Source organism: Arvicanthis niloticus, chromosome 1 (assembly GCF_011762505.2).
Source record: "Arvicanthis niloticus isolate mArvNil1 chromosome 1, mArvNil1.pat.X, whole genome shotgun sequence".
NCBI lineage: Eukaryota > Metazoa > Chordata > Mammalia > Rodentia > Muridae > Arvicanthis > Arvicanthis niloticus.
This window is the reverse complement of record NC_047658.1, coordinates 3,207,553-3,272,165: the sequence shown is the minus strand read 5'-3', so window position 1 is coordinate 3,272,165 and position 64,613 is coordinate 3,207,553. Positions and strand designations below refer to the sequence as shown.

Below are 64,613 nucleotides of genomic sequence, written 5' to 3'. Positions count from 1 at the left end.
TCAGGCAACTCTCCCACCCCAGGGGCTAAAAGCTGAGAGGCTTTAATTTGTATCTGTCCTCAGGGCTGAGCTGTCTGTGGTCTGGTAAGCAGAGTGCTGTCTCCAGTCCCAGCCCCTCCTCCCTCTCCCCCAACGCAAACACTTCTGCCTCAGCTGCCGCCTCGGGGAAATCCCTTCCCGCACAACTTGACCGCAGCCCAGCTGCTCAGCCTCCCCCACGTCAGCATCCTCCACTCCTCGCAGCCTGCCCCTCCCGATGCTCCCTCCAACCTTAACCCCTTCCGCTGGGGCTTACCGGAATGGGCAGCAGGCCTGGCCCCAGCTTGCCTGAGCCACCAGCCTCACTTCACACAGGCTGGAGGAGGGGAGGGGAAGGCAGGGAGGCTGGGCAGGGCACCTCAAGTATAGATCCCAGAGATTCTGGTAGAGCCTTGACTTCTTGGAGGGCAGCAAGACTCAGGAAAAGCCAGCATGGTGTGGCTCAAGCTTTCAATACTCCCAGCGAGTTCAGGAAGAAGGCTAGCCTGGGCTTCAGAGTAAGACCATCTGGAACCCGAAGAGGTCAGGAATAGGAAACTGCAAATCTTTCTACAAAGGGGGCGGGTAGATGCCTTAAAGTCTCAGGGCCGGAACTAGGGTATGGGATTCCAAGGTGCCTGTACCTGTAATTGCAGCAGTAGGGAAACGGGCTGGAGGGTGGCGACCCTGTCTTAAAACAAAACAGGAGTGGTTCCATGCATTTTAAAGAAAAGTACAGAATTTCAAAACAGAATAAATAGCAGGTTAAACCGGGGGTGGAGTGGTGGCTCGGGGGTCTTGGCCCTCACTTAATAGCCTCCATGCTCCAGAAAGCAAGCAAACTTTACAAACTGAGCCCCGCAAGCTATAATAATATGAAGCAGCCTATGCCCGAGGGTCTGGAATAAAGATTGGAGCTTTGTATTCCTGTGTCTTCCAAGGGACATGGAAGAGAGGCCACTTGGAGTCCTCGTTGACTTATGACAATGTATTTCTGAGATTCCAAGAAAGCCCTTGGTGTGGACGCCAGGGTAAGGAGACCAGGGACCAGCTGAAGGCTGGATCCAGTGAAGCTCCCCAGGCTTGAGGACTTGGGGTTCTTTTTCCCTTCTCCCCCATTGGAAGAGTGGAAGTTTGGATATCAGGGGGTGATCGGGTAGATCCCCGACTGGCCAGGCTTCCCTCCCCCGGGAGCAGGAAGCTCAGCCCCGCCCCGCAGACCTGTTACTGGAAGTCCGAGGGCTGGGCCGCCCCTCCCGTCCCCACTTCCTCCAGCCCCGCCCCACCCCCTGCGGCCCGCGCGTTTATGGGAACTGAAGCCTGGACGGTTTCTCTGAAATCATTCGCTCCCTCTGCCCTTGTTTAACCCCGCCCGCGCCGAGAGGGAGCCAAGCGGGTGGCGCTTCTAAGGAGATGCTGCATCCCTCTGCAGCGAAGCCAAACGGGGAGGGACTCAGGGCCCGCCCCTCCCCCCAGCATGTTCTATTTCCATCTGCTTTCCAACGTCGGGATCTAGACTCAGGGATTCATTCGCCCACTGTAATCTGTCCCGTCCATGGGCGCTATTGTAGGAAGGAAAACCAAACTCCAGCAGGAGGTACTTTACCCGGGCCTTCGCTAGGGAACACCTTTTGCATTTCTGGCGGTATGACCCACCCACCCCCTCACCCAAGCCTATTGGACCGCGACATTTCAGCACTTCCTCAGAATAATGTGGGGAGGTGATCTATGGATTCTGAATGTTCACTGTACCTCTCTGCATTGGCAAGGATCTGGTTAGTAAGTGACAGCTGGCAGCTGAGACAGTAAATGCTCCATTAAGGAACTTGAGTGTGTGCATGCGTGTGCGTGTGCGTGTGTGTGTGTGTGTGTGTGTGTGTGTGTGTTCATTAGAATGAAACTTAGAGCTGTATATTTCCTAGTCTAGATTCTGCTGTGCAGGGGCTCTACCACTGAGCCACGCCCCCAGCCCCTCACTGGGGGATTCTAGGCAGGGGCTCTACCACTGAGCCACGCCCCCAGCCCCTCACTGGGGGGATTCTAGGCAGGCTCTACCACTGAGCCACGCCCCCAGCCCCTCACTGGGTTGTTCTTGGCAGGGAGGGGCAAGTGGATCTGAGTTCGAGGTCAGCCTGGTCTATGGAGTGAGTTCCATACTATCGATCATATCGAGATCTGGTTTTAGCAGAAATAAATAAATAAAAATTTTAAAGAGAGCATGGAGGAAGACATCAGATGTGTGCACCTGCACCTGCACCTGCACACACAGCGCACATGCTCATGTGTGCACCGCACTCGCAGATATGTAAAACAAAGGCCACAGTGCATGAAGGCATGCGGACACCCTGTCTCCCTCTGTTCCCGTGTACAGATGTGATCCTTCTGTTTGTCCTCAGCGGGAGTGGTTATTCTAGTCTGGAATCCCTGGGAAGAGAAGCACAGAGCAGGTGCATTAGTGGTGAGGCTGCTGAGGTGTCTGAAGAGGGCTTCAGGTGCCCCACAGGAAATGGTGGAGCTAACGTGGGAAGTTGGAACGACGACCACCTCTGGGCGTCATTGCATGGCAGATGCTCCCATCCCCACAGGACATGATGTTGAGTGAGCAGCTCTGTCCGGGAGAGATAATTGTCAGGCTGTGGAAAGGGACGGCCTCAAGGATCTGGGGGGAACGGACATTCTAGGCTGCCGAACCCAGCTTCAGAGCCATGACCCACCTCCCACACGGGTCCTTCTTCCGTATTTTATTCTTCTGAGATAGGTATCATTCTGTGGCCCCGGCTAGGATGGAGCTCACTAGGTAAGCCAGGGCAGTCGCAAACACAGAGATCCTCCTGCCTCTGCCTCAAGAGCTGGGATTAAAAGTGTGAGTCACCTTCTGGGCAGTGGTGGCACATGCCTTTAATTTCAGGCAGAGGCAGGTGGATGTCTGTGAGTTAAAAGCCTGCCTGGTCTACACAGAGAGACCCTGTCTCGAAAAGCAAACAGCATGTGACCCACCATATCTGGCCTTTCCTCCTTTGTTCCAGGGACAGCCCTGGAAGGCTGAGCCTGGTGTGTGGCAGAGACCTGACAGTGAGTTTGCATGCCTCACTTCACACATAAACGAAGCTATGGCCCCAGGAAGGCTGGGGAAGTAGTCACGAAGCACCCAGGGTGACCCATGGGATAGATACCTTTAGTGAAAACATAGTCACAGCGCACCTGCTCTCTGTCAGGGCCTCCCAGGCTCTGGACAGGGAATGGCATCCTGCCCAGTGGGGCTGACATTATTTTGATGGAGAGATTCAGACAGAAAATGATTGCAAACTGGACAATGAGCCACAGAGCAACATGGAAGCAACTATGGTAGACGAGAGGAGAAGGCGTGTGGGTCTGCCATAGTAGCTCAGCAGAGGCAGGGTGAGGGTGGGAAGCCCTGTAGATATACCTAGGGAACCTGTTCCAGGCACACGATGGCAAAGGCCCCAGGAAGGAAGTGTGGCTGGTATGTCTTAGGCCCATGGAGGCCAGTGTGTCCAGAGCAGACGGAAGAGAGTGTGGAGACGCTGTAAAAGAAAATGGAAGAGGCGGACAAAATGGCTTAGCCTTGCAAGGCTGAGGCAGGAGGATTGCCAATTTGAGGCCACTCTGAGCTACATACGTAGAATTCACATTTGTGATGTCTCAAGCTGGTAATCAGGAGACAGGATTATCACAGAGTTGAGGACAGCCTGGGGCATTTAGTGAAATCAGGGTCGGCCTGTTATATACTAAAATCCTGTCAGAAAAAAAAATCCTGTGAAAGCTGGAACGTGGCTCAATGGTAGAGCCCCTGCCTAGAATCCCCCAGTGAGGGGGCTGGGGGCGTGGCTCAGTGGTAGAGCCCCTGCTTAGTCAATAGAGGGGTTTTGTTTCTAGCACCACTGAAATCAAACACTATTCAGTTTTTGACTAACTCACATGGGGTCTGTGATCAAGTGAGCAGTTTGGAGGAAAAGGTATATCTGAAAATGTTCCTCTGGCTTTGATGTGATGGTCTGACAAGCCAGAGAGCTCAGGGGCAGGGAAGCGGGGGTGAAGGCTGTAATTAATGTCCAAGAAAGCCAATTTGGGCTGTCTGTAGGTGGTTAAAATGACTGAAAGCATCGCACCCAGCACTTTCAACGATCTAGTGACCTATCCCTAATCCCAGCAACTGTCCCTCTGTCCCCTCAGGCCTCTCCACATCGCTGTGGTCCAGGATAACAAGGCAGCTGTCTACCGAATACTCAGCCTTTTCAAACTTGGGAACCGGGAAGTAGATGTTCATAACAACCTGCGGCAGGTGAGGTGTCTGGGAGCTCCCGGAAAGGAGGGGGTCGCCCAGAGGAGACATGCAGGGGGAACCAGCATCCACATCCAGGAACAAGAGGCCGGTGGAGCTGGGCATGGTGGCATATGTCTGTCATCCAGAGTTTGGGAGAGTAAACATGAGCTGAGCATGAGCAATGGAGAGCGTGCCTGAGCTACACTACAGCAAAATCATGTCCTAAAAAAAAGCTGTGGGGGCAGTAAGATGGTTCAACAGGTAAAGGTGCTTGCCGCCAAGCCTGGTGACCTGCGTTCAAAACTCACTGCAAATTTATCCTCTGACCTCTACAAGTGCACCATGGCACACAGATACTCACACACGCATATAAAGTAACTCAATGTTTAAAATCAAAGCAAACGCAACCAAAACCAGCGTGGCAGCTCACTCCTTTGGTCTCGGGAATTCGTGCTCATCCATCCATATCTACATAGCAAGTGTGAGGTCACCATGGGCTACTTGACACCCTACTCCCAACATTCCCCCCCCCAAAAAAAAGCTTTATTGAGGTTAGACTTTTGGGTTCTGAGGAAGACAAGAGTGTCTGACTCTCTTGAATTGGGAGAAGTGTCAGAGGCTTCCATCCTTAGATTCGAAAAGCCTGAGGTGAGAGCATAGCCTTACTCTGATCCCTCACGGTCACTATTCCCCAGACCCCACTCCACCTGGCTGTGATCACCACATTACCAGATATGGTCCGGCTCCTAGTGACAGCTGGTGCCAGCCCCATGGCCCTGGATCGCCACGGCCAGACTGCAGTCCACCTGGCATGCGAGCACCGCAGCCCCAGCTGCCTGCAGGCCCTGCTGGACAGCGCAACTCCGGGTTCCGTGGACCTGGAGGCTCGCAATTACGAAGGTGAGTCCCCAGAGGGGACAAGGTGAGGTTGGCATCACTCAAGCCCAAGCCTGGGCTTGACTGACTGTGGCTTCCCCTCCTTCAAGGGCTCACTGCCCTGCACGTGGCCGTAAACACTGGGTGCCAGGAGGTTGTTCTGCTGCTCCTGGAGCGTGGCGCGGACATCGATGCAGTGGTGAGCCAGCGAGGCAGGCGGCGAGGGGCGTGGTCTGACGCGCGGAGGTGTGGCTCAGGAGGCGAGCTAGCGAAGGGCTCCAGGGTGGCAAAAATGCTCACGTATTTAAGGCGCTGGAGGCTGGACCAAAGGGAGGGATGCTCAGAGCCTTCAGAGAGAGGCTGAGACACCTGTCCTCCCGCAGGATATCAAGAGCGGCCGCTCCCCACTCATCCACGCCGTGGAGAACAACAGCCTGAACATGGTGCAACTTCTGCTGCTGGTTCGTACCCATCTTTGGCTTCTTCCATGTCTGGCGCCAGTCCGGCTGCCACTTCCACCCCTGGCATGAACCCCATTTTCCAGTTCAGACCCTGGTTACTGTTCTGCCCCTCACTCGATTCTTCCCTTCAGCATCTTATTTGCAAATTCAAGTTTGATTGTTGAGAAAGGGTCTTACTATGTAGAGTTGGCTAGCGTGTGATTCAACTTGCTCTGTAGACCAAGCTGGCCTGTAACTCAGAGATCCACCTGTCTCTTCCTCCCAAGTGCTGGGATTAAAAGTGTGTGCCACCACCACCCAGCTTTCTTTCTTGATTGTACATGGGTGTTTTGCCTGCATCTAAGTCTGCGCACCAGGTACCTTCGGTGTCCTCTGAGGCCAGAAGAGAGCATCAGATCCGCTAGGACTGGAATTACAAACACTTGTAAACCACCGTGTGAGTGCTGGAATTCAAACCCCAGTCCTCTGGAAGATGAACTCGTGCTCTTAACCAATGAGCCATCTTATTCCTCAAGTCTATTTTTTAATTTTTGTTTTGTTTTGTAGACAGTCTCAATAAATAGCCCTGGCTGTCCCATAACTCATTATGTAGACCAGGCTAGCCTTTAACTCACAGAGATCTTCCTACCTCTGCTTCCCGAGTGCTGGGATTAAAGGGGTATGCCACCATGCCTGGCCTGTCTTAAAAATCAGATTTAGTTGGCTATATTGTGGAGGTCAGAGGACAGTGTGTGGAAATCAGAAGTCCTCTCCTTCCATCTTGTGAGCCCTGAGGAGGAGCTCCGGGCCCTCTTGATAGTGGGGCCCCTTTACCTGATGAACTATCTATCAGCACACATGGCTGGTGGGTTTTGTTGTTGTTGTTATTGTTGTTGTTGTTTTTGTTTTTTGTTTTTCCAGACAGGGTTTCTCTGTGTAGCCCTGGCTGTCCTGGAACTCACTCTGTAGACCAGGCTGGCTTCGAACTCAGAAATCCGCCTGCCTCTGCCACCCAAGTGCTGGGATTAAAGGCATGTGCCACCTCTGCCCGGCTAATGGCTGGTTTTCAAATCTTTTATTTCACTTCCTGGGCTGCCAATTTGTCCATGCGTCTGGCTTGCACCTTTCCCTCTGTCCTTCTGTACTAGTTTCACCTGGAGCCATGGACCTTTTGCCCTCTTGAATAACTGAACCACAGTCTTTCCCAGAGACTAGGAGAGCACAGCAATCTCCTAGCTTCCCTCCTTGGAGTCCCATGTAACCAAGGCTGGATTTGAACACACTTTTTAGCTCAGGTTAACCTTGAACTCCTGATCATCATGCATCTACTCTCCAAGTGCTAGGATTACAGGCCTATCCCATTTTGGACACAGCCCCATGTCCAGAATTATTTCAGGTGCTGGCTTCTGGAGTGAGTCCCAGTTGTGGTCACCTGTCTGTCCCCTTCACCTAGCTGACCCCAGGCCAAGTGAGGCCACTGGCCCACGTGGCTCCTGACTCAAATTTCCCTGTCCCACAGCACGGTGCCAACGTGAACGCTCAGATGTACTCTGGCAGCTCGGCTTTGCATTCTGCGTCTGGCCGCGGGCTTCTGCCTCTGGTGCGCACGCTAGTGCGTAGCGGGGCTGACAGTGGCCTCAAGAACTGTCACAATGACACACCCCTCATGGTGGCTCGCAGCCGCAGGGTGAGAACACAGGGCCTGGCACCGGATGTGCGCATGCCTGGGGAGGGTCGTGAGCTTAGGCCGGCAAGGTAACGAAAGTGCCTGGAAAGGAGGCTGTGAGGGGAAACTGAGTCACAAAGCAAGGGAATTGCCTGCACATCCTCACCTGGACACTTTGGTTGAGAGATGGGATAGAGGGAAAGAAAAAAAGAATAAAGGCTGCGATGGCCTTGGGGTGACCTTCATTTTCCAACAGGTCATTGATATTCTGAGGGGGAAGGCCTCTCGGGCTGCTTCAGGGTCACAGCCTGAGCCATCCCCAGACCAAAGTGCCACCAACTCCCCCGAGAGTAGCAGTCGTCTCAGCTCCAACGGTGAGAGTCTGCAACTGGGAGCCTTCAGGACCCTAGAGCCAGCGCAGCTGGCTTCTCCCTGCCCTAACCCTGGTATCCCTCCGCAGGCCTCCAGTCCTCTCCAAGCTCCTCACCCTCGCTGTCTCCTCCGAAGGATGCTCCTGGCTTCCCCGTGACTCCCCAAAACTACTTCCTTCCCACAACATCTGCACCTGCCTTCCTGCCCTTCCCAGGGGTCCTCAGAGGCCCTGGCCGGCCAGTGCTCCCCTCCCCAGCTCCAGGAAGCAGCTGAGACCGATGGGGGGGGCAGACCCGGACTCGTGAGGAGGGGCCTCCCTGCCTGTGAGGACCACTCTTCTGGAAACTGTGAGGACCTTGTTCTGCTTCCCCACCCCAACCCCGCCCAATCTTCGGGACCAGGTTTTGCACCAAGGCAATGCACGTACTACTGAGCACAGATACTCCCAATCGCGCCCCTGCCCAGGACTCTCAGCCCCACTTAATCTCAGGTTCCCTGTCTGGAATTCACTAGATACTTGGTTCTTTGAGTGGAGGAACCAAAAAGGAACAGCCCCTCCTCTGCCATCCTCCACCCCAGGGACCCGGAGGAACAGAGGGGTCTGGGAGGGCATTGATCACAATGTAAATTATTAGGTTTGGGTCAGATTTCTTTTGTAATAAACTATTTTTGTATTGTATCCCTTGCTTTGCATCTGTTGTGACAAGGAGTGGCACTCAGGTGCCTGTGGGTGCCGACCTGCCTGCTCACTGACTTTGTATCACATTCTGCTGGGGGAAGGGGCCTAGGACTGGTTGGTGGTGATGTGAGTTACTGAGACATTGTGACATCTTTCTCGGGGATGCTGTAGGGTTCCAGAATGTTCTGGCTGTGGGTATTTCTGATGGACTATGCAATTTGTGTGTCACTATGGCATTTGAGTTTAAAGAAACATTTACATACATAAAAAATGTACATTTATATCATTAATAGATATGATATATGATTATATATTATATGATTACAGTATACACTTATGTTATATCATATGACACATATAATGAATAATTATATATAATATGTATTCATATTACATATCACATGTATAATATATAATATATAATATTAGTGTATATTATGTGTGAATATTATATATAATATATTCTATAATATAATATATTATACAATTATGATATATTTTTATATATAAGTATATCTAATATAAATCGTAATTGTTTTTATATATAACTATATATCATACTTATATAATATATAATATATGCATTAATAGTAAATGTTTATATGTCTATATATTACCTAATATATAATATTTAAATTATAATTACATACAAATATAATTATGCCATATGATTATAAGTATATATTATATAACAGTATAAAGTTTAATATATATTATATAAAATATATAACATAATTTAAAATATATGATATATATTAATATATATAATGTGTATACACATATAACCATGGAGGTCAGAGGACAGCTCTTAGAAGTCAGGTCTCTCCATTATGTGGGTTCTGGGAATTGAACTCTGGACCTCAGTCTTGGCAGCAAGTGCCATCACCTACCGAACCATCTCACCACCTCCGGTCAGCCCCAGTTTTGTTCCTTGTTCTAATTCTGTTAAGTTTTGGGGTTTTTTGAAACAGTCTCATGTAGCACAGGCTAGCCTCTAGCTCACTATATGCCAAGGATGAGAATGAATTCTTGACCCTCCAACTCCAAAGTCCTGGGATTATAGACTTGCAGTCATATGGCAATACACAGTTTACTTTGTGTGTGTGTGTGTGTGTGTGTGTGTGTGTGTGTGTGTACAAGTTTCTATGAGCTGTGTGCGGCCGGAGGCTGTGAGATCCTCTAAAGCTAGGGTCACAGCTAACTGTGGGGTGCTTAGTGAGAGTGCTGGGAACCAAACCTGGACAGATCCTAACAAAATCACCAAGAGCCCAGCCACTGACCTGTCTCCAGCTTGCTGCCATTGTTGGTTCATGGGGTCGGGGAAGGTGTTGAGACAAGGCCTAAATGTGTAGCCCAGGTTGTAACTTACATGTAGACCAGGCTGGCCTTGAACTCACAGAAATTCTCCTGTCTCTGCTTCACAAGTGCTGAAATTAAAGACATGAGCCAGCATTCTGCAGTTCTTGGTAGCCCAGGCTGGCTTGAAGTGTCCATCCTCCTGCCTCTGTTCCTGAATGCTGATCTTACGGGATGAGGCTCCACGCTTGCCCAAAGCTTTGGATATTTGAGAGGCCTCTATTCAGCCTACCATAATCTGAGAGACACATGGGCTTGGAGAAGACTGTGGGTGATATGATGGCATGCTCCAGGCCTTTACCCTGGTGACAGGGTGTGTTTGGCATGTACTGAGCCCCTATGCCAGTGTCTCTGGCCCCGCAATGTCCCAGTGGCTGTCTGACTTGGAGCACTTACTTGTTCCCTGCAGTTATAACAAACAAGACACAGACGAGGTGCCTTAAAATGAGAAAAAAGGTGAGCCTGCTCTCTCAGTGCTCCAGATACTGAAGCAGGAGGATCACGAGTTGAAAGTCAACCTTAGCTACACGGGGAATTCCAAGCCACCCTAGGCCTGCATAATAAGACCTTGTCAAAAATACAAAACAATCAAAAAATTTTAAAAAGGGGAAGAGAGAGAGAGAAATGAAAAGACAAGAAACAAAAATCTGTCCTCTGCCCTGGAGGGTAAAAACAATCAAGTCTGTCACAGGGTGGTGCTCTCTCCAAAGCTCTAGGGAGGATTCATCCTGAAAAGAAGAAGGGGGCAGTCCTCCAACCTCTGTCTTTGTAAGGCTCTGTACCACTGTGTGCCCATCCACCCTAGAATCTCTCTCCCTCTTCCTCCTCCTTCTCCTCCTCCTCCTCCTCCTCCTCCTCCTCCTCCTCCTCCTCTTCCTCTCCCTTTGCTTGATACTCTCCATGAAACTCAGAGTGGCTTTGAACTCACTATCCTGCTGCCTCCCTGTCCTGATTTTTGGGATTACAGGCCGGGCCGCGGTATTGGTACTGGACTGAGAGCTGGCTTTGAGGTGGACTCTCAGTGGTATCATCTAGCCTTCGAGCTGAGGGGTAATGAAAAGGTGAAGTCTGGGATAGGACGTAGCAGAGTTTTATGGGGCAGGGGATGGCGGAGGGCAGGGGGTTAAGGCAGGGTCTCTTTTCCACCTGGCAAGCCCTACAATCACAAGACTGTGCTGCCATGGCTACTGTACCTTTAATTCCAGGGTTATGACAAAACAACAAGCCCCAAACAATAGTTTAGTGGGGCTTGCTGGTTCAAGCCTATAGTCTCAGAGCTCTGAAAGCAGACAGGAGGAGGACTGTGAGTGGAAGCCAACCTGGGCTACAATGGTGAGACCCTGTTACAAGAGACAGGAAGGCTAGAGACATGATTAAGAGGTTAAGAGTCCCTGCCATTCTTCAAGAAGACTCAGGTTCAGGTTCCATTCCTAGCACCCACACAATGGTGCTCAACACTCTCTAACTCCAGGTCCTGAGGATCTGGTGCCCTCTTCTGGTCTCCATGGGCATTGCATGTGATGCACAAAAATTCATGCAGACAAGACACAGATAAACATGAATTAAAACTTAAGAAGATAGAAGGCCTGATGTGGTGGCGCACACCCTTAATCCTGGTACTTGGGAGGCAGAGGCTAGTGAATCTCTGAGTTTGAGGCCAGCCTGGTCTACAGAGCAAGTTGTAGGTCAGCCAAGGCTACACAGAGAAGCCCTGTGACAGAACTCCGATCCCCCCCATCAGAGAGAGAGAGAGAGAGAGAGAGAGAGAGAGAGAGAGAGAGAAGGGAGGGAGGGAGGGAGGGAGGGAGGGAGGGAGGGAGGGAGGGAGGGAAGGAGGGAGAGAGGGAGGGAGGGAGGGAGGGAGGGAGGGAGGGAGGGGGAAAATGGAAGAGAAAGGGAAGCAAAGCCAGTGTGGTGTGGTGTATTCCTCCCTGTAAGCCCAGTTCCCAAGAGGTAGAGACAGGAAAATCAATGCCAGTTTAAAGCCAGGAATTGAAACTAAACCAACACTGGCCAGGTGGTTCGGAGGGTAAAGGCACTTGCTCCCAAGCCTGAAGCCCCAAGTTCACACCTCAGGACCCAGATGGGAGAAAGAAAAAACCCAGCCCTGTAACTTGCCCAAGGAGACCTACTGTGGCGTTATTCACACACACATGTACGTAAACACAAAATAAACCAATGTATACAACAAAAACTTAAAAATAAAAATATGCAAAAAAAAAGGACCTCCAAAGTTTATGTTCTTGTTTTTCAAAGCTACAACCCACACAGTGACTACCCTGGACTGAATTCAGTCACACAGCCACACCTAACAAGCACCCAGGCATGCAGGGAAATGTAGCTTTTGAAAACAAAAAGTTTACACTTATTTATTTGTGGGGAAGGGGCACAGGCTGGCAGCTGTGCATATGTGAAGGTCACACAGCCTATGGTTGTCTCCTTACACTGTGTGGGTCCCAGGATCAAATTTAGGGTACCAGGCTTGGGGACAAGTGCCTTTTTCTTTACAAAAGAAACTTGGTTTTATTTTGGAAGGACACACCCAGGTAAAACTCACAAATTCTGTTTCTAAAGGGAAAGAAGAAAATGGACGGGGGAGATGCCACAGTGAAGATGAAGGCTCATGACTGGAGTTTGGCCCCCAGCACCACAAAAGCCTATTATGGCATCACACACCAAATCCCAGGACGCTGGAGGCAGAGGCAGGAGGATCAAGGTGATTGTTGCCTACACTTTGAGTTCAAGACCAGGCTGGGCTACATGAGAACCCCCCTCCCAATTTCACAAGAGTGAAGACACCAAGCCTGTTACACCTGACCAGAGCTCTGTCCACAAATGACTCTTCCAACAAGACCAAGGTGACTTCAACAGCCCGAGCGTTACTTTCCATATCTCTGCCATGAGAGTCAGAGCTCAGCACAGCCGTGGCCCTGCAAACTGGAAGCTTCTACAGACTGTGGCTGATGAGAACCGGGGGTCAATGGCCGACCTTAGCAAGCTAGTTCCCTAAAACAAGGGATCTGGCTTCTCCGTGCATGGAAATCCCCTCTCTGGCCTCTCTGACCTTGAGGCTAGGCATGTGTCCTTCCATGTCCCCCAGAGTAGGCAAAGCAGAGGGAGAAAGAGGGTAGGGCCCTATGTGGGAGTCTCCAACATTGAATATTGGCTATGGTCTCAGCAGGCTGTGGCTGCTTGCAATGTTATGGCTTCAGCATCTTCCTCAGGGCCACCAGGCACTGTTAAAATATGTCATTGGAGAGTTGAAGAGACAGTGGTTAAGAGCACTGACTGCTCTTCCAGAGGTTCTGAGTTCAATTCCCAGCAACCACACGGAGGCTCACAACCATCTATAATGGGATCTGATGCCCTCTTCTGGTGTGTGTGAAGACAGTGACAGTTAACTCACATACATGAAAGAAATAAATAAATCTTTTTTTTAAAGTCATTTGTTTCACTCTCCTGTGTACAAGACTGCCTGTGTATTTGTATTCCTATGTATTTGATACGGTTTTAAAGATTTTATTTTTATTTATGTATACATGTAGGTGTCTGAGTGTGTGTCGTGTGTGGGCATGTGGCTGGGAGCCTTGAGCTTAGGTGTGTTTACATAGTCTTATAAACCCAACCTGCATTGCACAGATTAAGCCAGATGTGTGTCGGTACACACCTCTAACCCCAGCACTCAGAAGGCTGAGGCAGGAAGACTTCGTACTCAAACCTATCCTGGGCTACAGGGCAAGACTACATAGGAAAGCAGAGGACATAGGCAGGAAGGCTCTGCGGACTGAAGTGTGCTTGCTTTGCAAACTTGACAGCTGAACTCCAATCCTAGAAGCCACAGAAAAAGAGTCAAATTCTGGGCCCGCGAGATGGCTCATTAGTAAAGGTGCTTGCCACTAAGCCTAAGGACCTGAGTTCCGTTCCTAGTACTCACGTGGTAGTAAGAGAGAACCAACTTTTGCAAGTTGTCGTCTGACCTCCACAGGTGCATTGTGACACAGACGGGTGGAGACCGGAGGGGCGGGCAGGCCGGGGTGAGTAGCAAACTGTATGCTGCAGTGTGTATCTGTAATCCCAGCATTAGTAATGCAAGGTGGGAGATAAAGTCGGAAGAACCTGCTGGAAGCTCGAGATCACCACCTAGCGGCAGCACACAGCACAGCAGCGGAGACAAGAGACTCCGCCTCAAAGACACGTGAAAGGCAAGAATCACTCCTGAAAATGTCCTCTAACTTCTACACTAGGGTGTGCACACACACACACACACACACACACTCTGAAAAGAGGAAAGTGAGCCACAGAATGGGTAGATACTGGCTTGCTGAGTTTTCATTATTTTTGTGTGTTCTCTTTTATTTCGTTAAGGTGGGGCTCACCAGAAAGTACAGGGTTTTGGTTGGTGTTTGTTTGTTTGTTTGTTTGCTTTTGAGACAAGGTTTCTCTGTGTAGCCCTGGCTGTCCTGAAACTCCCTCAGTAGACCAGGCTGGCCTCGAACTCACAAAAATCCACCTGCCTCTGCCTCTCGAGTGCACCAGCACTGGCTGGTGTAGTATTTTCTTTGCAAATAAAATAAAGAAGAAAGTTCCGTGTTTATAAGATTTCTAAATCAGGACCAGGGAGATGGCTCAGTGGGAAAAGGCACTTGCCATGAAGGTCAACTGAGTTCAGATCCCCAGAACCCATGGGAAAGTCAGAAGTGACAGCACTCCTCCCCTGTCACCTGCACCATGTCATCCACACACACCCCGTCCATAACACAGACACAACTTAGTATTTTTTACAAGGATAAAAAATATTGCTAAGTCTTCACTCATCTGAGGCCAGTCTGGAGAGGCAGTGTGAGTGTGTGACTTACTGCTTCAGAAAGAGGGAGAGAGAGGGCAAGAGCACTAGGCTAGGCACGGTGGTATACACATGTCATGCCAGCACTTTGAAGGTGGAGGCAGGAGAATTAAGAGTTAAGGCCAGCCTTAGCTATCTATAAAGAAAGTGTAAGGGTAGCCTGAGCTACATAAAGGGATGGGGAGGAAACCAGGTGGCGGTGTCACACACCTTTAATCCCAGTACTCTGAAGGTAGAGGCAAGTGGATGTCTGTGAGTTCAAGGCCAGCCTGGTGATTCCAGGACAACCAAGACAACACAGAAAAACCCTATGTAGAATAAATAAATAAATAAATAAATAAATAAATAAATAAAGTGGAGGAAGGGATGGGACAATCATAGGAAGAAAAACTGAATAGGGGTGTGAGCAAGGGCTTGGGTTATGACTCTGTTTAGGGTTGGCATTTGGGCCAACAGCAACCAGAGGCATGGATGGGAGTGTGGCCTCAGATCCGGAACAAGGGAAGCAGGAAGGCTGCTTTCAGTGTGCCCTCTAGTGGTCAGGGTCAATTCAGGCCCTCATTTAAACTCCTAGGGAGGGCTAAACCCACAGGGCACCCAATCCAAGTGTGCTGTTTCATTATCCTCTCAGACTTTCTCAGCACCACAGAGGCACACACCCGTCAGTCACCTGGGCACTGAGGAGGCACACACCTGTCAGTCACCTCAGCACCACAGAAGCACACACCCGTCAGTCACCTCAGCACCACAGAGGCACACACCTGTCAGTCACCTGGGCACTGAGGAGGCACACACCTGTCAGTCACCTGGGCACTGAGGAGGCACACACCTGTCAGTCACCTGGGCACTGAGGAGGCACACACCTGTCAGTCACCTGGGCACTGAGGAGGCACACACCTGTCAGTCACCTCAGCACCACAGAAGCACACACCCGTCAGTCACCTCGGCACCACAGAGGCACACACCTGTCAGTCACCTGGGCACTGAGGAGGCACACACCTGTCAGTCACCTGGGCACTGAGGAGGCACACACCTGTCAGTCACCTGGGCACTGAGGAGGCACACACCTGTCAGTCACCTCAGCACCACAGAAGCACACACCCGTCAGTCACCTCGGCACCACAGAGGCACACACCTGTCAGTCACCTGGGCACTGAGGAGGCACACACCTGTCAGTCACCTGGGCACTGAGGAGGCACACACCTGTCAGTCACCTGGGCACTGAGGAGGCACACACCTGTCAGTCACCTGGGCACTGAGGAGGCACACACTGTCAGTCACCTCAGCACCACAGAAGCACACACCTGTCAGTCACCTGGGCACTGAGAAGGCACACACCTGTCAGTCACCTCAGCACCACAGAGGCACACACCTGTCAGTCACCTGGGCACTGAGGAGGCACACACCCGTCAGTCACCTCAGCACCACAGAAGCACACACCCGTCAGTCACCTCAGCACCACAGAGGCACACACCCGTCAGTCACCTCAGCACCACAGAGGCACACACCTGTCAGTCACCTGGGGCACCGAGAAGGTACACACCTGTCATCTCAGCACTTCCAAGGCTAAAAGAGATCACAGAAAATGTGAGGCCAGCCTGAGCTACGTACAGTGACATATGTAGCCCGGACCATCCTGGACTCATACTTACGAATAACAGGCTGACCAATCGTGTGTAACCGCACGAAAATTCCTTCCTTTCCCCACCCCATGCTATAAAAAACAAACAAACAAACAAAAAAACAACAAAACAAAAAACAAAAAAAACCTCAGCTTGCTGGCCTTTTGTCAAAATTCTGTTCCTTCGTGAACGAGCAGTTTTGACTTTGGCTGTCAACTTTCTCCCTAATAAACCTCTGCTAATTGGAAAAAAAAAAAAAAAAAAAAAAAAAACCGAATAAAAGGCTGGAGAGAGATCCCAGTCCTTAAGCACATTGGCTGCTCTAGAAGAAGACCCGGGTTCAATTCTCAGCATGCTCATGGTGATTCCCAGCCATCTCCAGCCCCAGGGGATCCACAGGTACAGCTGCAGGTGGTACACAGTCATACATGCAAGACACACATACACACAAAACAAATTGTCTAAAAGAAAAGAAGAAAGAAGGCAAGATCTGGAGCGATGGCCCAGCAATGAAGTGCTCCTGCCATGCAGAGGTCTGGGGTTCAGTTCCCAGCACTCACACCAGGAGCTCATAACTGCATTTAACTCCAGCTCCAGGGGCCCTGGCACTCTTTCCTGGCTCCCTCAGACACCTGCACACAGGCAGACACACGGGCGTACAGATGATTTAAAATAAAAACAACACCTTGACAGCAAAGACCTTAAGAAATGATGCGAGTTTGAGGAGAGAAATCCAAACCTGCCTTAGGCCTTACCAGACACTTTCAAGAGTCCGTCCCACTAAGGTTCGGGTTTTATGTTAGCAGTTAAATAGATTTAGGTTTTTTTTTCCAAGTCAGACAGGATTTCTCTGTTTATCCCTGACCATCCTAGAACTCAATCTGTAGACCAGGCTGGCCTTGAACTCAGAGGTTTGCCTGCCTCTGCCTCTGCCTCCCAAGTGCTGGGATTAAAGGCGTGCGCCACCACTGCCAGGTTTTTTGTTTGTTTGTTTTAATAAATTTAACTTCAATAAAATATAAAAAAAAAAGTCTGGGCATGGCAGCACGGGCTTTTATTCCAGCACCCAGAAAGCAGAGGCTGGTGGATTTCTGTACCTCTGGAAGTTTGAGGCTAGCCTGTTCTACATGGGCTACACTGGTGAGACCCTGTCTCAAAAGAAAGAAAAGTGAAAAGAAAGCCATTGTTAGTTCCTGTCTTTTCCCATATCCTAATGACACTGGGATTAGCATTATTACATATTATTACATTATTACATATTAATTACAAGTAAAATTAGCAATTGCAACCTATTAATTACAAATTAAAACATAATACATATTATATTTTAACTTTGAAAGTCACCTATTCTGTATATCTCATAGAAATAGAATCAAACCATATATAGTATTTTTATTTTAGTCATTTTATTGGGGAGGGAATGAGGCAAGTTCTCACATAGGCCAAACCAAACCTACAAACTTGATACATAGATGAAGTAGACTTTGAACTGGTAATCCCCCTGCCTCCACTTCCCAAGTGATGGGCTCTATTTCATTTCTGTGATGCTGGGGATGAAACTCAGGGCTTTGCATGTTCTGGACAAACATTCACCAACTGAGCTACATCTCCCACCCAGCCCAAAAGATGTGTGTGTGCGAGTGTGTGTGTGTGTGTGTGTGTGTGTGTGTGTGTGTGCGCGCATGCACATGTGTGTGTTGGATTTGGTGGTTTGGGAGAAGTTTGCTTTTCTTTGGGTTTATGTCTATTTATTTATGCGGGTGCTTGACTGTGGAGAGCTGTGGAGGTCAGAGGATAGCTCAATACAAGTCACTTCTCTCCTGCCAACCTGTGGGTTCTGAGGGTCAAATTCAGGTTGTCAGGACTGACTGCAAGCACCTTCACCCAGTGTGCCAACTTCCCAACCCTGTTTGTTTTTTGAGACAGAACCTTGCTTCGTAGCCCAGGCTGGACCATAACTCAAGATCTTTGCTCTCTTCTTCCTGAATAATTAGGTTCAAAGGTATCTGAAAACATAGTCAGCTTCGATTTATTTATTTATTTATTTATTTATTTATTTATTTATTTATGTTTTGGAGACAGGGTTTCTCTGTGTAACCCTGGCTTTCCTGGAACTCTCTCTGTAGACCAGGCTGACCTCTAAATCAGAGATTAGTCTCCTTCTGCCTCCCTTGTGCTGAGATTTTTTTAAAATAATAAAAAATATTGCACCATGCATGGCCCATGCCTTCAATCCCAGCACTTGGGAGGCAGAGGCAGGAGGATCTCTGTGAGCTTGATGCCAGCCTGGACTACAGCAAGAGTTCCAGGACAGCAGGGTTATATAGTAAGATACTGTCAAAAACAAACAAACAAACAAAAAAAAACAAAAACAAAAAAAACCTAGAACAACAAAAAGATGTGTAAGCTTGTGTGTGTGTGTGTGTGTGTGTGTGTGTGTGTGTGTGTGTGTGTTTACCCAGGGTGCCTTCAGAGGACAGAGGCTTCGGAACCCCCTCTGGAGTTTTTACCAAACAGAAAGGGAAAGAGGGAAAGGGGGAGAGGGGGAGAGGGAGAGAGGGCGAGAGGGAGAGCAGACAGGCTGAGGAGGAGTAGGCACCCAGTGTAGCTGGGGTGGTGCCTGGCCTGCTGGGTGCCCTGGGTGCCCTGGGGCAGAGAGAATCATGCCCATGGCGCCCTCTGGTGGCTGCCTGAAGCACAGTCAGGGCGGACCTACAGGTCTGGCAGGTTTGGGTGCAAACCTGCCCGGCAGCCACTTCCTGCAGCCCGGTGCATTCCTGAACTTCACTTTCCGCCACACCCCTTTCACCTCTTTTGAAAATCTGGGTACTTAAACTGCAACTTAATTTTCCTTACCTGCCGCAGGAGCCAGAGCTCCGGTGGTTCTAGTACCTTCCCTCGGGGACATAGAGTAACTACTTGACTTTCTGTTCTTGGAAGACTCAGCTGTCTGACCACGCTGTGAACAAAGACTGACATCTTCAGCCACAATTCAGGAAGGGGTGCCTTATCCCAGAGCCCCTCCCCGCGGAGCCATCTCCTTCCTCAACACCAACAAATCTAGCCCTCCTCCCTCAGATCCAGGGGTCCAGCTTCAGCCCTCCCCACTCAGACTCTCCAGGCCCGCCCCCTTTTAGGGCTGCAGCCACCTGCAGTCCCCTCCCGGTCCTGGAGAACCTGCCCCCTGCTCCCTCTTGTTCCCGCCCCAACCTGGGGCCCTTCCCCGCCACACCCCTCTGTCCCAGTCCTAGGCCACCCGAGGGACCCATGGCTGCGGCGGCGGCCCCGCGAGGGTGGCAGTGGGGAGAACCACGCGCGCTTAGCCGGGCTGTGAAGTTGCTCCAGCGCCTGGAAGAGCAATGCAGGGATCCCAGGTTGGTCATGGGGCCGCCGTCGCTGCGGGACCTGCTGCCCCGCACCGCACAGCTACTTGGAAAGGTGGCAAAGGCCCGGCGCGAGGCCAGGGAAGACCCCGAGGGTCCCGGTGGCGCCGGTGATTTTCTGGTCATCTACCTGGCCAATCTGGAGGCCAAAGGCAGGCAGGTGGCCGAGCTCCTGCCACCACGAGGCAAAAAGGACACGAACCAGGATGTTTTCCAGGAGGGCTCCAGATCCAGGTGAGCGCTACCCTACGTCGGAGACAAGTCACAAACTAGTGATTTCCGGATTGTGCCACCAGCCGCCTATTCCCTCACACCCAGGGGTCCAGGTCCAACGCTCCTCTGCACTATCCCCTCCTTTAAGCACCCTTGCCGCCAGGCCCCCTTTCTCCCTTTTGTGGATCAGCTCCCACCTGGGGTCCAGGCCTTAGATACACATAGCCTAGTGAATGTGGGGAGCACAGACTTCCTGTTGGGGAGGCAGGATGAGTGGACCCACCTGTCCAGCCTGAGAAACAGGCCAGCCCCCACTCCCACCCCACCCCCACCTGCCTGGGTTCCATCAAGGACATCTGTTCCAAGGACCTTGGACTTGCCTGCCCTCTGGCCCGAGGGACAGCTGCACAGGAGAACTGGAGCTGGACCCCAGAGGAAGGTCTAAACTGGTGACTTAGGCCTGGCCACCTAGCCTGCTAGCCTTAGTCGTGACTTGCCTGGCTTATGATGAAATGAAGCGAAAAATAGATAGATAGATAGATAGATAGATAGATAGATAGATAGATAGATAGTGTATATATTATATGTGTATATACATATATGTAAGTGTATATATACATACCTTTGTACTATGTGTGTATATATGTATATATAATGAAAATACACATACTTCTTTCCTTCTTTCTTTGTTTCTTTCTCTTTCTTTTTTCTGTAGTTCAAGCTGGCCTTTAAGCTCACTCTGTAGACCAGGCTGGCCTCAAACTCACAGAGATCCACCTCCCTCTGTGTCCTGAGTGCTGGGGTCAAAGGGCTCTGCCACCACAATCAGCCCAGAGTAATAAACTGGTTTTTTTTTTTGATTGGTTGATTGCTTGGTTGTTTTTAGATAGAGTTTCTCTGTATAGCTCTAGCTGTCCTGGAATTCCCTCTGTAGACCAGGCTGGCCCAGAACTCACAGAGAACCACCTGCCTCTGCCTCTCGAGTGCTGGGATTAAAGGTGTGCACCACCACTGCTCAGCTACAGATTTATTTTTTTAATATTTATTTATTTTATGCATGTGAATATGCTGTAGCTGTCTTCAGACACACCAGAAGAGGACATGGGACCCCATTACAGATGGTTATGAGCCACTGCTGGGAACTGAACTCAGGACCTCTGGAAAAGCACTGAGTGTTCTTAACTACTGAGCCATCTCTCCAGCCCGCTACAGATTTCTTTTTTATCACTCAGAATCAGCTTTCACTCTGTGCAAGAGTACAGGGGTCAGGGTCAGAAGACAGGTTGCCAGTGTTTTTAACAGCTGAACCAACTCTAGCCCCAATTGTTACGATTTCTGTTGCTTTCTTTCCGCCTGCCTTGTTGCAGTCTGGTGTTTATTCCACAACTAAAGCACCTGCTGGAGAGATGGCTTTGGGCAGTGATTCTCAACCTGGCAATTCAACCACCCTTTTCCAGGGTCCCCTAAGACCATCGGAAAACACAGGCATTTACATTATAGCTCATAACAGTAGCAAACAGTTATGAAGTAGCAAGGAAAGCAGTCGGTGGTTGGAGGCCACCAGAGCATGCAGAACTGTGTTAAAGGTCTCAGTGTTACGAAGATTGAGGACCACTGGCTCAGAGGTAAAGGAGACTTACTGCTCTAGTGGACCACCCAGGTTCCCAGGCCCAGGATGGATGGCTCACAGTCACCTCTAACTCCATCGTCAAGGGGTCTGACCCCTCTTCAGGCCTCCTCAGGAATCCACACTCATGTGCACAAATCTATACACACACACATGCATACACACACAATTAAAAATAAAAGTAATTTTTTAAGATTTATTTTTATTTTATGTATGTGAGTACACTGTAGCTGTCTTCAGACACACTAGAAGAGGGCATCGGATCCCATTACAGATGGTTGTGAGCCACCATGTGGTTGCTGGGAATAGAACTCAGGACCTCTGGAAGAGCAGTCAATGCTCTTAATCTCTGAGCCATCTCTCCAGCCCCAAAAGTATATCTGAAGAAGAAGAAGAAGAAGAAGAAGAAGAAGAAGAAGAGGAGGAGGAGGAGGAGGAGGAGGAGGAGGAGGAGGAGGAGGAGGAGGACGAGGAGGAGGAGGACGAGGAGGAGGAGGAGGAAGAACCAGGCCAAGTGGTGGCGCACGCCTTTAGTCCCAGCACTTGCGAGGCAGAGGCAGGTGGATCTCTGAGTTCAACGACAGCCTGTTGTACAGAGTGAGTTTCAGGACAGCCAGAGCTACAAGAGAAACAGGAGCAGGTGCTTTAATTGTGGAATATTGTAGCTGTCTCAAAAAACAAAAACAAACAAACAAACAAACAAAGCAAAGAACCAGTTTGTTACTCTAGGCTGACAGAGCCCTTTGACCTCAGCACTCAGGAGGCAGAGGCAGACAGATCTCTGTTAGTTTGAGGCCAGCCTGGTCTACAGAGTGAGTTTAAAGGCCAACTCAAAGTACATAATGAGATCGTCTCTCAGAGAGAGAGAGAGAGAGAGAGAGAGAGAGAGAGAGAGAGAGAGAGCGCTTCCAGTCTGAACCAGCCAGAGTCACTGATGGCAAACTGGTTGGGCTACACCGCTCTGCATTCTGGGAAGCAAGGTTGCTAAGAAACTGTCAGGAGCCCTACAGACCTGGCCACGGGAGCTATTAGTATAAATGAGAAGTATAATAAAATCAGCATGTACCGACTGCTAACCCAATATGACATGCAGGTCTTGTTTGATTTTGAAAATGCTGGGGATGGAACCCTGATCCCTGAGCATGGTAGGCAGAGACTTTTCCACTGAGCCACGCCCCCAGCTCCTCACTGGGGGATTCTAGGCAGGGGCTCTACCACTGAGCCACGCCCCCAGCCCTCACTGGAGGATTCTAGGCAGGGGCTCTACCACTGAGCCACGCCCCCAGCCCCTCACTGGGGGATTCTAAGCAGGGGCTCTACCACTGAGCCACGCCCCCAGCCCCTCACTGGGGGATTCTAGGCAGGGGCTCTACCACTGAGCCACGCCCCCAGCCCCTCACTGGGGGATTCTAGGCAGGGGCTCTACCACTGAGCCACGCCCCAGCCCCTCACTGGGGGATTCTAGGCAGGGGCTCTACCACTGAGCCACGCCCCCAACCCCTCACTGGGGGATTCTAGGCCAGGGTTTTACTGCTGAACCTTGCCCTGAGCTGTGTCCTCTCTATGCTCATAACGCATGGCCCATGTTCTCCAGTGATTCAGGAGCTGAACTCACGTGTTTATTTCCACTTCACAGGTGAGGAACTGAGGAGACTTGGGGAAAGCAATTGTTAATGATTTTCCAATACTTTCATAGCTGGTTAGTGTCCAAAACCCCATTATTGCCTTCTACATCCTGATCTCAAACTCAAGGCAGCCAACACACCCTCTGCTGTGGAAGGCAGTCCGGGCATTCGCTGAGCGCCGACGACGGCAGATGTTACTCCCCGCCATCTCAGTAGGATAGACTTCTCCAGCCCCAGCAGGCTTTGGGCCTGTGCTGTGCTGGAGGCAGGTTTGGATCTTAGCTTCCACACTTCCTTCATAGGTGAGGAAACGGAGGTGCAGAGAAGAGAGGCCTCAGAACTGAGACGGGCTCTTGGTGCGTTGATTCACTTGAGGAGACCTAGAGGCCTTGCACCTGTAGGGACTCTCGCTACATCCAGTGTGATGCTCACAGCTTTTTCCTGCAGGCGACAACTGGCCAAGCTGGCCCTCATCTTCAGTCACATGTACGCGGAGTTGAGCGCACTCTTCCCTGCAGGGAAGTACTGTGGGCACCTGTACCAGCTCACCAAGGGCTCTGCCCACATCTTCTGGAGGGAGTATTGTGGAGTTCGGTGAGTGAACCTTCACCAAGGGAAGGTGGGCTCCAAGTCCCCTAACTGCCCTGCCCAAGGATCGAAAGTGGGGACGAGAGCAGCTGCTTCCTGTTATAGACTCTCCATCCACAGCTGTAACCACACCCCTTCCCATCCAGGTGCGTGCTTCCCTGGGCTGAGTTCCGGTCCCTCCTGTGCGCCTGCCACCCTGTGGAACCAGGCCCCACCATGCAGGCCTTGCGGTCCACCTTGGACCTCACCTGTAGCGGCCATGTGTCTGTCTTTGAGTTTGACATCTTCACCAGGCTCTTCCAGGTCAGGAAAGGTCAAGGATGGGCACTGGACCTAGAACCCTGGGTCTGAAGGAAAACGCTAGGGCCTAGACCCCTGCGTCTGAGGGAGGAGACAGGGACAGGGCACACTGAATCTAAGGGAGGAAGGCTGGGTCTGGACCCTGAGACTTGGGGAAGAAAGGGTGTATGGTCTCCTGTATGCATAGATCGACAGTGTTCAGGGCCACCACGGATGTGAGTAGGGGGATGGATCCCTGAACTCTGAAGGTCCTGGGGCATAGGCTACTTCCTCTGTCCCTTAGTGATCATCTCTGTCCCTCCCAGCCGTGGCCTACTTTACTGAGGAATTGGCAACTCCTGGCTGTCAACCACCCTGGCTACATGGCCTTCCTCACCTATGATGAGGTGCAAACACGCCTGCAGGCCTACAGAGACAAACCAGGCAGGTGAGCGAAGCACGGCTCCATGGGACATGTGGACTAATCCTGACTACCGTGAGGGGAATCCCTCACCTCTAAGAGGCCAAGAACTGAGGTTCCTGGGAGGTCGGAAGCTCTGAAGCTGGAGGCTGGTGGTATTTTCCTGTAATTCCAGCACTTGGGAGGTGGAGGCTGGAGGATGAAAAGTTTAAGGCCAGCCTGGGCTACCTGAGACACTGTAAAAAAAAAAAACAGCCCCCCCCCCCAAAAAAAAACCCAACAACAAAAAACAAAAACACCTTTGAGTTGAGATGCCCAGTACCCCTGCCTCCTCTCCTGGAGCCTCCTGGGTCATCCCACAGCCCAGTAGCTAAAGCAATAATATCTGCTCTACCAAGGAGTTCTGAAGGCCCTACACAAGATACAGTTCTGTCTTGAAAAGCTAGAGGCTGTGCTGTAAACCCATTAAATGCTTTTGTTTTGAGACAGGGCTTGCTTCATTTAGCCCAGGCTAGTGTCAAACTTGCAATGTAGCTAAGGATGACCCTTGAAGTCCTGCTTATCCTCCCTTTACACCCCTGAGTGCTGGGGGTTTTGGATATCACCACTCCACTCAGGGGTTTGCCAAGGTTTATTTGTTTGCTTTTGTTTCATTTTGGGTTTCTTTGTGTAGCCCTGGCTGTCCTGGAACTCGCTCTGTAGACCAGGCTGGCTTGGATGGAACTCAGAAATCCACCTGCCTCCTGAGTGCTGGGATTAAAGGCGTGCGCCACTGCCGTCCAGCTAATTGGCTTTCCCTAATGGGCGGAGGGTACACTGAGCACCCTCAGGTGGAGGGAAGACAGTCTCTGCAGGCCTGAAATGTGGCAGCCTCTGGAAGGCAAAGACAATATAGCAGCTTCTCTCTAGAGACCCCATTCTCTTCAGGCTGGGAGAGAGAGGGGAGGGTCCTTCTCAGTCTGTCTGTCTCTATCTCTGTCCATATCTCTGTCATACCAGACATGCTGCTCAGTAGGAGCATCCTTGTCTAGATGGGTCGCTATGGGGATAGAAGGTATCTCATAGCCCAGGCTAGCCTTCAATCAGCTGTATAGGGGGAAGGGAGAGGCAATTATAAAACAGAAAGAACCAGAGTGTGAGATTCAGGCACAGACAGATCCAAGCTTTCAAAGCCCTTTCATCAGAAGTCAGTGTCTGAGTGTAACTTGCTTCTGATTTTTCCTGTAATATCCTCACTCTGAGATATGACCCATTACTATGGTGGGCAATGGTATTTAAAGCTATAGCCATATACCCTCTCAGTCTGTAACTGTGGATGGGGAACAAGGCCCCCCTTCCATAAAGGATAAAGACGGAGATACCTGGGTCCCCGACAGGGCAGACAGCTGGGTGCCCCCAAGAAGGGACAGCGGCGACCACTCTCCATCCCACCTGTCTTTCCACAGCTATATCTTCCGGCCCAGCTGTACCCGCCTCGGGCAGTGGGCCATTGGGTACGTGAGCTCTGATGGAAGCATCCTACAAACCATTCCTCTCAACAAAACTCTGCTCCAGGTGCTCCTGAAAGGACAAAAGGACGGCACGTGAGTCCCCAGACTGATAGGAAAAGGGTGTCAGCAAAATCCACTTGGAGAGATTCAGCACAAATCATGGGCTTGACTTGAGGGTACTGCTTGGACACAGCCAGCACACCTAGCTGCAACGCCACAAGCTACCAGCAGGGGGCGGCCGGGTTCTCAAGGCCGGGGAATATCTGCGGCCACGCCGCGCGGCTGCAAAGTGCAGGATTCCTTCCTCAGACTGGGCTTCAAAGCCTGTACTTCTAGAAGCCGTATCCTGCTCTAGGGTCTAGATTGGCAGGGCAGGGGCAGGGAAACAGCCAAACTAGTGGTTTTCCACCTGTAACCTCAGCTGCCTCCGGCGGTTTCCTGAGGGAAGTTGCCCGCGGTGGTAAGGGGAGGGGCCGGCTGCTCTCCAGGGTTCTCTCTCACCCAGATCTTTTGTGGTTTGCGCTGCTGGGGATGCTTCCTAGCTAGGCCAGATGCTAGCACTGAGCTGCAGGGTTGATGTGACAGAGAAGAGAGAGACAGGTGGACAGACCTGTTGCTTCTCATTGTTCACAGGGCTTCTGTTCCATAAAATGGCAAAAGCCTTGACTCATTAGTACCAAACTGCTACTCTCAAGGAACGGGCAGCTTGTGTCACCTTCCTGACGTCACATCCCTTTTAATACGTCATTTATTTTATTAGAATTTGTTTGTTCTTTTGTTCTTTGTTTTGAAAATGTACTGGTCTTGAGCAGGAGTGAGATATATGGTGTGTGTGTGTGTGTGTGTGTGTGTGTGTGTGTGTGTGTGTGTGTGTTTGGGTACAGGAGGATCCTGAGATCTGCATTCAAAGCTACACTGTGAGATTCTCTTTCAGCAAGAAAAAGAAAAAAATGTACAGATCATATGGGGCGTGGCTCAGTGGTAGAGCCTCTGCCTAGAATCCCCCAGTGAGGGGCTGGGGGCGTGGCTCAGTGGTAGAGCCCCTGCCTAGAATCCCCCAGTGAGGGGCTGGGGGCGTGGCTCGGTGGTAGAGCCCCTGCCTAGAATCCCCCAGTGAGGGGCTGGGGGCGTGGCTCAGTGGTAGAGCCCCTGCCTAGAATCCCCCAGGGAGGGGCTGGGGGCGTGGCTCAGTGGTAGAGCCCCTGTCTAGAATCCCCAGTGAGGGGCTGGGGGCGTGGCTCAGTGGTAGAGCCCCTGCCTAGAATCCCCCAGTGAGGGGCTGGGGGCGTGGCTCAGTGGTAGAGCCCCTGCCTAGAATGTTTCAGGCTAGGACAACACTACAAAATAGAACACAGAATCCTAGAAGGACAGAGATTTAGATTTCTTTCTTGATTCTCAGGCTGGAGACCATGGTTCAGTGCAACTTCTCTAAGATGATCAAGTGGACAGTTCTGTCCCAGGGATTAGAGTATACTTGCCCTGGGAAGTCCCAATGTGGGCCTGTTGCAGGTCCTAATACACATGCGCGCACACACAGACACGCACAAACACACGCACATACACATACCTCCATGCAACTATGCAGGCATGCACACACACCAGGTAGATGAGGTGGGTGGGCCTTTGTGACTCCAGCCTCTCAGAGCCCAACTCTGTTCTTCCCTCAGCTTCCTCTTCCCTGATGGAAAGAACCACAACCCAGACCTGACTGAGCTCTGCCGGGCGGAACCCTACCAGCGCATCCAAGTGTCAGAGGTGAGTTCCATGCTCGAGTCTGCTACCCAGCTACTCCACTGGGAGATCTGGGGATATGGTGCTGGCTTGGAGCCATGTAAATATGAGCCAACCCTTGCTTCTCTGAGGCTCTCTGAGTTCCTCCACTGGGAACGGTAGCCTCTGCTGCCTCCTCTCCAAGGTTTTTTCTTGGATATGGAATAAAGAAAAGAGCTTCTGAGATCATCAAAATAGCTGATGCATTTGAGTGTTTATCAGCTCTGAGTCTGAGCAAACACCCAGCAGCAGAGGAGCCAAGATGTTTATCTTTTTGTTTTTAGGATGGAACCCAGAAACTTGTGTATGCTACACTAGAACTCTACCACTGAGCCACGCCCCCAGCCCCTCACCGGGGGATTCTAGGCAGGGGCTCTACCACTGAGCCACGCCCCCAGCCCCTCACCGGGGGATTCTAGGCAGGGGCTCTACCACCGAACCACTCCCGCAGCCCCTCACTGGGGGATTCTAGGCAGGGGCTCTACCACTGAGCCACGCCCCCAGCCCCTCACTGGGGGATTCTAGGCAGGGGGCTCTACCACTGAGTCACACCCCAGCCCCTCACTGGGGGATTCTAGGCAGGGGCTCTACCACTGAGCCATACCCCCAGCCCCTCACTGGGGCATTCTAGGCGGGGGGCTCTACCACTGAGCCACACGTTCATGTTTTTTTTTTTAATAGCTTTATTGACTATACTGCAAAAGGCTGGGCAATAACAGGAAAACTGTCTATAGGCAGTGCAGCCAAGCCTGATGTTGCCAGTTCAGTTCCCAGGAACTCCAAGTTGGGAGAAGAGAACTGAGTCATCCTCTGACCTCCATATGGCACCATGGTACAGATGTACACAGAGTACTACCGACATTTAGTCCTTGGTTCTTGTGGGATTTCCCCCAGTGTTGTTGTTGTTGTTGTTGTTGTTGTTGTTGTTATTGTTATTATTATTATTATTATTATTATTATTATTATTATTATTATTATTATTATTTTGAGACAAGATCTCTCTTAATAGCTAACCCTGGCTGTTCTGGAACTTGTTAGGTAATGGTCTACCTGGCTGGCCTTGAATTCATAAAATCTACCTGCTGCTGCTTCCTAACTGCTGGTATCAAAGGTGTGCACTTCAATGTCTGGCCCTTGAGGTTTTGGTACAAGGACTTTCTATGTAGCTGAGCCTGGAGCTCCCAATCCTCCTGCCTCAGCCTTTTACACTATAAATTTTTTTTAGCCTAAGTACATCCCATTCTACATTTAAGATACCCTTTCTCTTCTCTCTCTCTCTCTCTCTCTCTCTCTCTCTCTCTCTCTCTCTCTTTCTCTCTCTCTCTCTTCCCCCCCCTCTCAGTAGATAGGTAGGTAGATAGATATAGAGATAGATAGATAGATAGAGAGAGAGAGAGAGAGAGAGAGAGAGAGAGAGAGAGGAAAGCAGATTTTATGTATATACCTGGCTGTCTTGGAACTTGCTCCGTAAACCAGGCTGGTCTTTAACTCAGAGAGATCCACCTCCCTCAGCCTCCAGAGTGCTGGTATTAAAGGCATGTGTCACCACTGCCCAACTTCATATAACTTTTAAAATATATTTTAGATATTTATTTTTATTATTTAAAATAATTATTTTATGTGTATGACTATTTGCCTGTATGTATGTACCCCATCTGTGTGCAGTGTCCACAGAAGCCAGAAGAGGGCGTCGGATCCCCTGGAACTAGAGTTGTATGGATGGCTTTGCGCTGCCATATGGGCTCTGGGAATTGAACCTGGGTCCTTTGGAAGAGCAGCCATGACTCTTAACCACTGAACCATCCTCTCCAGCACCTATTTTTATTTAATGATATATAAATGTGTCTGTCTATGTGTAGGTTTACGATTGTGAGCAGGTGTCCTTGAAGGCCAGAGGCGTCAGATCCCCCTGGGGCTGAGGTACAACTGCACTGGGAGCTCTGATGTATCCTGGGACCTAACTCAGGTCCTCTGTGAGAACAGTGCAGGTTCTTCACAGGGAACCCGTCTCTCCAGCTCCTTCTACTTCATACTGCTTATCTGAAATTCAAGTGGGATGGGGCTATATTTGCTAAGCTAGTTGTTCTGGTGCTGAGGAGACGGCTCGGTGATCGGGTGCATTTTCTTTTCTTGCAGGGGACTCAGGTTCAGTTCCCAGCACCTACCTGGCAGCATCACCTCTGTCTTAGTTAGGGTTTTACTGCTGTGAAGCGGCACCATGACCAATGCAACTCTTATAAGGACAACATTTAATTGGGGCTGGCTTACAGGTTCAGAGGTTCAGTCCATTATCATCAAGGCAGGAACATGGCAGCATCCAGGCAGGCATAAAGTAGGAAGAGCTTGAGAGTTCTACATCTTGTTCAGAAGGCAAACAGAAGACTGGTTTCCAGAGAGCTAGGATGAAAGTCTAAAAGCCCACACCCACACTGACACACTTCCTCCAACAAGGCCACGCCTCCTAATAGTCCCACTCCCTGGGCCAAGCATATTCAAACCATTACAACCTGTAACTCCAGTCCAGGGGCTTCAATGCCCTACTCTGACATCCAAGGGCGCCAGACACCCATGTAGTACACAGACACAGACACAGACACAGACACGCACACGCACACACACACGTGCATAGAATAAAAACAAGAGAATCTTTAAAACTAAATACTAAAAAGCACCAGCATTCCCAAGATGAGGAATACAGAAAAACAAGTGTGTTGTCCAGGGTTGAATACATGCTTGGCCTGTTGGTGACACTTGGCTGTAATTTCACTGCTGGGTAGGCTAAGTAAGACCTGCCTCTGGGCTACAAAGATCTTGTAGCCAGAAAAGATAAAGAAATGCAAATACCTATGAGAGTCCTGGATGCACTGGCCTTCAACCTGGTTGTTGGATTTCTGTGAGGGGTTGTGTTTTGTTGGTGGTAGTTTGGCTTGGTTTGGTTTGGTTTGGTTTGGTTTGGTTTGGTTTGGTTTGGTTTGGTTTGGAGACAAGGTTTTATGAACCCTAGGCTGGCCTCCAAGTTCCTATGTAACTGAAGGGGACCCTCCTGCATGTCCTTTGCTCCCCACCCCCACCCCCAGTGCTAGGATTACAGGCCTGTGCAGGCACAGCCGATTGCTGTGGGGCTGGCGCTAGAACCCAAGGTTTCCTGAGCATTAGGCAAACTCTCTACCAACCATCCAACCGTGCTGATCCCCAGCCCCAGCCTTGAACTTGAGAGAGCATGCAGGCTGGCACAGATTTGGGGAAGAGTCCTCCACGGCCCCACCCATGTCCATCTCTTCTCCCAGGAGCAAGTGCAGCTGTACCAAGCCATGAACTCTACATTTGAGCTGTGCAAGATCTGCGCTGAGAGGGACAAGGATGTGAGGATCGAGCCCTGTGGGCATCTTCTCTGCAGCTGCTGCCTGGCTGCATGGCAGGTGGGGCTGCCATCTGCCCTCCGCCCCGCCCCCACCTCTCCATCCCTACCCTAAAAGCCCCATCTAGATTTCCCAGGGGCCCCATTGAGCATATGAGGAAACAGGGTTCCAGAGAGAACACAGATCTGGTCAGGCCACTCAAGGGTCCAGCTCTCTGCACTGCTGCCTCTGCAGCCATCTCAGACCGAGTCCTCCCTCCACGTCTCCCTGAGGTGCTACTTAATGGGTTTAGAAAGGGTTCCTTTTCTCCCTTGCACAGGCCACATAGACTCAATGGCTTTTCCTTGCTGGACCTTGACCTCGAAGAATAGACCTTAAGATACTGTCATCTGAGGCACAATGTGGGGCCAGTCCCACAGAGCCCACAGCAGAGGCCTCAGCTGCTCCACTGAGCTAGGCCCTGGCCTGAGGGTCCCTTCTGGCTTCAGAGTATACCAGCCCCATCACGACCTGCCACCAGCCTCCCTCTCCCCGCCTCACATCCCAGAGTTCAGCCCTCCCCTGCCATCCCCTCCACCTCCCTTGTCAGAGGTCATTTGAAGTCAGAAGGGACACAGGAGACAACAGGGTGAGTGACATTTTTCTTCTTTGTCCCCAGCACTCGGACAGCCAGACCTGTCCCTTCTGCCGTTGTGAGATCAAAGGCCGCGAGGCCGTGAGTATCTCTCAGGCACAAGAGAGGCCAGTGGAGGTCAGGACTGCTGCCGATGACTCAGGAGAAAACTGTCACCAGGAGACTGCCGGGCCGGTAAGCAGGGACAGGCAGGACCTGGAATCGCTGTTCCCAGAGTCTGAGGGAAGAGGGCTGATACTGGAGTCCTGCATCTGAGGGAGGAGGCTAGACTCTCTACATCTGGGTCTGAGGGAGGAGGGCTGGGACCTGGACTCAGGGTGTGTGGGAGGTGGGTGGAGGGTCTAGAACAGAATTCTTAGATGCTAATGTTCCTGTGTTTGTGCCTGGCTTTCCCTGACTGTCTGGCCTGAGGGGAGATCCTGAATGTTGTATGTAGAGTCTGCCCAGCGGCTCCTGCTGGCCCCTAGTAAAAGCACGGGTAGGTGTGAGCATACTCCATAATCTGCCTCCTCTGTCTCCTCTAGGTGACTCCCTCTGCTCCCCCACTGCCCCCTGAAGATCCACTCCCTCAGAGACCCCAAGACAAAGGCTGGCTGACACTGGTGAGTGAGGTCTGAGGTGGGTGGCTGGGGTTTCACTTCACCCTGGCGTGGCCAAATTAGGGGGGTCACAGGAATGGGCTCATATTCAACACCAATGTTAAGATGCCATCCCCACTTTTTCTTTTTTGAGGGTGGTTCTCTGTGTAGCCCTGATTGTACTGGAACCCACTCTGTAGACCAGACTGATCTTGAACTCAGAGATCCTCCTGCCTCTGCCTCCCAAGTGCTGGGAATAAAGGCACGAGGCACCACTACCCGGCCTATTTTTAATTTTTAAAAAACATTTTGTGTAGATGAGTGTTTAGCTTGCATGTATTTCTGTGCACCGTGAACATGTAGTACCCATAGAGGCCAGAAGAGAAAATCAGATCTAGAACTGAAGTTACAGTTACAGATGGTTGTAAGCTATCATGTGGGAATCTGGGTCCTCTGCAAGAGCAGCCAGTGCTCTTAACTGCCGAACCATCGCTCCAGCCCCCTCCTCTATTTTCTTTTCTTCTCTTCCACCTCTACTTCCTCCTCCCCTTATGCTCCTCCCACTTCTCTCTCCTCTCCCTCCTCCCCTTCCTCCTCCCTCTCTTCTTCCCCTTCCTCCTCCCCCTCCTTTTCCTCCCTCCTCCTCTTTCCTCTCCTTTTGAAAGTAGGTTCTTAGAATGGCATCCAGGCTGGCTTAAACTTTCCATCCTCCTGCCTCAGCCTCCTGAGTCCTGGGGTGAACAACACATTCCTCAGTCCAGCTCCCACATGCTCACTCCTCAGATGAGCTGTTTTGTCTTCTGAGATCATCCCTGTCTTCCAGCTGAGCCCACACTGGCTGCGATCAATACCCAGCTGACTTCAAACAGCTCAGGAAATCCGGGAACAGTATTCTACCACGGCAAGGAGAGAGAGCCAGCAGGAAGGGGGGCCGGAGCACCCGGGGAGGGAAGCTAAAAACAGATCTGGACCCATGGCCAAAGGCAAATGGAAACATTGAGAGGCACTCAGCTGGCTCCCTGAGGACAAAGGGGCCACAGCCAGGAGGCAGCCTGCTGGTCACCTCCAGCCACACGGGTGCACCTTGGCCCGGGCTGTGCCCTCTGCCTGGCATGAGACTTCCCCTGCCCTCTACACATTCCTGTGAGCTCCTACTCCTCCCTTCTCCAAAACACATCAGGGGAGAGCAAGCCCCGGGCACACCCCTTACCAGAAAGGTGACTGTACTTTTGAGAGCAGTTCAAAGGTCCTTGACATCGTTAGGTCCTTCCCCCACTCTTCCTCCTCCTCCTCCTCGTCCTCCTTCTCCTCATCCTCACCACCACCATCATCGTGTTTATTTAGTTTTAGTCAGGATGTGGTGGCACAGGTTTCTAATCCCAGCACTTGGAAAGCAGATACAGGCAGATTTCTGTGAGTTTGAGGCCAGCCTGGTCTACTTAGTAAGTTCTAGTCCACCCATGGCTACACAGAGACCCTGTCTCAACCAAACAAAGATTATTTATTTTAGTGTTTGTGTTTTGCCTGTATGTCTGTATGTGTTCATGTTTGGTGCCCTGGGAGGTCAGAAGAGGAGGTTGGATCCCCTAGAACTGGAGTTACAGACACTTGTTAAGACACAGTGTGGTTGCTGGGAACTGACCCCCGTTCTCTGCATGAGTGGCCAGTGCTTTTAACCACTGAGCCATCTCTCCGGTGCCATGATTTAATTTATGTAGCCCCGCCTAGAACTCACTCTGTAGACCAGGATGGTTTAGAACTCACAGAGCTCCTCCTGCCTGTGTATCCCAAGGATCAAAAGCCTGTACCACCACGTTTGGCATCTTTCATTTATATGTGTGTGTGTGTGTGTGTGTGTGTAGGCCTGATGCATGCTGGGTACTATGTACATAAAGGTGTGTGTGGTGTCTACAAAGCCCAGAAGAGGGCAGCAGATCTCCTGGAACTGGTGTTACAGGTGATTGTGGTATGAGGATGTGGTATAGGGAACTTACTTTTGCTCTAAATCACCAGGCTATCTCTCCAGCACCCCTCCCATCTTTATTTTGAGGTTCTAAGGATTGGACCCAGAGACTCATATATTTTAGACAAGTACTCCACTGAGCTGCACCCCAGCCCTTCTCTGGTGGCTTCCAGGCATGTATTACCACTGAACCATGCCCAAAGCCCCTCCTTCCCTTTTAAAGGGGGCACATGGCTTCTTTACATACACCATTCTTGTGACAGCCTAGTAAGGTGGGTACTGCTATGATCCCAGCATCCAGAGGAGACACTGAGAGGCCAAACTCATAGGAGATGGATTTAGAACTGGGAACGAGACCCTAGGCTGCAGTTTACAGAGCCTTTGAAGCACCTGTCCTGCGGTCTGTGCAGTCTGTGCGGTCTGTGCAGACCTGCGCCTACCACTGGCCCTGGATGAGATGGTCTGCATTCAGGCTCCTAGCTATTGTAATGGAGACTCGTGTACAGTCCGTGTTTGTGTGTGTGTGTGTGTGTGTGTGTGTGTGTGTGTGTTTCAAGACAGGGTTTCTCTGTGTAGCCCTGGCTGTCCTGGAACTCACTCTGTAGACCAGGCTGGCCTCAAACTCAGATCTGCCTGCCTCTGCCTCCTGAAGACTGGGATTAAAGGCGTGCGCCACCACCCTGCTTGATTTTGTTTTCTTTTGTTTACATTTTTATTCTTAATTGTCTGTGTGTGTGTGTGTGTGTGCGCGTGCGCGTGCGCGTGCGCGAGTGCGGGTGTGCGTGTGCGTGTGCGTGTGTGTGTGTGTGCGTGCGTGTGTGTGTCTGTGCGTGTGTGTGTGTGTGTGTGTGTGTGTTTAAGGCTTACTTCTGTCTCAGCACATTGTGGAGGTCAGAAGACAATTTGCAGGAGTAAGTTTTTTTCTTCCACCTCATGGGCCCTGGTAATGGAGCTCAGGTTATGAGGTTTGGCAATATGCACCTTTTTACAATGAACTATCCCACTGGCCCATGAAACATTCCCTAATCCCTTCCTTTCAGGCACCTCTCGCCCTGCCCAGACTCCGACCTCCACTTCCTCTCCCCAAAATGGCGTCGGTTCTGTGGGAAGTCACCTCCAGGCCCCAGGCCAGGGAGGGGGCCACAGAGTAAGTACAAGCCCTTCATGTCGCTGTGAGACCTCGGGGTCTGGGGAGTGGGCAGAGGGAAAAAAGACTGACTCTCATGAAACCAACACCCCCCCACACACACACCCCGTGACTCTCTCCATGGCAGAAGCTCCTGAGAGGGAAAGCACCCTCCAGCTGGCCCTGTGGGACCCCTGCTAGTGCCCAAAACCCAGAGGCCAGGTGAGTCTACCTTGCTTCCCCCTGACTACTCTCTGTCCCAGATGTGACTGGATCTGACACAGTTATCACCGGGGCACTCAAGATCCTGTCTCAAAATAAAGAAGGAGAGGGAGTCTAGCGATGTGGTTTTTGTTGAGCGTTTGTCTGCCTTAAAGTCCTGGGTTCAATCCTTGGCACTTTGTAAACTGAGTGGCGACAAATGTCTGTAATCTTAGCACTCGGAAGATGAAGGTAGGAGGATCAGGGTCATCCTCAGCTACATAATGAGGTCCAGGTGAGCCTGGGCTACATAAGATTTACCTTTAAAAAAAAATTACAATTTCAGTTATGTATTTCCTTGCTGGTGGGGTATGGCACGTGCCATGGTGTATGTAGGTGGTTACAGGACAACTTCTAGGAGTCCATTCTCCTAGTCCACCATGGGAGTGGACACCAGGCATCAGGTCTGCAGGCCGTTCCTGCTAAGCTGTCTTGCTGACCTTCTGTCTTTAAACAACAACAAATGAGGTTTGGGAGGGAGACTCCAACAGTTAAGAGTGGGCCCTGCACTTACCCAGAACCGAGTTTCAGTTCCCAGCACCTATGTTAGGTGGCTCATAAGTGCTTGCATCTCCAGCTCCAGGGATATCTATCGCCCTCTTCTGGCCTCTTCAGGCATTGCACACATATGCACATACCCACCCATACACACTAATTAAAAATAAACTACTTTTATTAAAAATAAATAAGCAGTGTGATGGTGACACACTACCTTTATCCCAGCACTTGGGGGCAGAGGTAGAGTTTAAGGCCAGTGAATTCCAAGACATCCAGGGTCACGCAGAGAAATCCTGTATTAAGAAAGCAGATAAATAGTAAGTGAGTGAGTGAGTGAGTGAGTGAGTGAGTGAGTGAATAAAACCTCTAACACCCCTTTCTTCCGCATGGCAGGGCACCTGGACTGGAGGAGGGGAGCCTTGGGCCTGGAAGCGGGTGACAAAGCTGAAATAAATTAAATCCTGATCCTTCAATCCTCCGGTGTGTGAGGGAGACCAGCAAAGCCACCAGGAGCATTGTGGCTCTGGGGAAGGGTGGTCTCAACCTGATACCTGCCACTGCCCTATTAACTGAGGAACCCGGGCCCCCTCCTCCCTCAGATACTCCCACCCAGGATCACCTCCTCCACCAGAAATGGAGTCCTACACCAGGGTTCTCAGCTATTCATGCACCCAGCCCTGCCCACAGTCCATCACCAGCTCTTAAGGCCAGATACGTAAAGTCCCTCGGGTGTTTTCAGCAGTCGGGGACCCCGCTTGCCTATCTCAACTTTCCCCTCGCCACTTCTCAAAAAATAATGTAACCACTGGTTTCAAGCAAGCTGCTGACTGTTCTCCAGCACTCTCATTGACTCTGGGGGGGGGGGTCCCAGGCGCCATTTATTTTAGGGTCAACCAGTCCATGGCATCCATACCCTCTCTCTCTTATCCAATTCTCCACCTACATGCACCTATAGTCTAATGGAGAAGAAAACCCTCAGCTGCCCTAACATGAACAAAGTTACTTGGGAGGGGACACCAGGAGACTCTAGGAAGCCAGAGGGAGGCACCTAGCCTGACCCAGGTAATCAGGGAAAGCTTCCTGGAAGAGGGGACATCTGAGATTATAGAGATGAGGAGTCCCTGTCTCATGGGAAGGGTGCTGGAAAGCTTGACTCACAGATAAGTAACAAATAATAGCAAGTAACAAAAACCACTTTAGAAACACAAGGGGATTTATTGAGTGGATTTTTTTTTTTTTTGGGTCAGTCACAGAATCCCAACAGCAGCTTGGAGAGCTGGGATTGGAAGGCATTGAGGAGCACTCCCTCGGCATGCAGGAGGCCCTAAGCTCTATCCCAACCCCATCCAAAACAAAAACAGAAAAACAAGTTCCTGAAGAGACAGACATGGTGGTTCACAACTATAATCCCAGCACTCCGGAATCGCAGACGGGACAATCCCAAATTCAAGGCCAGCCTAGGCTATGTAGCAAGACTATCAACAACAAATGATACAAGCTCTCAGATACGTGAGTTTTGTAGAAGTTGTGTGGCCTGTTTTCTATCATGGTGGTGTGTGGTTTTACTTCTAGTACCTTCTGTTGGTTATACCTCAAATTTCACAGATCCGAGGAAGAAACAAAGGCCCCGATTTTTCATCTTTCCATTCTTCCTTCCTTGCTTTCTTGTGTGCTAGGATAGAACCTGAGGTCTCTGGCCTGCCAATCAAGCACTCTGTCATTGAGGCACTGCCCCAACCTCTCACTGGGGAGAGGAGGGAGGAATAGAGATTCTAGGCAGGGGCTCTACCTCTGAGCCACGCCCCCAGCCCCTCACTGGGGGATTCTAGGCAGGGGCTCTACCACTGAGCCACGCCCCCGCCCCTCACTGGGGGATTCTAGGCAGGGGCTCTACCACTGAGCCATGCCCCCAGCCCCTCACTGGGGGATTCTAGGCAGGGGCTCTGCCACTGAGCCACGCCCCCAGTCCCTCACTGGGGGATCCTAGGCAGGGGCCCTACCATTGAGCCATGCCCCCAGTCCCTCACTGGGGGATCCTAGACAGGGGCTCTACCACAGAGCCACGCCCCCAGCCCCTCACTGGGGGATTCTAGACACTCTATTGAGCCAAGGCTCCACTACCCACTTCCTCATGCCGGGAACGTCAAGATCTGATTATAGACGGTCTTGTGGGGTGAGAAATTGTTTCTGCCATCTTTAGAAAATAGGATCTGCTCCAGCTGCCGTGAGTGGAGAGCCTAGCCAAGGCTGGCCTCCTCTGCAGCACTCATTCCTAATTCACATGTCTGGCATGGCTTTCCCAGCTTAGATCACCTTGGCTCCCAGTGGCAGAACAACAAACACCTGCCACTGTCCATTTCCATAGAGGGCGTGGAGCTTCCAGCCGTGAGGGACTGCCCGAAGACAGGAATGGGGCAGGTGGCAAGCAAGTGACGCCTGACAGCATCCAGCACAGCGCTGGTGAAAGAACTTGGCACCAAATCTGTCCAGCTGGATTGGCTCCCTGGAAGACACAGGGGAAGGACAGCACAGACTCCAGAGGTTGTCTCTGACTCAGTGCGCGATGCCCCCGTATTAATGTTAATAGTGTATTTGTAAAAGTCATCATTAAAGGCTATGCATGATGGTACATGCCTTTAATGTCAGCACTTGGGAGGCAGAGGCAGGCAAATCTCGTGAGTTCAAGGCCAGCCTGGTCTACAGAGCTAGTTCCTGGACAACCAGGTCACACAGAGAAATCTTGTCTTAAAACATCAACAACAAAAAAGCATTATTGACTACCCCTGTGAACACCTTATTTTTAAAATAAGTTCTTGTGTAGCTCCCCATGGCCTTGAATCTACCACGTAGCCAAAGGTGACCGAAGTCCTGATCCTTCTGTCTCCACCATCCAAGTGCTAAGGTTACAGGTGTGTGCCACCATGCGCAGCTCTCGTCTTCGTGTGTGTGTGTGTGTGTGTGATATTGGGGGGTGTGAGTGAGTGTGATGCATTGGGGGGGTGAGATGTATTGGATATGTGCAAGAGAGAGATTGAGGTATGTATGTATGTGTAAAAAGTGTGTGGTGTCTTGGGGTATGTGGAGGTGTGGGTGAGAAATGTATTGTCTCTTTTTGTTTGTTTGTTTGTTTTTCGAGACAGGGTTTCTCTGTGTAGCCCTGGCTGTCCTGGAACTCACTCTGTAGACCAGGCTGGCCTCGAACTCAGAAATCCACCTGCCTCTGCCTCCCAAGTGCTGGGATTAAAGGCGTGCACCACCACCGCCCGGCCCAAGAGAGATGTATTGTCTCTGTGTGTGATGTATTAGTGTGTGTGTTTGTGTGATGTACTATGTGTGTGTGATGTGTTGGTGTGTGTGATGTTTTGTGTATGTGTATGATGTATTGGTGTTATGTGTATGGGATATGCGTATGACGTATTACTGTGTGTGTAATGTATTGCAGTGTGTGTGTGATTATATTGGTGTGTGTGCACACATGTGTGGAGGCTAAAAGCTTAGCTTGAGTATCTTCCTTAGTCATGCTCTAGTCTTGTTGCCCAACATGCCCTGGCCATCCTCCTGCCTCTGCAGTTGTGTAGCAGTTTCCCCAAAGCTAAAGCATTCTATCTTAGAGGAATTCACAAATCTCAGGGAGTCCCTGAAACTGACAAACTGCATCTGACCACCACCCCCCACCCGTCCTTATATGACCACGAGGAGGAGACGAGATGGCTTTCAGATTCTTCAAGCTGCCTGCAGGCTGTGCAATGACCACCAGGGTCTCACTCAGGCTGGGGTGGGCTTTGGTGATGAAACAGTCTTTGAGCCATCCCTGCACCTGTAAGTGACCCTGATTGTTCACTTTGGTCTGTCATGGGTTCTCTGTCAGGGATAGGTAGACCCTTTTACACGTCTCCCCAGGAATAATGTCAAGCACACTCTGCAGTGCTAGGGTTACAGATGCATGCTGCCCGCCCCAGCTTTCATGTGGGTGGGCACAGGGGATCCAAACTCAGATCCTTAATCTTGTTCAGCAAGAACCGACTGAACAATCTCCCCCTAGTCCATCTTGTTTAATTATAACTCAGACCAGCCTGGAACTTACTGTGGTTTTTATGACTTTGTTTGTTATTGTTTGAGACAGAGTCCTGCTGTGTGCTCCTCTTTGCTGGCCTAGAGCTATTTAGACAAAGCTGACTTTGAACATTTGGTGATTCTCCAGTCTCTGCCTCCACTTGTAAAGTGCTGTTGCACACTCACACAAACACACTCAACACCCATACTCTAAACACATGCATAAACATTCAACACATATATATACATTCACACACATTCACACACACATGTACACACACACATGTACACACACACATGTACACACACATGGTACATATATATGTGTGCATGCAGACACTTCTGCTCATAAATAAAAATAATTAAATCCAAGAAAGCGAGAGTGAGAAAGTGAGAGAGAGAGAGAGAGAGAGAGAGAGGAAGAGAGAGACAGGGAGGGAGGGAGAAAGAGAGAGAGAGACACAGAGAGACACAGAGAGAGAGAGAGAGAGAGAGAGAGAGAGAGAGAGAGAGAGAGAGAGATATTAAGCCGGGCGGTGGTGGCGCATGCCTTTAATCCCAGCGCTTGAGAGGCAGAGGCAGGTGGATTTCTGAGTTCGAGGCCAACCTGGTCTACAGAGTGAGTTCCAGGACAGCCAGGACTACACAGAGAAACCTTGTCTCGAAAAAAAACAAAGAGAGAGAGAGAGAGAGAGAGAGAGAGAGAGAGAGAGAGAGAGAAGCCAACCTAGGTTACAGAGTGAGATTCTACCTCAAAAGAAAATAGAAAAAAACTGGGTGGATGGGTGATTTTGTGGATAAAACCCTTGGCATGCAAGCCTGAGGCATGAGTTCATATCCCCAGGATCCTCAAAGAGCCAGATGGGCAGCTAGTATCTGTGATCCATGGGGAGAGGGGATGGAGAGGTCCCAGAAGCACGCAGGCCAGATCACCTCTTGTGCACAGTGACAAAGTATGTCTCAGACAAGGTGGAAGGAGAGGATTGGCACGCAAGGTCTTCATCTCAGACTGTCTGACCACCACACTTGATACCATGTGCACAGTGTGCACACACACACACACACACACACACAACCATAACAACAGCAATTATAATAATAGCCAGGTGATGACCCACACACCTTTAATCCCAACATTCAGAGAGGCAGGAGAATCTCTGTAAATTCAACCCAGCCTGTTCTATGGAGCGAACTTCTGGCCATCCAAGGCTACGTAGTAGTAAGACCATCTCAAAATGATGATGATGATGATGATGATGATGATGATGATGATTAACACCTTAATTAAGCCAGGCAATTGTGGCACACTCCTTTAATCCCAGCACTTGGGAGGCAGTAGCAGACAGATCCGAATTCAAGGCCAGCCTGGTCTACAGAACAGGTTCCAGGACAGTCAGGGCTACACAGAGAACCCCTGTCTCAGAAAGCCAGCCCTCTCCCAAAAACACAAATTAAAATATAGCCAGACCCAGAAACAGTGGCATGCATCTATAATCCCAACACTTGAGAGAAGATGGAAGGAAAATTAGTTTGTGGTTATCCTCAGCTACACAGCATTCTAAGCCAGCCTGGGCCATATAAGACCCTGCCTTAAAACAGCAACACATTCTGGTAAGGAGTGATTGTGTTTACAGTGACTCAGCTCTCAGGAGATGTACATGAACAAAGTATGGGGCTGGAGAGATGGCTGTGGGTGTCTGAGTGACAGTGGCCCTGTAGGCTCATAGCTCATGAATGCTTAATCACCAGGGACTGGAACTGCTTGAGAAGGACTAGGAGGTGTGGCCTTGTGGGAGGAAGTGTGTCACTGGGCATGGACTTTGAGGTGTCAGAAGCCTCCTCTGTCTCTCTGTCTCTATCTCTTTGTCTCTCTGTCTCTCTCTGTCTCTCTCTGTCTCTCTCTGCCTGAGGATGTAGCTCAGGTACTGTTCTAGAACCATGCATGCTGCCATGCTCCCCGCCGTGATGCCAGGGGACTAAAACTCTGACAATGTAAATAAGCACCCTATTTCTTTTTTAACAGTTTGTGTAGGCTTAGATTTTTTTAAACCTACTTTTCATAAGGGTTCTCAAACACTTTGACCCCGCTCCTAGCCCACTGTCCAAAGGTAGGGAAGAAAAGATGGTACATAGGACAAGAGAGTGTAGACCTGCTTAGAAGTAGTTCTCCATCATCAGGATTCTGGCAGTCCAGTTGAATAGTGTCAGGATAACAAATGTGAATCAGCAGCCATGGCATGATCCAGCAGAAACCACCAGGCCTCCACCAAATCAGCACAAGTCAGCAGCATCGACCAGGACCATTCGGGATGACAGGAGGGGTTCTCTGTCGTGCCTCTTTCGATGAAGTGAAGACAATGAAGATGAAGCCTCAAGACCACGAAGTGTGCCAAGGCTAGCTATGTAAGCCCACCATCACTATCCGCATGTCCTATTTATACTCTCTCCAAACATCATGTGTCCTCCCATGGGTCTTTCCTCAGAAAAACACTACATGAGTCTGTATCACCTAACACATCCAGAAACTTCCACTTAAAGTTTGCCTTGGTCATGGTGCCTCTTCACAGCAATACAACAGTGACTATGACCATGGCTCAGCGGTTAAGACACTTGTTGCTCTTTCAGAGGACCCGAGGTCAATTCCCATCAGCTGCATGGAGTGGCGCACAGCATGTATTCACACAAATAAGTGATCATTATGAAGTCCATGGAGAGGTGCACACGGCTAAGTAGCAGTTTCTCTACCTTTTAGTTGAAGGGTCAGTGAGATAGAGTGGTGTGTCACACAGCACAGACCCCGTGTGTGACAGTGGCTCCTAAAATCATATGGCCTAATGATACTCAGGAGGATCATGTTGCCTAGCAACGCCCTTATCTGACCGGATGCCCATTGTTAAGTGGCATGTGACTGCTGATCGCTCTGTACAAGTGAGACAACAGGACGGAGTTAGAATATGACTTAATTCAGTACACAAATATTTATTTATCTCCCAAGTCAGGCACTGTTTTAACACTAGTGGGCCAGTGTGACCCTTGTAGTGTTGTTGTCCCCTTGGGGCATAGATTCTGTGCCAGACAATACAAGGCAAACAGAATTTATCCCCCTATGACAAAGGGGACAGGGCGGAAAAACGTGGGGCAGCTGGGGGAGCAGGAGCTGGTGTCTGAAGCTCTCTAACGAGGCAAGCCTCAGGAGAGATTAAAAGTGAAGGAGGAGGAAGCCAGTCAGTAAAAAGATGCCCTGGCAGAGAGAATAGGAAGTGCAAAGGTCCTGGGGTTGATTGGAACAGCACGTCATCAGAGAGTCCAGGGTAATAAAAAAAAAATGGTGCTTGAGAGAGAGATGGGAAGGAAAGTGGGGTCAGGGAAGGAAAGGACTTAGATCCAGAACCTCTCAAACCACAGAGAGAACATTGGCTTTTACTCTCAGTGAGATGGAGCCATGGGCGTATTCTGACCAGAACAGTGGCCTGAGCTGACTCACATCTTCACAGGATTCTTCTGGCTGTTTTGTAGGACCTAATTGTAGGGGACAAGGGGAGGTGACATTGTGATACTAGTTTCTACAAGTCCAGGGCTGATGTCTTTGGTCTGTGCATTTGCCGTGTGGCCCTCTTCCTTCACCCAGCACCAAGGCCTGTTGACTCTTCATTTGTGTGTGTGTGTGTGTGTGTGTGTGTGTGTGTGTGTGTGTGTGTGTGTGTGTGTGTTTTCAAGACAGGGTTTCTCTGTGTAGCCCTGACTGTCCTTGAACTCACTCTGTAGACCAGGCTGGCCTAGAACTCACAGATCTGCCTGCCTCTGCCTCTGCCTCCAGAGTGCTGGGATTAAAGGCGCCCCTATGCCCAGCTACCTGCTGACTTTATAAAGGTGCAGAGGAGGCAGCTGGTGCCAGTCTCCAGACCCAGTAATCAGACCCACAGGCCCGAGAGAGAGCAGGAGAGTTCCAGAGAACACCTGGGCCCTGTATAAGAAAGCCCTCTGGGGAGGATAGACGGCGCGCTGTGATGGCTACTCTGGTTTGGGTTGTTTTAAAAGTTCTATTTTGTTTTTACTATTTCTGTCTAAAGGTCTATTTTCTTTTATATGCACAAGTCTTTGCCTATGTGTTTGTGCATTCACCATGTGCTTGCCTGGTGCTCACAGAAGCCAGAGAAGGCATCAAATCCCCTGGAAACGGAGTTGCAGGGTATTGTGAGCCACCTGATGGGACCTGGGTACCGGGTTCTGAACTTGGGTCCTCTGCAAGAGCCACAAGTGCCCTGAGCAGCCTAGCTGGCTCTCCAGCCCTTTCTCTGTTTTTGAGCCAGGACCTCATGTAGCACAGCTGTTCTCTATCTCCTTTTGTTTGGTTGGGGTTTTTTGTTTGTTTGTTTTGATTTTTTTTTTTTTTTTTTTTTTGAGACAATGTCTCACTATGTAGACTTGGCTGACCTGGAACTTGCTCTGTAGTCCAGGCTGGTCTTGAGCACAGAGACCCACCTGCCCCTGCCTCCCTCCCTAGTGCTAGGATTAAAGGAGACCACCACCACAGCCAGGTGCCCTAAAACTCAACAATAGCCGAAGGTGACTGAATTTCTGATCCTCCTGCCTCCACCTCTCCCGTGCTGGGATAGCCAGTATGTGCTGTGATATCTGGTTAGCAGGGTGCTGGGTTCTGATCTCCCGGACTCCACTTTTTGAGTGTCAGGTGTTCCTTCAACCCTCCTCTGTCTGTTGAATACCTCCCTGCAAATCTCTGAACCTTCAAGTCAGCCTTGCACACCCTAAGATACATTTGTCTCCTCTGGAGTGGACCACTATACCCAGTTAGCTATTGGTGGCATTTTCGTGTGAGCCTCTGAGCCTTTGAGGACACACCTGGCAACCCTTTCTTGCCTGCTGTGGGATGGGATTGGGTTGTGCTACAGCCTGGACCTTCACAGTGGCTGGGAGTCACACAGGGGAGATAGATGTATCCCAGGATGTGCAGGGCTTACACAGGGGTCCAGAGATTTACAGGGTTGTGACAGGAGAGGGTTGAAGAAAGACTTCCTGAAGAGGGGAAGAAGGAGCCCCATGCAAAGGTCACTTTTCCTGGTTTCACAATTACTTCCTGTGACGGTTTCACAATTACTTCCTGTGACAGGGAATGCTAAAACAGCTTTGAGAGCCCTGCCAATACCTACAACATAAGCCTTTCCTCAAGGGCTGACCGGGTACAGCTTGATCACCCTCAGACTGGCAAGAGACTGGAGCGGAAGGACCCTCTCTCAGCATGACCCACAGTGATGCCACCCCCTATCCATACCAGTACACCAGGCTAGTTTCTACCCTCTGAACAGAGGCAGAACCCTCCTTCTTCAGCCCCCACCCAGCATTCTTGGGATTTTGTTCCATACTGCCTCAGCGTGTGAGGATACTGGAGTAGACTGATCTGTGACCCCTTACTTTGACCTGTGACCCTCTCTTCCACCCAGTGGCCCCGGTTGCCTGCTCTCCTCTTTCCCTCCACCACTCACCTGCCGCCGCGCCAACCCACTTCTCCCCTCCCCCCAAGGTGGGGAAGGAATGGCGGGGAGAGAAGGAAGGCGGAAGGGGGGTGACATTCCTTGGATTCCCTGGATGGGGGAAGTGAGGGAGTCAAGAAGAACAGAGCAGAGGGAGGGGCACCCCATCCCCACCTCATCACCAAAGAGGCCGACCAGGACTGGGAATTGAAAACCCATTAGAGAAAAGATTGACCTGACCAGTTCCAGGCCACTGCTCGGTCAGAGGAGGGGCGCTTCCCAGCAAGGTGGCTGGCTCTAAGAGGAGGGCATCCTAGGGCACTCAGGGAAGAGCCGGTCATGCAGGACAGACTACAAAGAGAGGTCAGCACAGACAATTAATCATATCAGGGACCGCTGGTCAAAACCGGCAGTTCACAAACCAGGGCGACGTCGCGCCCTTGTAATGCCAATACTTGGGAAACTGAGACAGAAGGTTTGCCATTAGTTCCAGGCCAGCCTGAGCTACAGTATGATACTGTCTCCAAAAAGAAAATAAACTAGGAAAAAGATCCACCTGCAGTCGAGGGCTACAAGCCACCTTGGGAATGCGTGTCAAGACCCCGCAGGTGGCCAGGAAGGAAGGGAACGAGGGTCTGCGCGGTGTCCCTTAAATCCCAGCTCGGGGCACTGACTAGACTGGTCGTTCGGTCCCCATGGCTGCGGAGGACAGCCGCGGCCGTGGGTTGGATGGAGCAGCTCGCGCGACGGTGCTAGCGGGTCCCGGCGAGCGAGGGTGGGAGGTCCTCTCTGGGCAGTGGGAGGTCTTGGCCCTGCGCCCAGCTTGGGGATGGGGTGGGCGTGGTCAGGGGCGTGGTCAGGGGCCTGGCCTCCGCTGCCAGCTTCAGGGCGGCGGAGAGCCTCGCCCGGGCTCAGTCACTGCCGCCACTGCAGGGAACATGGAACCCCCTGACGCCCGCGCAGGGCTGCTGTGGCTCACCCTCCTGCTGTCGGGCTACTCAGGTATGACTTGGGGCTCAGGGCAGAGCTGAAACTTAAGGTTGGGGCTGTGGGGCAGGCCCCTGGAGTCCCAGAGAAGACAAGGGGAACAGGCTTCCATTTCCCCAAGGATCACAATCTAGGGATTCCCCAGTAGGGAGGAAGGCGGGGAGGCCTTGGGGTGTACCGGATCTGAGAGCTAAGGATACCCCAGCTCTGGAGCAAACGCATCTGAGATAGTTGTCCCTTCCCAGCTCTCGGGGAATCCTGGAATCTAAGCCCTACTACCCCTAATAACCTTGGGTACCTGGAATGTGGGATCTGTGGCCCCTAGTCCCTTAGCCTGGAGTCCAGCCCTCCCCTCCCCCAGAGTCAAAGTAGGTTCTGCTAAGATACTGAAGATTAACATCCCAGAGCTGTTCTCTAAGTGATTAAGCTCAGAGTTTCCTCAGAAAGGCTGGGGACCCTGCGACGAAAGCACTTTCTAGAATGTTAGGTTTTCCTTAAAATTCAGAGTTTAGGCTGTCTCTAAAGGACCAGCCTCTCTCTGAAAGGGCCGGGAGAACCGAGCCTGGCAGAGAACAGAGAACGTAGAGCAGTGTTTCCGACCGACAGGGCCCCTTTCCTGGGGCCCCTGATAAATCCACACACCTGCATGTGGTGAAGGGGGAGGAGAAACTGGGGCTGGGGGACACTGGGGACAGGGCGAAAGAGATCAGGGAACACAGGATATCTGTCTGCTTTGCTGCCTGCTGCTCGCGTCCAGTCCGGGGCACCAGCCTGGCCCCACATCAGCTCCCCTGGGACAGGCTGGGGCCAGAGGTGGGTGCCTGAGAACCCGGGCTCCTGGCACAAATGTGGTGTATAGTGGGAATCCAGGAGTAGCCTGTGCCAGGCTAGGTGGCAAAGGAATGATGCCAGCCCAAAGGGTAGATTCTCAGCAAGAACCATGCTACCCGCCAGACCCTGACAGGAATCCAAGACCCAAGTTCCTAGGTTCCTAGGACTCAGAGATCCATGTTTTCCATATCCAGCCTGCTATGCCTCAGGCAGCTAGTTGTCTAAACTTCCAGCCCTTTCTCCCTGAGGACCCAGCCTCACCCTCTGCCCAGGTGACTCACCTCATCCTTTCAAGATTCTCTGGTAAAGAGATGGGGGGGGGGGGTTGTCAAGGGGCGGGTAGGGGGCTCTGGCGCCAAGCCGGGCAGGTCTCAGCCAGCCTGGCCCTCCCACATTCCTGAAACCTGCCCAGCCCTGTCCCCCCTTGCCACTCCCACACACCCATCCAGCTTCTGGCCCAGCTGCAGCCCACACCCCAGCCCACCACACATGAGAGAGCAGAGGGCCCCCAGGAGCTACTGGAGAAGATAGTATGGGACCATGAGCTAGGATGAGACGAGATGGAGAAAGACCTGTTATTCAGCCCCAGGCCAAGTCTTTCCCTGTGTGCTGGAGGCCAAGGGGAGAACCAGGCCCTTCCTTGAGGGGACGTTTGCTATAACTGGTGAAAGAAGCCAGGCTTCAGCTTGGAGCACTGGGGAACACTTTACTTTAAGCCTTATGAGTGACAGAGGCTGGGCCAGTGGCACAGGACTTTAATTCCAACATTCAGGAGGGAGGCAGAGGCGGCTATAGACCTCTGTGAGTTCGAGGCCAGCCTGGTTCACATAGCTAGCAGGATTCCAAGCAGCCAAGGCTACACAGTAAGACCCCATTTCTTAAAAAAAAAAAAAAAAAAAAGAGTTGGAGAGATGCTGACAGAACAGATGCTCAGAGAGGACCAAGGAGAGAGGATCTGCATCCCAGGGAGGAGATTGGAGCTTAGCCTCCTGTCTGAGGGAGGCGGCCGGGGCCTGGAGGGCTGCTCTCCCTGTTGATGGCAGTGATGGACACTCGATGCTGCACCAATCTGCAGGTGCCGAGGCTGAGCTGCGCGTGTCCGTACCCCCACGGGTGGAGGTGATGCGAGGAGAGCAAATCGCCCTGGACTGCGCTCCACGGGAACACCTTGAGCATTACGTGATGGAATGGCTCCTTGTGAGTGCTCTACACTGGAAGCCGGGGAGGAGGAGGAGGGGGAGGAGGGAGGGCCCAGTGGCCTGGCCACCTCAGCAGCCGTTAGCTCTGCCTACGCTGTTTGCTCAGAAGACCTTACTTAGAGCCATCGGAAGCTGCCTTTCCACTTCACAGATGAGGAGGCTGAGACCTCAGAAGGCTTTGGCCTGTGCAGGGTGCCAGGTGCCCGCAGGGCAGGCGTAAGGACGCAGCTCCCCTTCGGAACATAGCGCCGCAGTGAGAGCCACCAGAGACAAGACGACAGGAGAGGAAATGAGAGACAGGGGAGTCAGACACAGGAGACATGGGGCGATGACACAGATGGGCCCAGAGGGGTGAGAAAAATGACAGGCCTCTCAGGCCCAGAATCCCGGACGACCATGAGGGTAGGTCAGATACTGTGAAGTCAGACCCCACTGAGGTATAAAATGCCATATAAAAAATCAAGGAGAAAGCTGGGCGGTGGTGGCGCACGCCTTTAATCCCAGCACTTGGGAGGCAGAGGCAGGCGGATTTCTGAGTTCGAGGCCAGCCTGGTCTACAGAGTGAGTTCCAGGACAGCCAGGGTTACACAGAGAAACCCTGTCTCGAAAAAGAAAAAAAAACCAAGGAGAAGGCTGAGGGATTAGAGAGATGGATCAGTACTTAATAGCACTTGGTTCTTCTCCTGAGGCCCTGAGCTCAATTCTCAACACTCCTAGGTTCACAGTTGCCTGTAACTCTAGCTCTGAGGGATGTGATACCCTCTTCCAGCGCCCGTGAATATCCGTACTCATGTGTGTGTACACACAGAAATATATATATATACATATAAAAATCACAAAAATACAAAAATCAATATTTTTTAAAAACAGTTTTAAAGAAGGATAACCATTTGGGGCTGGAGAGATGACTCAGTGGTTAAGAGCACTGACTGCTCTTCCAGAGGCCCTAAGTTCAATTCCCAGCAACCACATGGTGGCTCACAACCATCTATAATGGGATCCGATGCCCTCTTTTGGTGTGTCTGAAGACAGCTACAGTGCACTCATATACATGAAATAAATCAATAAATACATCTTAAAAAGAGAGAGAGAGAAAGGCTGACCATGCATGTAGTCGTGCACCTTTAATTCCAGCTCTCAGGAGGCAAGTAGATCTCTGAGTTTGAGTCAAACCTAGTCTACAAGTTCCAGAAAAACCAGGGATACACAAAGAAACCCTGTCTCAAAAAAAGTTAAGTAAAAATAGAAAGAGAAATGAGGGTGTAACTCACTGATAGCTAATAGAATGCTAGCCTAAAATCCTCCAGTGAGGGGCTGGGGGCGTGGCTCAGTGGTAGAGCCCCTCCTAAAATCCTCCAGTGAGGGGCTGGGGGCGTGGCTCAGTGGTAGAGCACCTGCCTAAAATCCTCCAGTGAGAAGCTGGGGGTGTGGCTCAGTGGTAGAGCCTCTGCCTAAAATCCTCCAGTGAGGGGCTGGGGGCGTGGCTCAGTGGTAGAGCACCTGCCTAAAATCCTCCAGTGAGGGGCTGGGGGCGTGGCTCAGTGGTAGAGCCCCTGCCTAGAATCCTCCAGTGAGGGGCTGGGGGTGTGGCTCAGTGGTAGAGCACCTGCCTAGAATCCTCCAGTGAGGGGCTGGGGGCGTGGCTCAGTGGTAGAGCACCTGCCTAAAATCCTCCAGTGAGAAGCTGGGGGTGTGGCTCAGTGGTAGAGCCTCTGCCTAAAATCCTCCAGTGAGGGGCTGGGGGCGTGGCTCAGTGGTAGAGCACCTGCCTAAAATCCCCCAGTGAGGAGCTGGGGGCGTGGCTCAGTGGTAGAGCACCTGCCTAAAATCCTCCAGTGAGGGGCTGGGGGTGTGGCTCAGTGGTAGAGCCCCTGCCTAGAATCCTCCAGTGAGGGGCTGGGGGCGTGGCTCAGTGGTAGAGCACCTGCCTAGAATCCTCCAGTGAGGGGCTGGGGGCGTGGCTCAGTGGTAGAGCACCTGCCTAGAATCCTCCAGTGAGGGGCTGGGGGCGTGGCTCAGTGGTAGAGCCCCTGCCTAGAATCCTCCAGTGAGGGGCTGGGGGCGTGGCTCAGTGGTAGAGCCCCTGCCTAAAATCCTCCAGTGAGGGGCTGGGGGTGTGGCTCAGTGGTAGAGCCCCTGCCTAAAATCCCCCAGTGAGGGGCTGGGGGTGTGGCTCAGTGGTAGAGCCCCTGCCTAGAATCCCCAGTGAGGGGCTCAGTGGTAGAGTGATTACTTAGCATGTAGCCCCTAGGTTCCTTCCCTAGACCAAGAGAAAAAATCTTGGAGAAAAAAAATAAAGGAGGATTCACTGCCCAAGCTAAGACTGTTTCCTGTACACACCCACAGGTTGATGCTTCCAGAGCTCGACACCGTCTGGCTTCTGTGGAACCACAGGGCTCCGAGTTCCTAGGCACAATCCACAATTCTCGGGGTCGCACACCCCCATACGAAGTAGACTCCCGTGGGCGTCTGGTGATAGCAAAGGCCCAGGTGGGCGATGAACGGGACTACGTGTGCGTAGTGAAGGCTGGGGCAGCAGGTACCTCAGAGGCCACCTCAAGTGTCCATGTGTTTGGTAAGTGTCCCCAAAACCATCCCGAGGAGCCAGGGGTCCAGAGGAGGGCCTCCTGACGTAAACATCTTTCCAACAGCAACACCAGAGGCTACGGAGGTGTATCCCAACAAAGGGACGCTGTCTGTGATGGACCAGTTTGCCCAGGAGGTAATATGGGCTGGAGTTGCAAGCAGTAGGCAAAGAATCTAAGACCAGGGTGCGCGCGCGCGTGCGTGCGTGCGTGCGTGTTATTGGAGATTGAACTCAGTGTCTTGAGCATGCCAGGCAGGTGGTCTATAAACCTCAGCCTCCCTGTTGTTGGAGTTTTTACTTGTTTTGGGTTTTTTTGTTTTGTTTTGTTTAGGGGGGAGTGACCCCATGTAGCACAGGCTATCCTGAAACTTTCCATGTAGCCACTTATACCTTCCAAGTACTGAGGTCTCGGGGGTGTGCCAGCTACGCATCTGTTTCCTTTTTGGTTTGGTTTTGTTTGCAACAGCCTCTCATAGCCAGCCCAGCATGACCTCAAACATGCTATGTAGCTAAGGATGACTTTGAACTCCTGATCCTCCTGCCTCTGTGACTGATTCATGTGCTAGGATTATGTGCCCGAGCTTACTTTGGTTTGGGGTTGTTTGAATTAGGGTCTCATGAGGCTCAGTCTGGCCTGGAACTCACTTTGTAGCTCAAGCTAGGGTCAAACTGATGTTTCTGTCTCGCTATGTAGCCCAGGCTAGTGTCAAACTGATGTTTATCTCAGCCTCTTGAGACCTGAAATTATAGTTGGGTTTCAATATGCTTAGTCCAGGTTTTTAATTAGTTGGGGGGGGGGGGCACACATGCCACAGTGTGAGTGTATAAGACAGAGGACCACTTCTGAGAGCCACCTCCCTTCCTATTCTTCTACATGGTTCCCGAGATCTAACTCAGATCTTCCATCTCCCCCACAATCACACTTACTGGCTGAGCCGTCAGTCTCACAGGCCCAGGCCGGAGCTTTGGGCTTTTGAATGGGAAGAATGGGAGTCAGGGGCTTCTGTTTCCTGCTGGGGAGAAAGAGCCCAGTGGACACATCTAAAGGGCAGATCTGGGAAAAGGGGAACCAGACTTCAGAGTCCTGGCACCAAGCCCAGGCCACGCCCATGTCGTCCCCAGATTGCCACCTGCAGCAGCAACAACGGAAACCCGGTGCCTCGGATCACATGGTACCGGAACGGGCAGCGTCTGGATGTGCCCATGGAGGTGAACCAAAGTGAGCCATCTGGAGCCAGGGGGCGGGGTGGAGTGGAGTAAGGGTTTCTAGGAGGCGGGGCTAACTCACCTCAGCCTGCTCCATGCCTCCCTAACAGAGGGCTACATGACCAGTCGTACTGTACGGGAAGCCTCGGGCCTATATTCTCTGACCAGCACCCTCTACCTGAGGCTCCACAAGGATGATCGGGATGCCAACTTCCACTGTGCTGCTCACTACGACTTGCCCTCAGGCCAACATGGCCGCCTGGACAGCCGTACCTTCCGCCTCACCCTGCACTGTGAGTCCCCATGACCCTCAGCCCTTTAGGGCTAAGATCTCATCCCATGAAGGCCCAACTCCCAGGCCCGGATTCCAATCTGGGTCCTCACTCTGCCTACTAACCTCATACTGAAATGATTCTGGGTCGGGTGGCTGACCTTTGACCTCCAACAGTACCCTAATCAATCATACTGACCCTGACTCCAGCATAGGACCCTGTACCCCACAGGATGCTCCACTCTCTCCCACTGAATTGGGTTTCCATATACCGTCTGGTCTTAAAGCTCAAATTGTATTTTGACCTCTGACCTTTGAGCCATTCTGTCAACTTCCCTCGACCTCTGACCTTTGATTTTCTGAGAGTAAGTCTAGACCTATCAGGTGAGGTGGCATGTGCCTGTCATCTCAGCACTGAGGAGGCAGAGACAGGAAGATGAAGAATTCAAAACCTAGCTGAGACTCAGCATATCTCAAAATCAAACAAAAGGAATCACACACACACACACACACACACACACACACACACACGCACAAGAAAAACATTTTTTTTCTTAAGGCAGGGTTTCTCTGTGCAGCTCTGGCTGTCCTGGAACTCACTCTATAGACCAGGCTGGCCTCAAACTCCACCTGTCTCTGCCTCCCAAGTGCTGGGATTAAAGGCATGTGCTACCACTGCCTGGCTTATAAACCTTTTTGTTGTTGTTGTTGTTTGTTTTGTTTCAAGACAGGATTTCTCTGTGTAGTCCTGGCTGTCCTGGAACTCATTTTGTAGACCAGGCTGGCCTCGAACTCAGAAATCTGCCTGCCTCTGCCTCCCAAGTGCTGGGATTAAAGGCATGCGCCACCACTGCCCAGCTGGCTTATAAACCTTAAAAAACTAAAAAGAGAATAGACTTCTAAGCCTTAGATACTGTAACTCTCCCTTTAAAAGTAGACCTGACCTTTCCTCCTCAGCCCAGCCTGGACACATGCCATGACCTTACTTCCTCTCTTCACACAGATCCCACGGAGCATGTAGAATTCTGGGTGGGGAGCCCATCCACCACAGAGGGCTGGGTACGTGAGGGGGACGCTGTCCAGCTGCTCTGCCAGGGTGACGGCAGCCCCAGCCCAGAGTATTCATTCTTCCGCCAGCAGGTAACTCACTCTGTGGTCCCTTTGGATACCACCTAAACCTGTCAATACTAACCTTATCAACCTCTTGTTTATCCTCAGTGGTGAGTGGGGCTAGAACCCAGGGCCTGTTGCACGCGACCCAAGTGCTCTCCCACTGAGCCGAGCCCCCAGCCCCTCACTGAAGGATTCTATGTAGGGCTCTACCACTGAGCCACACCCCCAGCCCCTCACTGGGGGATTCTAGGCAGGGGCTCTACCACTGAGCCACACCCCCAGCCCCAGCTGCTATTTTTGACAGAGTAGGGGGTGTTTGGCTTGGCGAGGACCTTTGAGCTGAAGGACCTCTAACCCTGACTCGAGATGGTTTGGAGGATACACCCAACTTGTATGACCTCCTGAGCCTTGGCTTGAACAGACTCTAACCAAGTATGACCCCTGACTCCACCCACAATTTCTCCCCGAGAACAGCTACTGCATCTGGTGTCCCATCTTCTCACTCAGGGTACCCAGGAGGAACAACTGAATGTTAACCTCAGCGGAAACTTGACCCTAGAAGGGGTGCATCGGAGCCAGAGTGGGGTCTACGGCTGCAGAGTAGAGGATTACGATGCCGAGGAGGAAGTGCAACTTGTCAAGAAGCTAAACCTGCACGTGGCCTGTGAGAGCCTGGGAGGAGGGGGGATAGGGTGGAGTCAGGCTTCATCCGCTGCTCCTCGCCCTCTGGGTCCCAACCCTGCCCCTCCAAACTGCCTCACAGATTTTCCAGAGTGCTGTGTCCAGAGCACATCCTTGACTCTCTCTCCCCTGCTTAGAGCGTGCTGTGGCTCCCCAGTGGTGTGTAGACAAGATCAGGTCCCTCTTGAACCCTCTGTGTTCACCCAAGCAGCTTTACCATCGACTGACCTCCATCCCCCCACCCTGCCCCCGGAGGCTGCACCTCCAGCAAGCGCCTCTCTTCCTTCCAACTCCTCAATTTTAAGTCCATTGATTTCTGACTTGACTAGATCCTGAGTTTTAAAAAAAGCTTTTGCAGTTTACTTCACTAGGAAGAAAGCTCTGGTGTGTGTGTGTGTGTGTGTGTGTGTGTGTGTGTGTGTGTGTGTGCATGTTCACACATCTTGTGCATGTGTGTGCCAAGGATAGAGGTCAACCTTAGCTATCTTTCCTCAGGATTGACAGTTTTTTGAGTAGGATTTCTTCATTGACCTGGAGCTCTCTAACTAACCTAGACTAGCTGGCCAGCCAAAATGTCCCAGAGATCTTTTTACCTCTCTGCCTCCTTAGCACAAAGATTAAACTTGCACAGCTATACCTAGCCTTTTTTTTATGTAGAATTCCTGGCTTCTAGGCAGGTAGATTACTGTTAAGCACGCCCCCAGCCCCCTTACTGGGGGATTCTAGGAAGGGGCTCCACCACAGAGCCACGCCCCCAGCCCCCTCACTGGGGGATTCTAGGCAGGGGCTCTTCCACAGAGCCACGCCCCCAGCCCCTTACTGGGGGATTCTAGGCAGGGGCTCTACCACTGAGCCATGCCCCCAGCCCCTCACTGGGGGATTCTAGGCAGGGGCTCTACCACTGAGCCACGCCCCCAGCCCCTCCAGCCTACATCGGTTGTTTTGTTTTAGTTAAGGCACTCTCCTGAAGCTAGGCCGGCCTTGGACTTACTATGCAGCCCCACTACAGTAGCAGAGACAGAAGGCAAGTGCTAGTCCACACCCTTTTAGTCTCGTTAGTGTGTCTTACGGCAGTAGCGTTGATATGACAGATTGTCAGTTTGAGTTCGCAGAAGTGTTTCCCCCCTGGGTCTACAAGTAGAGTGTTTATGGAAAGTCTCTGCATTCAGAAGCAGCAAGGATGGGCAGTTTACAAAACTGTAGTTTACAAAAGGCCTTGGGGCGGGAGTGGAGAGTCAAAATCCACAGTGATCCCCGGCTAGGATGAAGGAGCTGAGCCTGGCTGTGTGTTGTACAGGGAAGGGGCATGACCTTGGTGAGAGGCTTCTTACAGTTGAGGGCATTCCCACAGAGGGCTGACAGCTGAGGGTTGACAGCTGCTGGCCCTTGCAGCAGCTGGAGGAATCAGTTGTCGGTGTTGGAAAAGAGATCCTGAGATCAGGGTGTCCACAGCAACGGGGCAGGGGAGCCTCTGAGAGAAGGGGACACAGAGATAAGGAATGATACTGAAGAAGAATGCACGAAACCCGCAGAGCTGGCAGCTTCTGCTGCAGGCAGAGAAAGCCAGTGCAAAGGCCCTTGGTGTTCTCGAGAAAAACTAATTTAAACACAGGGTCTCTGAGTAGCAGGTAGAGAGGAAGAAAGGCAGTGTTCATAGACTAGGCAGGCTCTTGTAGTCTGTGGCAGTTTGGACATGATGCCAAGAGTACTGGGGAGCCATGATAGGATTTTATGGAAAGAGGAAGATGGACCAGTGTTCTTTAAAAACATCCCTTTGGGCTGCTCAGTGGAGGACTACAGATTGAGATAAGTGAGGAAATGAGCAGGCAAGATGGCTCAGCAAGCCAAAGAGCTTGCTGTCAAGCCGAATGACCTGAGTTTGATTCTTGGGTCTCACATGAAGGAGGGAGAGAAGCATCTCCAGCAAGTGTCCTCTGACCTTCATACATGATCTGCGGCCCTCATGCATGCACACACAATAAACAATAAAAATACAACTTTTAAAAAGTGAGGGATAAGAAGGCGGTGGCGCCGCACACCTTTAACCCCAGCACTTGCGAGGTGGATCTCTGTGAGTTCGAGGCCAGCCTAGTCCACAGAGTGAGTTCCAGGACACTCAAGGCTACACAGAGAAACCTGTCTCAAAAAAAATAAAATAAAAAATAAAACAAGTGAAGAATAGTGTGGAGACGGTGAGGACAGGATGGGGTGGCGCCATATAAAGAAAACCTTCCTTTCTGTTAACAGTGTCTTACTATGTAACCTGAGCTGACCTGAAGATCAAACCTTCTAGCCTCAGTTTCACAAGTGCTGGAATCAGAGGCGTCACCAAACCAGCCAGAATTAAGTTGTTGTCTTTTGAGACGCTAACAATTGAACACGGGGTCTTAGCTATGCGAAACAAATGCTCTACCCCTTGTGTTTATACCTAGCCATGAACCCATCAAGTTGTCTGATGAGTTAAAATTATCGTTAACATTTTAATTCATTGTGCGTATGTGCATATGTGTGTGTACCTCGCCAGAGTATTATCTCCTTCCACCCTGTGGGTCTAGAAGCATGAAGTCAGGTTGTCTGGCTTAATGGTGTCTATTCACTGAGCCATCTTGCTGGCCCAAGCCAGTCAAGCTTTTATGGAGCTAGAATGGGCTGGCACAGAAGAGAGAGCAAAAATTTGAGCTCATGCAAAAAGCTGGAGGCACAGCACTGAGGCAGAATAAGTGCCTAGAATCCCCCAGTGAGGGGCTGGGGGCGTGGCTCAGTGGTAGAGCCCCTGCCTAGAATCCCCCAGTGAGGGGCTGGGGGCGTGGCTCAGTGGTAGAGCCCCTGCCTAGAATCCCCCAGTGAGGGGCTGGGGGCGTGGCTCAGTGGTAGAGCCCCTGCCTAGAATTCCCCAGTGAGGGGCTGGGGGCGTGGCTCAGTGCTATTGCATTTGCTTGCCTGGCAGGTGGAAGGCCCTGGGTTTCCTAGACAGCACTGTAAAGCCTCTGCAGGTCAGGTAGTGCATTCTTTAAAGCGGCTCTTCTGGTACCTGCTGATAGGCCCGGGTGGAAAATAGAGATGTCATTGTACTACAATAGAGCAACATGGTGTTGTCTGCCCCTGGTGACCCTCTAGAGGACCTGGTTGCATGAGCAATGGCCTTGGGAATGTGACCATGTTTTCCCCACTGCAGACCTGGATCCGTTGGAGCTGAGCGGGCCTGAGGAGCTCTTCGTATTCCTAAACAGCAGTGGCACAGTGGTGCACTGCTCCGCCAGAGGCCTGCCTGCTCCTACTGTGCGCTGGACCAAGGTGATTGGAGGAGAGAGCTGTGGGGCCTCGGGTGCAGCCCACCCCCGCCTGTCTCTCATCCTTTCATGGCCCTGCCTGGCTTTCTTTCTCTCCCTTCCCTAGGATTCTGTGACCCTTGCAGATGGCCCCATGCTTTCTCTCGACTCTGTGACCTTTGACTCAGCTGGCACCTACACGTGTGAGGCATCCACACCCATAGTCCCCCTCCTGAGCCGCACACAGAGTTTCCAGCTCATGGTCCAAGGTTTGGTGGTTTATGGGGATACAGTGTCTGCCTTTTTATCTTTCTTATGTTTGTGTGTGCATGTGTGGTGTATGTAGCTATTCATGTGTATGCGTATGTGCATGTATGTATATGCCTGAGGCCAGAAGTTGGCGCTGGGAATCTTTCTCTACTCCTTCATTTTTTGCTGGGGAGGAATGCGTGTTCTGAGACAGGGGTTTCACTGTGTAGCCCAGTCTGGCCTGGAATCCACTATGTAGATTGGACTAGCCTCAAACCCACAGAGATGCAGCTACCTCGGCTTCCCAAGTGCTGGAACTCGGGGTGTATGCTGCTGTGAACAGCCGTACTATCTTTTTATGTTTATTTATTTATTGGGGGGGGCAGTTTGGTGGTCAGAGAACAACCTGCAGGAGTCAGTTGTCTCCTTCCATTACATCGGTTCCAAGGACCGAACTCAGGTTGTCAGGCTTGGCGGCATGCACTTTTTTCTGCTGAGCCATCTTGCCAGGCCCCTCCACCTTCTTTGAGACCAGGAGCTCAGTGATTAGGTTTACGGATGTTCAGAGAAGTCTCGGAATCCTCCTGTCTGTCCCCTCCCCCGACCCCAGTGTCCAGGTTAGAAGTGCTCACTCCTTCAGCCATCTTCTATGTGGGTGCTAGGGATCCGAACTCAGGTCCTTACGCTTGTATAGCAAGCACTTTATCCATCGAGTGCTCTCCCCGGGGTCCCTCCTCTTTATTTTCTCCTCTTTGCCCTCCCGTGTCTCCCGCTCACTGTGCTATGCTTCCCTGCCACCCACAGGAGCACCAGAGTTAAAACCGATTGAGATAAAGCCCAAATCAGGGACTAGCTGGACAGAAGGCGATGAAGTCATGCTGACCTGCTCCGCCCGGGGCTTCCCAGAGCCCAAACTCACCTGGAGTCAGCGAGGCGATACTGTAAGGGGCTTTCCTTGCCACCCTGAGTCCACCCCAAGTTCCACAGGGGACCCTGACCCTCAACGATCCAAGCTTCATATCCCCCAACACTCCACCTCAGCCTTCACCCCCCAGCCCTTGATCCCGAGGGGCCGGGCCTGATCCAAGCCTCCACAGCCAGCAGAGCCACCCTCTGAGGGTAGAGGCTGGATGAGCAGCTCACTGATAGTGAAAGTGACCAGCGCCCTGAGCCGAGAGGGCGTGTCCTGCGAAGCGTCTAACATCCATGGCAAGAAAGGCCATGTCTTCCACTTTGGCTCTGGTAGGTAACCTAGACGGAAGCGGCGGGTGGACATGCAGGCTGCCCTGATGGAGTTCTGAGTACATCGTCGTTTTCTCCTTACAGTGGCCCCTCAGACTGCCCAGGCTGGAGTGGCTGTCATGGCCGTGGCAGTCAGCGTCGGTCTCTTGCTACTCGTGGTCGCTGCTTTCTACTGCATGAGACGCAAGGGGCGCCCCGGCTGCTGCCGACGAGCAGAGAAAGGGGCTCCGTAAGTGCTTGCAAGCTTCGAGTCCTTTTGCAACCTCAGCCATGTCTTGCCCTCAGCCGAACACAACAGCTCTGTGGTTGGTTAAAGGAGCCCCAAAGCCATCAACTACCCGGCCTCCCCCACCTCTCTTCACCCATCTCCAACCCAAGCAGCCTTGCCTACCAAACCCAGAATCTCACCAAAAGCCACCTTAAATCTCATCCAGCAAGACCTAACTCCATCTCCTTCCTATCATTCTCCATTGCAGGGCTCTGCCTAACTTTAGCTCTGGTCTTTAGTTTTGTCTGAAGTATGTGGCTGGAACACGGACTTTACATATACTAGACAAAGCCTTTACTCCTGAGCCACACCCCTATAAGACAGGGGTGGCCCACGTCATTAATCCCAGCACTCGTGAGGCAAAGGCAGATGGATCTCTGAGTTTGAGACTAGCCTTGCCTATAAAGTGAGATCCAGGACATCCAGGGCTACACAGAGAAACTCTGTCTCAAAAAACTGAAAAGCGGGATGGGGGGAGAAGCAAAGAAAGGAAGAAAGAAAAAAAGAAAAAGAAATGTCCTACAAGCCTGATTTTATGGAGGCAGCTTCTCAGCTTAGGGTCTCTCCTCTCAAATAACTCTAGCCTATGTTAAATTGGCATCAAACTAGCCAGCACAATGGAAGCTGCTAGGCAGGGGCTCTACCACTGAGCCACGCCCCCAGCCCCTCACTGGGGGATTCTAGGCAGGGGCTCTACCACTGAGCCACGCCCCCAGCCCCTCACTGGGGGATTCTAGGCAGGGGCTCTACCACTGAGCCACGCCCCCAGCCCCTCACTGGGGGATTCTAGGCAGGGGCTCTACCACTGAGCCACACCCCCAGCCCCTCACTGGGGGATTCTAGGCAGGGGCTTTACCACTGAGCCACGTCCCCAGCCCCTCCTTGGGGGATTCTAGGCAGGGGCTCCACCACTGAGCCACGCCCCCAGCCCCTCCTTGGGGGATTCTAGGAAGATACTTTCCATGTATCCTAAGCCCCTTTTTGAGTATTTTAAAACAAGTTCTCTTGTGTTGTCCAGTCTTGCCCAGGTTGGCCTTGAACTTTCAGTCCTCTTTATCCTCCCAAGTGCTGGGATTAGAGCCACGAGGCCCAACTTCATCTTCAGACTAGACTTTGTCTTATCCGAAGTCCCACACAGGATCGATTGCATCCCAATGCTAGCCATACTCTGACCTGCTCCTTAAAGCCATACTTCCAGTAGCTGTCATCATAGCCACATCCCAACAACCCCCAGTCTGTGGCTAGCCCCAAACTGCCTATTCCCAGTCCTTCCACATTTGTCACCTGTAACCAGCCAAATCTATCTGCATCTCACCTCATCTCCAGCCTCCCTAGCATCGTCAACTTCTGTCCATAAGCGTCCCGGACTGGTCTCGGATGCTGTAGTTTTGCTTCAAACCCATCCACAGCCTCAGCAACCAGCCTCGCCTCCTACCACCAAACCCAATGCCGTGACCACCCCTACCCTCTCCCAGATCCTTTAGTAGTAACCCTTTCATCGTGCCACTGTCCTCCCCCAGGCCAGCCAGGGAACCGGAATTGAGCCACTCTGGGTCAGAGCGGCCAGAACACACGGGCCTTCTCATGGGTGGACCCTCCGGAGGTGGCAGAGGTGGCAGTGGGGGCTTTGGAGATGAGGTGCGTGATGGTCTGGGTGTCCAATGGGGAACCGGCTGAATGCAGGGCCAGCCTTGTGGTTCAGGCTTAGCTGCCCCTTCTGTCCTCAGTGTTGAGGCTGAGGACCTCTCAGAGGCAGTCTCTGGATCTGGAACTTTGGGCATCATCGGAGGACCCGCTCTGAGCACGCCTCCGCCTCAGCATGCCTCCGCCTCCTTCCTTCTCCAGCCTCGGCCCTCCCTTCCTTCCTCTGCCTGCTGGGCAGGGACCCACAGTGGCCAGCGGCCTTGGGGAGGGAAAGAGGGAGGTGGGGGCTGGGAGGGGACCTTCCTCCAGGGAATGTAACTCTCCCAGGCCCCAGAATAGCTCCTGGACCCAAGCCCAGGGCCCGGTCTGGGACATGGCGCTGAGGGTCGGCAGGCCGGGGCTATTTTTACCTCCTGTCTCCCTTCCTGGGCACTACCCCCCCACCTGATACCCTGCTGTGTAGTCTGACACTGGAGTCCCCAACCCACCCCATCCCTGCCCTCATCCTCAGCCCATCATTGTGAACACTGGACTCTGAAATAAATGCTGCCTGTCACGTGGACACTTTCCTATGGCCAGGTTCTCTTCTGTGGGAGGAGGATAAAGGGGAAGGGAGGTACAGGCCATCTTCCCCCTCCTACTACTGCTGGCTGGCTGCCTCCTCACACACCCTCAGGAAAGGTCTGATGTCAAGCAGAACAGTAGGAGACAGGCTGGACAGGGTTAGAGAGCTAGCATGGAACAAGACTCAGCTGGCTGATCCTGGAAGAAAGACGCCCAGGTCCGAGCAGCAGCCTGGTCACTGTGAACCAGGGCCCAGTGTCTGCTTAGGAGCAAAGTCCTATCCCCTTAAGGAAAAATTCCCAGAGTCCCTAGGGGCTGAAGCTAAGTCTAGAAAATTTTTCTTCCCTTCTTGGAGGAGCTGGGAACTCCCTGGAGAAGCAGGGGTGATGGAAGCAATACCAAGGGAACCTGGGGCAGAAGGAAGAAACCAACGGACTTTCTGAGGTCCAAACAAGGACTGGAGAGAAGCGTGGAGGCCTGGCATGGTGACACATGCCTGTCATCTGAGCAATTGTGATGCAGAGGCAATTGGATAGTGAGTTTGAGGACAGCCTGGGCTACACAGTGAGTTCCAGGAAGGCTGGGACTACAGAACAAGACTGTCTCAAAATCACAAAATAACAGGGGCCAGTGAGCAGCCGGCTTAGTGAGTAAGGGCACTTGCTACCAAGCTTAATGGCTTGAATTGGGACATGTAGCCCAGGCTGGCTTTGAACTCACATTGTATAGCTGAAGATGGCCCTAATTTCCCAAGACCCAGGATTACAGGATTATGCCACCATAGCTGGCTTTCAGTTCACATTTTTAATATAGTAGACACCTGTCCCCTTGGGACAAGTTCCAGTGACCACACACACACTCTTACATACATACACCAATGATAAATCCCACTTTACAAACTAAGATCAGTAAGAAATTGCCGGGCGGTGGTGGCGCACGCCTTTAATCCCAGCACTTGGGAGGCAGAGGCAGGCGGATTTCTGAGTTCGAGGCCAGCCTGGTCTACAGAGTGAGTTCCAGGACAGCCAGGACTACATAGAGAAACCCTGTCTCGAAAAAACCAAAAAAAAAAAAAAAAGAAAAAAAGAAAAGAAATTAGTAGCTATTAATAAAGCCAGGTGCAGCAGCTCACATTTATAATCCCAGCGCTCAGGAAGCTGAGGCAGGAGGATTGCCGTGAGTTCAAGTCCAACCAGGGCTACAGTCTGAGAGCCCATCTCAAAAAGTGAAGTAAGGAAAGAAGGAACAGGAAGAAAAGCGAACAGTCATTAGTAAAATAGAGGGCTGGGGGGCAGGGCGGATGGCTCAATCAAGACACTTCACTTTGCAAGCATGGGGATGTGAGCTCACTCCCCAGAGCCCCACATATAAAGCTGGACATAACCCCACTGCTTGGGAGGCAGGACAGGCAGGTCACTGGGGTTTGCTAGTCCAGCCTGTGTGGCAAGTTTCCAAACACCGAAATGATTGAGGCTGGAGAGGTGGCTCAGTAGTGAAGGATGCTTGCTGCTCCTGCAGAGAACTTGAGTCCTATTCTGCACCCACATCAGGCAGCTCACAGACACCTGTAACTTCAGCGCCAGGTGATCTGGCGCCCTCTTCTGGCCTCTGCAGCCACCTGCAGTCACTTGCACATACCCAGACAGACACGTACACATAATTAAAAGTTAAAATAATTTTTTTAAAGGTTCATAGTGCCTAAGGAACACCTGAAGTTGTCTTCTAGCCTCCACATGCACACCCATGTGTGCACACACATGCACACACACACACACATACACACACACTCACCCATGTACATAATCACACATATGCACATTCACACAAATTAAATAATTATAAGGACACAAAGTATGACATTGTTAAAAATTGTTTAAAACGAAAGTTATTTTAAACTCATGAATTATTTATATCTGGAATGTTCCATTGAACATTTTTGGACTGAGGCTAACCATGGGTAACTGAAACCTCGGGAAGAGGGGAAGGGAAACTGGATTAGGTAGGCTACTTCCAGTCACCAGACCCTAGGCTTGGTTCAGATCCTCCCACCTCTCTGTCCCTGTCAGCAGAGCTATCTTATCCTTGTACATGTGGCACAGTTGAAAATGGTGGATTTGTGTATTAGCTCGCTTATTTGTGACAGGGTTTCACAGAGCACAAGCTGGCCTCAGATTCTCCATCCTGCCTCACACTCTAGAATTCTGGGACAAACAAAAGAAGGTGAGATGGCTCAAACAGTGAGGTTTCCAGTCCCCAAGCCAGATGACCCAAGTCATCTCCCAAATCCCACCTAATGGAAGGAGAACCTCACAAAAGCTGTCCTCTCCAAGGGCAGCCACACACAATGCTAAATAAACAAACAGATGTGGGGAACAGGGGAGTGAGGTTCTGACTTAAGCCCAGCTAGGCACGGCAGCTCATATCTGTATTCTTAGTAAACCTGAGGCAAGGCATGAGGATTGCTGCAAGATCAAGTCCAGCCAAGGTTATGATGTAAGGAGACCCTGGGGTGGGGGTAGAGGGGAGAGACAAAGTACAGTGGTACATACTGGGAATCCAAGCATTTGAGAGGCAGAAGTAGTAAGCCCCATCTCTCAGCACTTCGGAGACAGAGGCAGAAGGATCTCCGTGAGTTCGAGGCCAGCCTGGTCTACAGAGAGAGTTCCAGGACAACCTAGGCTACACAGAGAATTAGAGAAATACTGTCTGGTGTGTGTGTGTGTGTGTGTGTGTGTGTGTGTGTGTGTGTGTGTAAATCCTACCCCTACACACACATACTAAATAAAATTCAAAAGTTAGATATATAACTAGAGCATTCAGAAGGAAACTACCGTCAAGCACCGCTGGATTTAGGAACTGGAATCCACTTCCATCTCTGAGATAGTATCACTGATGGGGGAGGGGGGCCTCAAATCCTGGCACCCACAAGAGCAGGGTTGCAGAGCAGGTAAATTCCTCAGAACAGGAAGCCTTTGGCTCTGTGCCTAG

General features: G+C 51.3%; 3 protein-coding genes across 6 annotated transcripts in view; all 3 read left to right on the top strand.

The window, feature by feature from the left end:
• Bcl3 (BCL3 transcription coactivator) overlaps window positions 1–8,336 on the top strand; it is a 13,207-nt gene extending 4,871 nt beyond the window's left edge. The window contains exons 3-9 of the mRNA XM_034489541.2: window positions 4,213–4,321; window positions 4,999–5,203; window positions 5,290–5,378; window positions 5,563–5,640; window positions 7,139–7,306; window positions 7,542–7,659; window positions 7,746–8,336. Coding sequence (XP_034345432.1) covers window positions 4,213–4,321; window positions 4,999–5,203; window positions 5,290–5,378; window positions 5,563–5,640; window positions 7,139–7,306; window positions 7,542–7,659; window positions 7,746–7,930 — 952 coding nt within the window. The 3' untranslated portion in view covers window positions 7,931–8,336. The remainder of the gene's footprint in view (window positions 1–4,212; window positions 4,322–4,998; window positions 5,204–5,289; window positions 5,379–5,562; window positions 5,641–7,138; window positions 7,307–7,541; window positions 7,660–7,745) is intronic.
• An 11,023-nt stretch (window positions 8,337–19,359) lies between these two features.
• Cblc (Cbl proto-oncogene C) lies at window positions 19,360–36,791 on the top strand. 4 transcript variants are annotated; one of them, XR_004607621.2, is made up of 12 exons: window positions 19,366–19,774; window positions 23,453–23,599; window positions 23,740–23,896; window positions 24,199–24,320; window positions 25,739–25,876; window positions 27,451–27,538; window positions 30,841–30,972; window positions 31,571–31,720; window positions 32,071–32,148; window positions 35,128–35,234; window positions 35,362–35,435; window positions 36,366–36,791. XR_004607621.2 is itself a non-coding variant. In XM_034512094.2 (11 exons), exons 1-11 carry the CDS (start codon window positions 19,425–19,427, stop codon window positions 36,409–36,411), a joined length of 1,515 nt encoding a protein of 504 aa, XP_034367985.1. In that variant the 5' UTR covers window positions 19,364–19,424; the 3' UTR covers window positions 36,412–36,791. The 4 variants fall into 4 exon arrangements, 3 of the variants coding, with proteins under 3 accessions (XP_076785313.1, XP_034367985.1, XP_034367997.1); XM_034512094.2 differs by lacking the exon at window positions 35,362–35,435 and having other exon boundaries at window positions 19,364–19,774; XM_076929198.1 differs by lacking the exons at window positions 35,128–35,234; window positions 35,362–35,435 and having other exon boundaries at window positions 19,360–19,774.
• A 9,562-nt stretch (window positions 36,792–46,353) lies between these two features.
• On the top strand, window positions 46,354–61,623 carry Bcam (basal cell adhesion molecule (Lutheran blood group)). Its single transcript, XM_034524977.2, has 15 exons — window positions 46,354–46,516; window positions 48,408–48,529; window positions 50,878–51,106; window positions 51,183–51,253; window positions 52,241–52,337; window positions 52,435–52,617; window positions 53,599–53,735; window positions 54,216–54,372; window positions 57,565–57,683; window positions 57,786–57,927; window positions 58,712–58,848; window positions 59,005–59,149; window positions 59,234–59,378; window positions 60,938–61,055; window positions 61,145–61,623. The coding sequence occupies exons 1-15, from the start codon at window positions 46,453–46,455 to the stop codon at window positions 61,148–61,150; spliced, it is 1,872 nt and encodes a 623-aa protein (XP_034380868.1). The 5' UTR covers window positions 46,354–46,452; the 3' UTR covers window positions 61,151–61,623.
• Window positions 61,624–64,613: the final 2,990 nt, after the last annotated feature.

Bases quoted from the DNA above. Each gene is read 5' to 3' on its own strand.
- Cblc (XM_034512094.2), top strand. From the start codon at position 19,425: ATGGCTGCGGCGGCGGCCCCGCGAGGGTGGCAGTGGGGAGAACCACGC. The intron at 24,321-25,738 runs GTGAGCGAAGCA...GTCTTTCCACAG, and splicing joins TACAGAGACAAACCAGGCAG to CTATATCTTCCGGCCCAGCT. The intron at 35,235-36,365 runs GTAAGTACAAGC...TCCGCATGGCAG, and splicing joins GCCAGGGAGGGGGCCACAGA to GGCACCTGGACTGGAGGAGG.
- Bcam (XM_034524977.2), top strand. From the start codon at position 46,453: ATGGAACCCCCTGACGCCCGCGCAGGGCTGCTGTGGCTCACCCTCCTG. The intron at 48,530-50,877 runs GTGAGTGCTCTA...ACACACCCACAG, and splicing joins ACGTGATGGAATGGCTCCTT to GTTGATGCTTCCAGAGCTCG. The intron at 57,684-57,785 runs GTGATTGGAGGA...TCCCTTCCCTAG, and splicing joins CTACTGTGCGCTGGACCAAG to GATTCTGTGACCCTTGCAGA.